Raw genomic sequence first — 70,025 nt, forward strand, 5'->3', positions numbered from 1 at the left:
GGGAAGGAGCAAAGATTTCTCCCCACCTGCTGCAGACCCTTCGGGGCGGCCAGGCCACCCCCGGGCCCGTTTCTCGTTAGGGAGGAGAAGGAAGGGAAGCCGCAGGTTACCGGGAGCCAGCAAGAGGCGGCTCGCCTCGCCCGTGCACGGAGAGCGCAGCCGGCTCGCAGAGGGGCTGGCAGGGCTGATCTTTTAGCTTTTAGCCTGATTGAGCTGCTGGATTTTTTTTCTTTCTTTTTTTTTTTTTTTTTTTTTTTGAAGGGAATGGCGGGGAGAGAGGAGGCGAGGAGTGGAGGAAATAAATAACCCGAGCGGAGCTTGCCGAGAGCCGGAGCCGCCGGGACCGGCAGGCTCTGCTCAGCCGAGGCTTCTCCCGCAATAATCGCTTCATTTCGCAGATCCCCTGTTTTGCAGAAGGTCACATTTTACCTACGCCTCAGATTTAAGGGAAAGCGATGGTTAAAAATGGCGAGAGATTACAATTTTTTTTTTTTTTTGAGGGATAGGTCAGATAACCACCCTAGATAATCATATTTACCTTCTGGCTTTTTATTATGATTGCTGATGTTGTTGTTATTATTTGTATGTGCTTGATTCGTCACTATATGCATATTGCACTAAGAGCCCATGCGGGAAATAGCAAAACCTGGAGGGGAAATAATTAAAATCGGGGCGGGGGAGAGGCAGCAGGCAGGGACCCGGGCCGCGTCGCAGGTGCCTTCCCAGCCCCCGGCTGCTTCTCGGGGCGACTGAGCCGGAGAAAGGGGCGCTTCGGGCTGCCCCGCCGCAGGGCGAGGTGCCGAGGCCGGACGGGGCTGCCGGCGGACGAGGCTGTGGGAGGGATGCGCTGGACGGGGACCGGGGAAGAGGAAAGGCAGACGGTAAGGGGACGGAAAAAGGAAAGGAAAATCGACGGAAAGGGAAAAAGAGAGGGAAAAAAGAAAAGGGCAGGGCCGAGGACAGGGAAAGGGATGTCAGGTGCATGTCGGTCCCTCTGTGCCAGGCCGCGTAGGGTCTCGCTGCCTCTTCCCTCGCCGCCGACCTAGCGGAGGTGCCGAGAGGGCTCTGCGGCCAGGGCCGGGGCCCCTCCAGCATAGGCCGGGAGGCGAGGCACGGCGGGCGTAGGGAGGCCGGGCCCGGGGGGTGCGGGGGGGCCCCGTCCAGCTCTGCCCTATCCCGTCCAGTCCCGCCCCATCCCTCCCTGATCCGTCCCGTCCAGTTCAGTCCCGTCCTGCTCCAGTCCGCCCCGTCCCGTCCCGTCTCATTTCGTCCCGTTCCGTCCCATCCCGTCCCGTCTCTCGTCCCGATCCGCCCCGTCCCGGTCCGCCCCGTCCCGTCCCATCCCGGGGCGCGGCGCGACCCGCTCCAGTGCCGGCCGGGCCGGGCCGCGAAAGCGCGGGAAAGGGGGCGCTGATTTGAATGCGGGGCCGCGGATTGGCTGTGCGCGGCGTGACGTCACTTCCCAAAGGGGGCGATTACCATGCGAGGGGAGTAGAAGTTGGGCAGCGGTGCGGGAGCGCGAGTGCGGCTCGCCCGGGCCGGTACCGCGCCGGGCTCGGCTCGGCTCGGCTCGGCCCGGCCCAGCCTGCCTTGGCTTAGCTTGGCTTGGCTTGGCTTGGCTCGGCTTGACTCGGCTCGGCTTGACTCGGCTCGGCTTGACTCGGCTCGGCTTGACTCGGCTCGGCTCGGCTCGGCCCGGCTTGGCTTGGCTCGGCACAGTTCGGCTCGGTTCGGCTCGGCTGTGCGCAGCCCGGCCCGTGCCGTCGCGGGCAGCCCCGGCCGGCGGGGAGCTCCGGGCAAGCCCGGCTCCAGCGCTGTGCCGCGCCGCCCGCAATGCGCTCATAGGTCTCGCTCCTGCTTTTTCTTTCCTTCTCGTATTTATCTTTTTTCTCTGTGTCCTTTTTTTTTTTTTTTTTTCCTTTCTGTCTCTTTTGGCTTCCTCGCTGGCAGATCCCAGCCGCTCTGCCCAGCCGTGCCCACCTCGAGCGAACGGCAGCCCCGCCGGAGGGATGTTTCTGTCTTTGGTTATCTAGCTGTATGAGTGTTATGGAGCCATCATAAAGCTAGATAACCGAAAGTAGAAATGACTTCCAGACCTGCTCGCCCGGGGGAAGCGGCTGCACCGGGACCGGCGGCGCTGGAGCCAGCAGCAGAGGCGACCCGACCCGCCGCCCGCCACCTCGGGGCTCCAGGTAACCGCGCCGCGCCCTCCCCGTCGGGCCGGGCCGGGCTCCGGGCACCGGGCAGCACCTCGGGGCTTCGCGGCACCAGGCGGGAGGGCCGGGGAAGGCGAGGCAGGCCCTGCGCAAATGCTTTCAGTGCCAAATAAATTCGGGTTTTAACGCTCTGTTAAGCATACCTCGAAATTCGCTCCTAAGCTCCGGGGGTGTAAATAGCTCCGCGGCAGGCAGGCTGGGCGGCGGGGGGGCGAGCGCCCCAGCTGCTTCCCCTGACAAAGCCCCTCCGCCCCGCTCTGGGGGTCAAGCCTTGGAAAACACCCGCTTTGGGGCTTTTTTTCTCTTCTTCTCCTCTCTCCCTCCCTGTCTCTCTTTTTCCTTCGTCTTTGGGTTTGATTCTGGCCTCCCTTTGGGAGGTCAAGTTCTTGACAATTTAGTCACTTTTCATGTGCCGTGGCAGTTGCTTTTGTCTCTAGCCGGGGGTCCCCAGGGAAGGGGTGCCCAGGGAAGGGGTCTTGCTGGGTGCACCCCTCCGGCGTGCAGCCCGCCAGCCCTGGGGCTTCCTACGGAGCCAAGCGGTTAGCAGGCACAAAGCCTTCCTCACCTCTGCTGCAAGCCTGAGAAGTTGAAACATAATATGTATTACAATGTCTGGCAAAAAATAAAAAAAAGGAAAGAAAGAAAGAAAAGAAAAAAAAAGCAATTGGCAAATCTGCATTCCGTTCCCATGGCGACACAAAGCACCGCGCTCTCCACCGAGCTCCCCGGCACGTTTTCGCAGCCGGTGTGGGGTGAGCGCCCCTGGCCGGGGCTGCGGGCCCCGGGCCCCAGCACCCTGGGGCACGGCGTGGGGCACCACTGGCAGCAGCCCCGGGGCGGCAGGGTGCGATGCCACTCGTCCGCACCCCGCGCTGGGCGGCAGTCGTGGCTTGTGTCCTGCAGGAATGGTCCCTGCGTTGCCGGCAGCCCCCGTGGGCTGCGACAGCTCCGGGGAGACTGCAAAGAAAAACCTTCCCACAGCCTGCCGGTGAGCGGGGTTGCGAGGGGGCTTTTTGCGGGCTCTCTGCCCCCTGCGTCTCTCTGTGCACCGCTTTGGAGACGGGTGAGACGCTGCCAAGCTCCCAGAGAGGTGGGGTGCGGGGTACCCTGCCTCATCTTCTGCTTTGTAGCCGGGTGGTGGGCGCAGGTCTCGCCGAGGGAGAGGGTAGCACGGCAGGACTGAGCCGCTGGCCCCGTCGGCACGCTGGAAAAGCGAGAGGTGGGAGCCCTGCACACCTCCGAGGCAGGTTTTCCGACATCCCTTGCACGGGGTAATGGCGTCAGACGCCACGTAGGCCCGCAAAGCTAAATATGCCTGTGCACCCTTCCAGGGCCAGCAAACCACCGCCATAACAACAGTAAGGAAAAAGGATCTCAGCCTGAATTTGGTTATACGTGAGAAAGAAAAGTTCTGAGGAGCTGTTGTTATTATATATTCTAATGAGAAGTCATTGGAGAAATTAAAAAGGGCAGAGAAAGACGAAGACGCCAGCACTAATTCCACGGGAAGCCTCCCAGGGAAAAGGCTATGTGAGTTTGAACGCTGAAAAGCATGAAGGCCTGGAATTAGACTATCATTTAGAAAGCGTTACTAATCCGAAGTTACAGCAGTAATTCCATGATTTGCTGGGTCCCACACGCAGCGCCAGAATTAAAGATACGGATTTTCTAGAAATGTAACTCAACTGTGGCACCGATTCTCGGCAAGATCCGAATGAATCATTCATTCCCAACACTGCAAAAGACGTGTCATTAAGAACCAACCTTGTTCTCTCCAGCCCATCTGGAATATGTATTCTTGATGCAATCCCAGAAATTGTGGAAGAGATCGGAGATGGGGAGGAGGGAATGTAGTTATTTCCCTCCTTTATTATGTCGGTTATTTTTAAGAAATAATTTTCCAATTATTTCCACAATATTGTGAGTGGCACTCAATTCTTCTTCTATTTATTTATTTTTTCTTCTGTATGATAGCATCGAGTAAGGTGGAAACGGTTTCAGTGGAGATGCTTTAAAACTAGACTGAACAAAGCAGGAGAGAACTGAGCAAGGTGGCTGATGAATGCATTTATTCCGGAGTAATGATTTGGTGGGGGATGGAGGAAAGAAACATTCAAATTCCTAATGAATATAATTCAGAAGGAATCATTCGACCAGCGTGTTAGAGAAAATCTGTTCTGGTGGGAGTGTTTCTGCACTGGCAGAACCCAGTAGGTATTTCTGTCCCTGGCTTTTGTAATTGCAGTAGGTGACTATATAAAGAGAGGATCTGAGAAAAAAAAAATATATGCACGCATATAATAAATGTATTTGTGTGTGTATATAAATATATATAGGTATAATTTTAGGAAATAAAATACAAGTGTGGAAATCAGTGTCTACATGTGAACTTTTACAGAGGATCCAATGCAAGTTTTTCCATCTTGCTGTAGGATCAGCTGTTCAGAAACCACCCTTGACTCCTAATTTTTTTTCCCCCAACATCACACGTTCAGAGCTGATTTTTCCTGTATTTTTTCAGGCAGGAGGGTTGGCTTGCTTATCCCAAAGAAGCCCCCCCCCACGATGGGCTTGAGACAAGGAGTTTTACTTGCACATCTGCAGAAAGGGACTGAGCTGCTCGTCCCATAGTTTCTGAGAGAGAGAAGCCGTGGCTGAATTCTGCTCGTGCTTAATTCTTTACTTTCGCTCTTGTTGTCTGTGCAAATATACGCAGGCAGATGTCTGGGGGGAGCCGCGGAGGCAGCCCCGTCCCGATTAACGAGGAGGCTGGGAAATGGCAGTGAGTAACGGGGTACAGGAGCACGAGCCACACCAGCTTGTGTGCAGGGGTGGAGGGCAAAGAGGCGGATAAAGCCCCGCTAACCCCCAGTAAACCCCTGCTTGTGACATACCTACTGCATTTAGACAGTCCCTCCCTGCCTGGCATCACCTCTTCGCTTTGTGTCTTTTTTTTTTTAAGTGCTCTGGAGGAATGAGGGTCACGCAGAGCACGGGCTCTGCCTTTGGGCCGCTGATGGGATGTGGCTAGCTGTACCAGAGCCGTGATAACCCGCTGGCTCACATGGCTCTCTCGGAGGCTTAACTCTTTGCCCTGTTTGTGTAGCTATTGGCTTCAGCATGGTCTTTTCTCCGGTGCAGCCCAAAGCCAGGAGAGAAGGTGTCTCGTAAGGCTCTTGGCTCGCGCGGGGCCGGGCGCCACGGGCCGGGCCGGAACGCCAGGGCACGGGGAGCTCAGACGGAGCATTCCCGGGCATCGCGGGGGGCTTCTCGGCGGGGCTCTCTCCTGGTCGAGCGGTAGGACGCAGGGCCAGCAGCACGTGGGCGAGGTTTCTCGAGCTGGGCCTTTATGTCTTTGTTCTTCCAGCAGCACTGGGATGGGCAACTAGAAGCAGACAGAGGCAGAAATGTAAGAAGCTGCATGGGCAGTAAGGGGGTAAGTGGAAAATACAGTATGTGCTTTTACCCTGGGGGCCCGATGCCCCGGGACATTGTGTGCTCAAACTCTTTCCTTTATTTCTCTTCTTGTCCTGAAACCTCCACCCTGTCCAGTGAGTCTGGCTCAAGGCATGTGGTGCGGGGGTTTGTCCCAGCTACAGGGGTACGCCAAAGCCGTCGGGGCTCCGGGGGTAGATGGTGAAGAGGCTGTTCAGCCCCGACTGTTTAAACAAGCTGCCTGTGAATGGGACCGAGGCCATGTGAGCCCTGCCGTTTGGTTATGGATGAAATCCCATCAATGGGCATTTTTGTGAAATCGCCTGGCAATGGCTGGTTTGAAGCGGGAGGCCTGGCTCCGCGACGTCTTTTGTCTCTCTTTGCCTCGACGCAGACATACGGTGCCTGTTTACCTGTTTGTCTTCTCCGGCTTTGTCCGAGCCATCAGAGAAGAAGCAGAGACTACCAGCTTGGAGGCCCCATCCCGCTCGTGGCCGTGGCTGGTGCGAGTGGCTGTGACTTGTCCCCGGTTCGCAAGGTGCGAACGATGGGCCCTCGCCGGGGAGGGCTGAGCGTCGAGTCTCTCGCCTCTGCTGAATGCAGATACATGTTTCTGCGTGTGCCAGCAACGCGCTTTCTCGTGTCCCCTCGGGGCACGCAGCCCCGTGGTTGGAAGGTGCTAATTTGGCATATGTGCAGGTGATAGGATTTTTTTTTTCTTTCTAGCTGTGAGCTTGAAGGTGTTTGTGTCTGGCACATGGCAGTGCGCGTACGGCGTTTGCGGCACGCGCGCCGAGCCGCCCGGGCAGTTTTATCACCCGGGCTCTTGGGTGTTGCTGCACCACGTCCGCCTGGTCGTGCCGACCCTCCTGGACGTCCTCGAGGGCCGGGAGCGTAAGATGGCTGCGCGCTGCCCTGGCTGCCTTTCCCCGGCACATGACTCCCGGCAGCTGCTGTTTCCAGGTTGGTTCGTGGTGTTTGGTGCTTTTTGCCCCTCGCTGCACTTTCGCGAGCCCGGGAACGTGTTTGCCAAGAGCCCAGCGGCAAAAGCATCGCCTCCTGCCACTTACGGGCAGTGCCAGCCCTCCCAAAGCCCTCGCTGAATGTCCCGACTCCCTCTCGCCGTGCTCGGGACAGTGCGTGTGCCTGGGCAAGCCTGAGCCCTCGTGCTGCCCGCAGTGCGGCTCCCCGGCTTTGCAGTGAGTGAGGAGCGGGCTCCAAGTTTCCGCGGCAGGAATCGCGTTTTCAGGTGCCGTCGCCTATATTTATCCAGTGGCTCAGGTTTAGTTAGGAGTGTTTGCCTTGAAAGCCCAGGAGTGGGGGTAAAAAAAGGAAAATGGGGGGGGCAAAAAAGAACACAATCTCAGTCAGTTAGCTGTCTCTTGGAAACTCAGCTTGCTGTTCCTATAGAGGCTTTCTCTTTTCCTTCACCCTGGTCTGGCCTTAAGTACCACTTTAAGTGGGCTTTGCTCATTCACATCCAGGCTCCTTAGAGCAATTGAGCCCGCGGGGGTTTGAAAAGAAGGGACAGTCCTTCAATGGCAGGACCTTGGGCCAGGCTAATTGGTTTTGGTTCAAGGGGATACTGGATTTGTGAAAAGCCCAAAGACGTCTTTCCCACGCCAAATCCCAGCTCTTCAGAGGGGGAAGTGAGGGGTGCCGGGTGGGGAAAGGAGCTGAAAGAAAGATGGTTTAGTCGACGAACCTTCGTAAGGACCTGGACACCCACCTGCCCCAGCATGGATGGCGAGAGGCCGGTGCTGGGCGCACGGGGCTGCACCCGCGGATGGGGGCAGCGGGACCAGGATGGGTCCCTCCTTCTTGGGGTGGTCGGATGGCAGAGCCGGGCCCCAGCGCTCGCTAACTCCCCGGCGTGCCGTCCGCGGGGCCTGGTCTTGTTAAAATAAGCCTTTTTCTTTGCGTGTGAGATTACCGTGGAGATGCTGGGAGTGAAAGAGGACTGAAGGGATGGGACCTCGGGAAACCTGGGAGAGCGCAGTTGGGCCCGGAAACCAAATTGCTTTAGTGTGTTTGTGTGTGTGTCTATGGGGGGAATTTGCTGGGGTCTTTTGTATTTTTTTTTTTAACATTGAATCTCTCTGGCCCTATTCCAGTAATCCCATGACCTTTACTCTCCCAGATCCATAAAAATCACTTAATTATTGGGCTGAAAATCAAGGCTTGGAAACAAAGCCAGCTTATGGGACCATCATTTCTTGATATATTTCCTGAGAGGACATATTTCTGGGCACCTTCAGAGCAGTGAGCACAGCTTGTTGGATATGAGATATCAAGGCATTATTTATTGAGGAAGTCTTCACACTCCCTCATCTGTTATAATTAACTGATGACATTTTTTCTTAGGTTCAAAATATGGTGAAAAAGTATAATTAGCACGAAGCTGAGACACTGCATTAAAATGTCTCCTATAGTTAATGTAAGATAGTCTTGCTATTTATTATAGGAGGAGCTGGCGCTGACCTCTGTGTTGCCTAACACTTTTTATTGTAAAGATTCTTGAACTTTTTTTTCTTTTTGAGAACCTCTGACACTCCCATTGTTTGTCGCGGGCCCTTGAAATTCGGCTGGGGGAAGCTCTTAGGCTAGAGAAATGCCTATTCTTTGTCCCCGAAATCCTTTCAGGTTTAGCTGAATTATGAATTGTTCAGAATCACAATTTCCCTTCGGTTGCCTCCTCAGGGAAAAAAGGAAAAAAAAAAAAAGAAATTGGTGTTTCCCTGGAATAATAACAGACCACGAGCAAGGTAAAGCTGTGGGCTCTTGCCACTGCCCTGCCCTGGGCCGGCTGTCGTCGGTGGGAAGATGGTTACAGCCAACTCCTGCTAACGTGGCTGCGTCTAGCTCACGTTCTTGTAGCACAGCCTGACTCTCCTGCGAACAAACTCCTCCAGGTCCTGGTGCGGGGAGGAAAAAGCGTGTGTCTGTGTGTGCGCATGCCGGCCTGGCCCTCGCCAACCCCAGCGGCCCGCTTTCCCTGCCACCGCGGCCCCCGGGAGAGCAGCCTTCTGCCGCTGCCAGATAACATTAGTCCTGTATTTCATAGTGGCAGAAATCTGTGCTGAGGCTCGGGGCTTGAAATCTCGCTCCCTGTGCAGGACGAAGGCTGTGATGGAAGTGGGGTGTGGGGAGGTGGGGATGCGTTACACTTGCATACAATTGTTTTTCTTTTTGCTTATATAAACAATCTATTATTTATTAGCTATAAATAATACATTTTCTGTATGTTTAAAATGCATGTGATTTCTGCAGATTAAAAATGTCCATGGTTTAAGGCACCGAACTGAACGCTTGCAAGTCAGAGGGTACCAGATTTCAGTTTGACCATGAGACGTTAATTCAGCTCTCGCTGCATGTGCCCTTACGAGGCTGTAATGACACAGTCACAGCCTATTTTTAGCTCGCTCCCTCTTTCCCTGGTGAGGGTGGCTGCACAGCGAGGTGGAAATAAGGTTGCATGGACAGCCATAAATTGGACATTTCCTAACTTTGAAGTGCTTGACCATGCAATCTAAATGAGGCCATTTCAGGGCAGTATTTCTGCATGTGGCATTAACTGCATTGGTAGGGGACAGCAAATACAGGGGTAGAGAAGCTGTAGAGAAGAGAAGACCTAGCGGACTATTGAACGAGCTCGTTTGAATAAAGGGGGAGTCAACAGATCCTACACTCGATCTGAGTTAAATGGCCAAGATGTCTCCAAGTTGAAAGGGGGAAGCCTTTGTTCCCTCAGAAACGGCCTTGATGTTTTCTTTGCCTTTGGTTTTGCCTCATTCATTCCTAGGGAGGTTTGGGCTCCGTATCTTGAGGAATCTTCGGCTCGTTTGTTGCATTTTCCTCCTTGGGAAAGCGAAGGTGCCCCTAGGAACATGCACGCGCACACATGCACTCACACACACACACAAATACCCGTCATCACACCACCCAGATGCATGTTACCAGCTCACACCCACTTGCTGCCGTTGTGTCCTTGCCTTGCATGCTCTTTCTTTCCAGTGTCACTAATGGGAGCAATTCCACATGTTGGAGGGAAAGGGGAGGCCTTTGTGCATTAAACAGCAGATCTAATCTCTCTCTCTTTTTTTTTTTTTTTTTTAACTGCTGGAAGAATTGCCTTTACTTTACTTTGGAGTTGATTAGATGCAACGCAGATTTGTCTCTGCTTGAAATGTCCTTTTTTTTTTCTTTGTTGGGAAGTTTCTTCACTGTGGCTTGCGATATCTGTGAGGCGATATTCAGCTATCTCTTTTTTATAGGAGGGTGGACTCTGGCCGAGCAAATTTGTCTGCAGAAGCAAGCAGTAGGGTTTTTTGTTTTACTTTCCCGGGTCTAATCCACTCATGGCCCCTTGCACATACCTTGTGCTGATAGTAAAGCATTTTCTCAGGCTGGCAGTGTTTTTGCTCTGGATTATGATTATATGACCTGGTGTTTTCTCCTCGTGGATACCTGGAGCCCAGCATCTGCTTGGAGCTGTGGCTGTGTTGGCACAGGCATCCAGTGTGCTAGGTTTGGGTTTCCATTGTGTGGGCATGGGCTGCTGTTTCACAAGCATCTTTTTCATAACTTTTCCTCTCTCTGCCTGCATCTCAGGGCTTGTCTATCTGGATGCAGGCAATAAACGTCTGTTCTCACCCTGACTTCTGTTAATGAGATAGAGACAGGTAAGCATCACACATACCAACTTTCCTGCTCTCAGCAACATCAAGGAAACGGTGACAAGCTATTAATGGGAAGTGATGGCCAGGGTGCTAATTAGTGCTTCCTTTTCAACTTTTACCTACGCGTCTGCTGAGATGCCCATCCCAGCCTCTCCTCTGTCCTCGCATCCCTTTGTTTCCAGTGCGCTTCTCGTTCTCTGCACACATCCCGTGTCGAAGAGGCCTCTCTCTTTATTTTCTTCTATCAATCGCTTTCTGGATCTCTTCGTTCCTTTCTCGTGCCTGCTTCCCTTGGTAATTGCTGCCTGCGCCCACTTTCTCCTGTGGTTGCTCTCAGCGAAGAAAAAGCGTGATATTGTAGAGGAATTCAAAACCTCGGGGATGGGGCAGCTTGGAGGTGGTCAGGAGTTTCTTGTCTTCACTCACCGGGTAGCAATATTCACTTGTGGCACCAGTGCATTGGCTCAAATTACCCCAGGGACCTGAGGTCAGAGATCAGCCCCCTCTTCCCACAGGTAATGATGCAGGGAGGCCTCCCAGCAGCTCACAGGTCTTGGTCAGGGAGCAATTAGTATTTAAAGTGGATCTCCTTGTAATGGTCAGAGATGGAGTAGGGCAGGTGTTCGCTGTGGGAGTCGACAGGTCCTGCCCTGGAGAGCTTATGGTCTAGAGCCTAAATGCTCTCGCTCTGCACCAGGCCCTGTTAACGGCTGGATTTTCGGACCCATCCAAACTTCTGCTCTGGCAGCAACAATGCTGCCCATGCTGCCCGGTCTCAACGTGGTGCCCAGTCTCTCCCTATCTCTTTCTCCTGACCCCTAGTCTCTGCCCCTTCCCCAAGGACCCCTCTCCCTGATCGTCCCCTCTTCGCTTTCTTGCACAGGCTCCAGGTTTCTTGCTGCCACGGTCGGCCCCTGTGTGCTGCCAGGCTCGTGTCCCAAGGAGCCTGCCTAATCTGCGCCTGTCATTCACGGTCACAGGCGCTGCGGACGCCATGGCTTTGCGGGGATGCTCGCGGGGCAGTGGGGAAGAGGCAGCCATGGTTTGTACATGAGCTAATTAATTTTCATGACTGAATGATGCTGCCTGGTCTCTTGTTTCCATTCCTCGCCTCTCCCCTTCGCCCCCCCTTCGCTGACACACACAAGACGACACATCTCGTACGAGCGTCAGCATCCTTCCGCAGCCTTGAGACACGAGCGGTTATTCTGTTGGCTTGTCAAATGCGGGTTTCCCTGCTTCATGGTACACAGGGGCCCCCTGTTTCACATTTGCTGATTCTTATTAGACCCAGTGCGCAAAGGCCCTGTCTCTCCCGGCAAGGCAATGCGCTGCATCCCATCCATAAATCCAAGCCTGGAACAAAGCCGCCTCTACCCTGCCCCATATTTCTACCCAGCCTGCCCGTTTTCCCCTCTCTCTTTCTCTCCCCCTCTCCCATGCAGAAGGTTTCCTAGTGCCAGGGAGATATGATAATTCTTGTGAAGAGAGCATGAAATGCCTCTGCTCTTTGTGTCTGTTTAATTCAATGAGAATCCCAGCCCCAGATGTCATGAATGGTGGGCTTTGTGCTGGCCCTTCCTAAGCCTTAACCGCCAGCCCTGCTTTCTGTCTTTCTTGTTTCCCACCACTGGATACTGATTAACAAACTAAATTATTTTTCCTCCCTAATGATGTTTTCCCACTTTGCCCACCAGGCTGGAAGAAGCCACGGGGAGGAAAGAGTTTGTGCAAAGGATGAGATAGCCAGGGAGAAAATTAAAGAGACAGTGTTGCTCTCTGGGCACTGGCAATGCAGGTCCACTCGGCTTTATTTCCTTATTAGAGAACGTGGTCGTGTCTGGCTGTATTTTACGTGGCTGTGTGTATTTCAGCTGAGGGGATGGGCTTGAAAGCATCTGCACAAGGTATGCTCTGAAGCATGCCAAGGTCCATAACTCACTCGCAATGGCGAGTGCATGTTTGCACAGTTCCAAATTTAAGGTCTCTTTTCCAGCCATTTCTCCATGAGTGACATTCAGTAATTACTTGACATCCATCCATACATGTGGGAGCCTCTTTCTAATTGAGACAAATTTTCTTTTCCTTAACCAGACACGACTGCGCATTTGTGGAGTGGGATACCTTGGGAAGGGCAGGGACGTCTCCACTTGAACAAGGAGAGGTGAGTCCCTGGAAGTCTTGTTGAAGGAGTGAGTTCAACTCATGCACGGGAGACCAGCTCTTTCACCTGATCCCTCCCACAGCCAAATTTCCCAGCTAGGCGTTTGAAAAGGGGCCAGTTGTTAGCTGCTGCTGGAGAAGGCCAATGGCGATAATCTGGTGAGCCTAGATGGAGCTAGAGGCAGGCGGCCAAGGCAGGTCCTTGCAAAGCCACCTGCTTTCCGGGGTCCAGCAGTGCCTTCTTGCTGGGTACCAATGAAGCTGTGGCCAGCAAACACCCTCCCGGTGCAGGGAAAGAAGATGGGTGTAAACCTTACGGGAAGAAAAGGCAGTAGGGAGGAAGAGAGCCTTTCAACAGAAATTGAGGGTTTGCAATGTTGTCAAGTTGGGAGTCACTGAGAGGAGGGTCGGCTTTTTTTGTTTTTTTTGTTTAACTATTTCATGAGTTGTTCCATTATTATTTGGCATCTGAATCCTGCTCTGTTGTTGTGATGTACTCTGCTGGCAGCCATGGAGCAAACATCACAGTCTTCCCTGCAGATGATGTGCCCCTGAGCTCCTGGGGGGAGGCGGACAGACAGCCTTCCGACCACCCTGCTTTTGGGTTTTCCTCAGGCGAGAAGGCAGAGGAGCGCCCGGGCTGGTAGTGTGGGCTCCTCAGCCGAGAAGCAGGCAGGGCCCAGCAGGGAGCAGAGCACACTCAGGGCAGGCTGTATGGGGGCTAGCCCCATGTTTATCAGCCCTCACGGGAGCTGTGGCTGGAGAGGGCCGGAGCCTCGTCAGGCCCTGATCAGAGTAGGGATAGCTCGTCCAGTCCCAGCCTGTACAGCGGCTGCTCCCCTCGGAGACACACTGATGCTTTGGTACCCAATGGTGGTCCCTGGTTTCTTCAGTTTAGACTCAGCCAGGGAGAATAACCAGAGAAAAGGGTGTTGCTTGTCTGCACCCTCCAAGCCCCAAGCACATCCAGCAAAGCACTGCCTTTGCTTCCCACTACGGTCACATCTGACCCTTATTACTTCTGCAAGGTGGAACAAGGCAGGAAAAATGGCTGTGCAGCGAGTTTCTTCATGCGCCAGGATTTATTAAGAACAATAGGGGAAATCAATCCGTCTATGTAGAATACATCGCAGGCTGCAATGGGATAAAGCATTTATTCCGCTCTTGAAGGGTAGAGCTATAACTCATGAGAGGCAAAACCCTTAGTGCTCCAGAGTCCCTTCCCTTCATGTGTGCAGAGGAATGCTTTAGCCCATGGCAACCTACCAGCTATTGAATTTGTGTGGAGAATCTGCCTCCTGTTCCCCTCCGCCGGCCCCTTTTTGGAAGGCGAGTCACTCATTAAAACACACCTCTAGAAAAATGAAGGGGCTGTCTGTTCAAAGGCATCTCTGCATCTCAGTTTTACTTAAAACAGAAAGTCAAGGCAGAGGAGAGAATAGAAATGTCTCAGGGACGTAAAAGCAACCCCCAACAATTTTTGAGTGGAAAGACCATGCTTAAAACTAATAACAGGTTTTGCTGCAACTTTTTGCTGATGCCTAAGGACCAGACATTGCAAGTATAACAGAGAGGGACTCATTGGGGTGTCATGATGAGGACAGGGAGATGATGTGTGGGGAGATCTGTGTTTTGTGGCTGATCTCCAGTGCTGACTAGCTATATATGTGTGTATATTGTAAGTGCTACTCTGTGCCCAGCTCTCCAGCTTGTGAAGGAAGGCATGCAGTGCAAAGACTAGAGCACTGGTTAGTAGGGGCAAAAGGTGACTGGGATTTGTTATAATCTTTCTGGGTGTGAGAGAGTGCGGGGGGAGCATTAATAGTGAAATGGTATTTTCACTAAGCCTATTTTCACTGGATCTAATCTATCTTGTGGGAAGAAGATCTCTTCAATAGGGCAGACCCTGCGAGGCTGATGAGCTGTTTGGCAGGGGTCTGGAGAGCCAAGGAATGTGGGCAGGGGGAGGCGAAGCAATTGAGCAGACACATGTCAGATGGCCTTCCACAGCAGAGATAACTTGGTAGGTAGTGTGCTGTTGGGCAGATGGGGTTAATTCTTACACCCAAATTAAAAGGCGACCGAGGGGGGAATGTTTTATTAATGAAAGCAGCCCTTTGTGAGCATTCCTCCTGAGGCACGTTCCCTCCACCCTCTGCCTTTCCCCCTGGCTTCTGTCTGGCCCTGCGTCTTGCTCGGTACCTGCTCAGCTGCCACTCACCCACTGATAGGTTTCATCAAGAAATGTCTCCGGCATGTCCGAGTCCTGGGCCCAGGCGAGTGAGGCTGGGAAGGAGGAGGGACGAGGTCTGTGGCTAGGCTGGAGAGGAAGACACACCATGGGCAGGCAGAGCTCAGGCTGTCCCAGGTTTCATGTCAGCCCATTGATTGCTGCAATGTTACTGCAAGGGTCACCTCTTGCTGGTACCAAAGAGTAAGAGAGGCCTTGGTTTGCAGAGCGCAAGCTACACTTCAGGTCAAAAGAGGGTACTTCAGTGGGCTGGGAATGTAGGGGATGACTGGAGACCAGATTGGGGAGGTTTGGAGTGCCTTACTCATCACCCAGTCCCTTTCACATCCCACTGCCTCTGCCCTGCCAAATGATGGGCTCAAGAGAAGGGAAAGAGGAGCTGGTTTCTCTATGCCAGAAGCCAGCCTCTCCCACGCCCTCATACCCCACTGTCTTCCCCTGCCCATTTCTCCGTGGGACCATGCGGCAGCTTGTTGTGCCAAAGGACAGGGCTGTGGGAGCAGAAGGGTTGTGAACAGAGATTATTTCTGTTGCTTTGTTAAAAATAACACAAAAGCTATTTTATGACGATTGACTTAGAAGAAGGAGCAAGTGGAGCTCAATTCCCAGAGCACCTTTTAAAAAGGCTCTGCATGTGCACGCATGTGTCTTATGCATGTCAGAAGAGAGCACCCAAGGCAGGCTGGGTTGGGAAACCTCGTGGGGAAGAAGGGAAGAGACCCCAGTGCACGGCCGCTTCCCTGAGGGAGTCCCTGCGGGGCCTATGTTTGATCTGAGGCTCAGTTGTGCTCCTCTGAAACCTGGGGATGTCAGGAGCTCTGAGAAAGCCTGGGATGGAAGAAGATGCTATTTGCATTTTTCCTAGGAATTCATCTATTTGTATAAATATGGTGTCTTGGCGTATGCGCACACTCCCCGACGCATGCGTTTGAAGAGAAACATGCTGTCCCCGTGGTGCTCTCTACTCAGGGTTAGTCTGAAATTCCCACTCTTCCTAGAGGAGCCTTAACTCCCCTCCCCTCTTCCAACATAGCGATGGCTGTGGTCACGGAAGTCCCAAGCTGTTTCACTGGGCGGTAGCGGAGTTTCATTGCAGAGGATGGAGACTCTTCCTTTCCAATTTGCCCAGACATCATAAAAGTTCGAACAGATCACAACGTCGTCAAAACACCGAGCCCCCGTTTGCTTCTGCCCTCAGATTGACAAGTGGGATTAGCACCCTGGTGAAGCAGGGTGTAATAGTGTGTCACGGGCATGGGGAAAAGCCCAGAAGCATGCGGAGGACAGAGAGGTTAGCCGAAGGGCAGGTCTGTCTGTGGACGTGAGGTTGGGGGACGGATATGAGAGCAATCTAGGAGCTGTGTGCATAAAACCTCCATGGATATTTACTCTAGCAGAAGGGAGGACTGCCCGGTATGCTAGTTATGCCGTGCTGGGAGCAGTTTAAGCTCAACTGGAGAAAGCCAGTGTTAGCCTGGAAGAAGAGTAGATATGTGCACCAGAGTAGCAAGCAGGAGTAGTGGTTGACCTATAGGGCTGTCATTTTAATGGTGTGGTTTTCCGTGTAGACAACCCCAGAACAGAGCAGCTAGCCTGCCATCCCGTGTGTCTGGCTGTCTGAGTAGGATGTATAACACGGCCCTGTCTGTGCGTGGTGGTCATTGCCTTCCCGCATGGGTAACGCCGGCTCCATCCCCAGTCCAGCAAAGCAGATCCCAAATTTCCAATACGCATCAGGTGCCTCTTTCACCATGTGGAATAGCCCCATCACTGCTAAAAACATATGTAATACTTCCCAAATACTGCTTTTATGTCAGCAATTGCTTTAGTTATCTTGAGGACAGTCCGTGACCACGGATGAGGGTTCCTTGGCTGGCCTTTGCTGTCTTTTTAAGACATGGATATTGCTCGTTTGGAGACCTGAACAACACTTATGCTCCACCATAAAGCTCCTGAGAAATGTGGAGTAGTGTGAAAAGCTTTGTCTGTGTTTTTCAGTATAACCTTGCCTTTTCCTTTTCTAAATGATCTTGTTTTAAGTTAAGATTTAGGAGGGTTGCATTTTCTTTCCTGGTTTTTGTGCGGTTTTGGTTCGGCCAGGAGAAAGGCAGGATCTGCCCATAATTCGCCGTTCAATTTGTGGTCAGGCCCCGTGTTTCCTCGCCCTCTGGCCGCACATCCATGTGGCCATAACTGCTCCGGCTGCGGTTCTCAGCTCAGGCCCAGTTGGGGTGCGGAGCTGGCGGCACCGGGGGCCTTGCTGTGAGGCGCCGAGCGTGTGCCGACCGGCGCTGGCCGGGCACGGTGGCGACGGCGTCCCGACAAGGCGGGGCCGCGGGCTCCCGGTGCGTGGAGGCGCCCGGAGGCTGCGCGGGGGCCCCGGCGGCCATTTTGCGGGAGCCGAGCGCTGCCTGTAAGATGGCCGCATGGGCATGAGGTAGGGCGCAGCGCCGCGTCGCCTTCGCCACGCTGCCTCCCTCACGCCGTCCCCTCCTTATCGTGCTAATTACCGATGAAGGCAGAACAATAACGGGAGCTGGCATGCCCCAGTTCTTTCTCTGCCACCTCCTTCCTCGGGCGGAAAATCTGCACGCACACCTCCCCCCCCCCCCCGCCCGCCAGCCCCTCCGTGATATTAATTGAATTAACATACTTCCTAATTTGCCCTGTGTTTTCCGTGCGCCTGCTCCCAGCCGCCCTGTCATGGCTTATCCAACTGGTGGGGAAGGCACAAACGCGTTCTCTCCCTCCGCTCGTTTGTTCGTATGCGAAAAATCCTTAATGACATATAAAAAGGGTGGCGTGGGGGTGGGGGTGACGGGACAATAGCCCATGAGGGATTTGGCAGGGAGACATGCAATATTTACAGAGATAGACCATCTTTGCTGTCATTTTGTTGGTGGATTACGAAGGCCGTTTTCCCCGCGTTCCTCTATTTATTTATTTTTTTCGATGACGGGGGGGGGTGGGGAACGCGTTGGCATGCTGCTGTTTTGCACGCATTGCTTCACCTATGAAAAGGACACGTTAAGGTGTTTCCATAAACCCCTGGATGACAAAGAAAGCGTCTTTCTGTTCCACTCGTAGGCAACAATGACAGAAGCCTTTAAAACCATGATTTTTTTCCCCCCCAATGATTTCAGAAGGCTTCCCCTAAAAGGAACTTAAATACATATCATTAAAACCAAAGCACTAAGCTCCGCTCCTGCTAACTATGCCATGCTTTTTGTTTCTGATAGTATTTGTCCATCGCAGAGAGCAAGCTAACGGATGCAGAGCCTCCCCCGCCCTTCTCTCTTTGTTTAAATGACAAAATGTTTCTATGTTTTTATTTAGAAAATAAACCTTAGTGTTTTTTTCTTCTTTTTTTTTTATTTTTTAATTTATCTTGGTGTGAAATTCAAATTCCCCTCTTCCCAGATCTTGGGAACCCATGTTCCTCATGATCACTTTTCTCTCCTTTATCTAAAAACACTACATTATTTTGTAGTATTACTCTGAAAACACTGCAATAATATTTTGAATTTGAGTATTTGGGGCTTCAGGATATTGCAATATTTTTTTATAAGCGAGGAATGAAAAGCAATGATTTAAGTATGTAATGCACAATACAGATGCCATGCATTGTAAATACATTTCAGGGGCATAAAATCCAACACAGAAAGCCGGTGTTCCACAAAAGCTAGGAATCCAAAAATAACTGTAAAAATGAATTGTCTGTCTGGACGAATCTCTCAGATCCAGCCAATATTTCCAGGGTTACAGTATACAACTGGTTTACTTATTGGTATAAATATCTCATTTTAAAATGCTGACGATAAACTGGAAAAAAGGTGAAGAAGGTATTTGAGTGATTACTGGATACTGTAGATTTCCTGTATTTAATTTCATACTTACATGCTATTTGCTTATCCCATGTTTATGGGTATGCACTTTAGCTTCATATAAATCTCTCCTGTCTGTCTGTCTTGCTGTTCTTTTCTCTTCTGCTATCCCATCTGCTTCCCATGGTGCCTTCTTCTGAAACCACATCGCAAGATCTGATGGGGATAATGGGAATCCGCTTCTGGTCTCTATCATAAACATGCCAACATGGGCTATTGTGTCAGGAGCCGGCGGTCACCAGATGGTGCTTGGTTGCCCAGGGTCTCTGTCGCTGGGTTTGGCCTCCCTGTAAACCAACAGCTCCTGTAGTATTGTGTTTCCCCGAGATCTACCTACCCTGGCTAAGGAAGGTGTAATGACCTTGGATAATATGTTCCAGGAAGGAAATTTGTTTGGGTGCACTGGGACCTGTGCAGCCTCAGCCATGTGGATATGGGCCACCAGTGCAGAGCTGAGATGTGTTAATTCCCATGCTGAGCTGTGTTCACCCTGTCTGCCTTTGTGGGTGGGAAAACTAGCACATTCGTTTGTATAGGACTAAATGCTGTCTTCGTGCAAAACAGGATCCGTGCCAGCTTGAGAAGATGTCTCCCCTGGCTAGCTTCATGGACTGGGCTTGGGAATACAGGACAGAGGGACCTCTTTGTCTGCAGGGTGCAGACAAAATCAGGGTAGCTCCTCTTATCCAGGCTCCCAGACAGCTTTCATGTGTCTGTGAAAGGACTGGCTTGTGCAGGTGTCATTGAGAGGTGGAAGTGGTTATGGAAAGTGACTGAGGTATGGGCTTTCCCTGTGAACAAATGTTTGGTGGGTCCCAGCCAGCAGAGACCCAGGGACAAATCCTACTTTTCATTTGGTACCTGTGTCTCCTCAGGAGGTCTTGAACATTGTTGTGAATGTGAGCTGCATGGAGCAGATTAATGAAGAAATGAAGATTGAAAATATAAACACTGAGGGCAATGGCTGTTCCTGAATGCACACAGATGGAAAGAGCCTGGCATAATTACATTTGGTGAAGGGCTGCCATGAATGAAACCAATTAAAGGAGAAGCAATGCTTGTATGAGAGAGCGGAAGACAACCACTCCTCCATGTCTTCTTGGGCATCCACCTTCTAGTGAGGGGTCAGTCAGTCCTGGATCCTCAAGTCCCGGGTGAGCTTGTACATGCACCTGCGTCCTGGCTTAGTTGGACTTTGTTCATTTGCCAGGGCAAAAAAGAATAAAATGGGAAACGTAGGACGCTAGCGGGGCAGGAGCTGAGTTGGCTTGCAGCCAGCCCCAGCCTCGCAGTCTCCATTGTCTCATGGTTTTAATGCATGCCTAGAAATCCAGTATTTAGGATTCAGGTTACCATTGTAAAGCAGAAAGGTCACGCTCAGCACTGCTTGGCATGGATTCTTCAGGCAGCTCTTTTGCCTGTGTGCCCCACGTTGGGACTGCGTTGGCAGACGGCCTTGGGTAGGGAGGCTGCATGGGCCGGGAGCGTGCGTCTGCTGTCTCCGGCATGGTGCGCACCGTGTGAGTGGCAGTACTGGCTTTGTGGTTTGATGAGGGCAGCAGGAGGGAGGCAGTGTGAGGTGGAGGGAGGTGTCCGGAAAGCCACATGAAGGAGAGGGTATCAGGCCAGGTTTGCATAGGCTGGGCAGCCAAGGCTGAGGGTGCCTTACTGACAAGCTTGACAGAAAATAAAAACCAGGAGCAACATATCTCTTCCTGGCTCTTGTCTGATCAAACACTCAGACAAATTCAGTGGGAACTTCCGGAATAGCTGTGGATACTGCTGGTGGCAGTCAAGGCTAGGAGAGTCTTTTGGGGCTGTTCCTCCTGATTTATGCAGCCATAGGTAGAGCCTTGAGGAGCTCTGCCCTGCCAGATTGTCTTGCCCACAGAGGATGTATCAGTGCCCTCTTCCAGGGTCTGCACTTTTCATTAGCCTAAAAAATGAGGAATAGCTGACCTGCCTGGGAAAGGCACCCAGAGGGAAGCTAAAGGTACTTTATCACGATCAGCTGGGTATTAATGTGAGGACCTTTGCTTAAAGGAAGCAATAATGCTGCATTGTCTCTGATTTTTTGGCCAGGAAGAAGGGTTGATCAAATTATCATAGATTACATTGGGTTGAAGCAGGGCTGCCTTGGGTCCTCTTTAACCTACTGGGTGTACTGATGACTCTCAGGAGTGGTCCGAGCCAGTGTCCTAAAGGGTGTTGATGTAGGAGGCCACAACACGAACTAGGAAATTTGGCCTCTGTGAGTGGGTGGCCCTGGGTGAAGGACTGTGTGTGCAGTTAAGAAGGAGCTGACTCATGAGCAGGTCTGTGATCCAGTCCAAAAGAAGTGCAAATGCCATGGACAATCCTTACAGAGGAGGGGAGCCAGGGGCCAGGCCTGAGAGGGAGATCTTTCTGCTGGGGATTAGAAGACCCCAGAATGCTGCCTGGGCATCTGGCAGCCTCTTGTCTTTGTGTATTCCTCTCTGAACATGCCCCTGCCCCATGAGGCTGGTACTGTTGCTTCTCTGGGGAGCAGGCACATGGGGTTAATGTCACAGCAGTTCCCTACAGAAGGGAACCATTGCATTTGCCTATTAACAGCACCGCTTCGTCTAAAGCCCACTTTGTCCTTTTTCCTTTCTTTCTCCCCATCACCACCACATCCCCAAGGGGAACAACCCTGATCATAGCAAAACTTGGAAGCAAAGGCTGTGGCTAGCGCTTCAACCTCTGAAAAGTAATAGTTTGTAGCATTGATCCCTGGGACCCTTTTTTGTAAGAGGAGAGAATGCCTGTGTGTGTGTGTGCTCATGGAGGTGGCAGGGGCAAGGCCATACGAACGTCAATTGGCTGTACTTGTGGACACTTACTGCTCTGGCCTGCTCTGAGGACAGCTTGCAAACCAGTGCTTGACTTCCCCACTGCCAGGGCTCAGGAGAAAAATGTCTGCTTTTCCTTTTCCTTGGTCACTCCATTAACTGAGAGGTCCTGTTCAGCACTGTGCGGTGAACTGAGAGGTACTATGTTCAGCACTGTGGTAGGCTCTGCCTAAGAGCCAGAGGAAGAGATGCTGTCTCTGAGCTGTCCTTGTGGGGCTGTGCAGGAACTCTCTGGGTTACTGCAGACACGTCCCAGGTTGGCACTTGGATCGGTCTCTCGGGGGAACGGGCTTCGCCTGCCCTTTTGTGATACATTGCATAAGCACCACTGTGGCCCTAGTACCCACTTGTCTGAATTGTGGAAGTGTCTGGGAGCTCATCTAACTGAAGGGCAGACTGCATGCATGGTTCAGGACATGTACAAAGAGGGACTATCACTCCTTGGGCTCTTTTAGGCCTGGTTTTCATTACCCCTGCAAAGCTCTGCTAACGGCCCTCTCTTTTCATCCATGGCATCTAAAGCAGTTCTGGTCCTGTGCCTTCCCCAGGCTGGGCTTCTCAGTGGTATGGAACTGAGGAGCAGGGTGAAAATACAGAGTGCTAATGAGTGGCTGCTAGATTGGGACCCATCAAACTCATTTTACTTGTGATCAGGTTCATGGGTGATATGGCAGAGCAAGCTGACTGCTTCAGGAGGAAACAGATGATTCACATACTTAAGTGCTGGCTGGGGAGTCCGTTAGGGGGTTGTTTCCTTGCAAAGAGATCTTACCTGCAGCGAGCTGTATTTCTGTAGGCTCTGGCTGACAGGATCTCAGACTTCTGTCTCCTTCCATCCCCAGATGTGAGAGATTAAATGAGTGCCCGTTATTGCTGCAAGAGTTTTAGGATATGGTAGGAAGTGGCTGGTTTCCAGTCCATAATCAACAGCATGCAACATAATTCGGTGCCTAGGGAAATAAAGACGCAGGTTACTTTGTTCATTTCTCCATGGTCTTCCTTCCTTCTTGCTTTCCTTCTTCCTAGCCACTGGAAGAAGTACCTAGTCTACTGCGTGCAGTGGTCTGAGGATGATGATAGTGTGCTTTATTCCAGCTTTTTGCAGCTATTGGCAATCAAGTGTGAGTCAGAGCAGCAGCTGCACATCCTCCAAACCCTGAAGGGCTCTGTAAAGCCCTCTAGAGAAGCCCACAGCAGAGCCAGCTTTGCAGCTCAAGGCTGAGCTGGGTCATTACCTTTGTGCCACCATCCTTCTGTGGCTCAGTCCCAAGGACTTGGGGACAGCTCCTGCCCCTCTTCCCTGGCCCTGACATCATCTCTGCTTGCAGTGCTAGCAGCCACAACTCTTCCACGACTCATCTTCCAGGTGACTTTTCACATTCCCTTGAGCTATTCCTCATGGCTAGTCCTTTCCTCTTCTTCAAACCCTCCTCAGAGTCCATGTCCACCCTGCTGGGGTTGAGCCAGCATGGCAAGAGCTGAACCAAGGAGGGAAATGCAGTGACTGTTTCCCAAGCCCCACAAAGTGCCTTTGTGCCTTTTCTGGGCAAGGGCTGCCTGTGTTGACCCATTTGGGCAGGCCTGGCATGGCGTGGGTGTTGTTCAGAGCCAGCAGTCAGTTTTGCAGTCCCTTTTGAAAGCAGAGAAGTTTATTGCCCTTGTTCCTTAGTTTGGGCATGAGTGCTGCAGCTTATCATCTTCCCTGAACATCCCAGCTTCTCTCTGCTGCATGAAGTGGCTCCTGCGGTGCTTTGTCAGGGACAGAGGTGGAGTCTGGTGACATAGAGGACCTCTCAGGTAGTAAATGCCATTATGGGCCTTCAATATCGAGGAGAAACCTGGCGCCTGTGTCAATATTCAGCACTGCGGGTGCCCATGAGGATATCTGGTGTCTCTAAGCAAACTGGTCCCTGGCAGTTGTCTAAGGGAGAGAAGAGCTTCCTCTCTCAGATGGGAGAGCCAAGGCAGGAGCATGCACAGGTCATTGTCCGTGGGGAAGCCACCTCATCTTCTACCCATCATGGGTGCCCTGGAAGTGGTATCAGGTCAGCACTATGCGCCAGGCCTGAGTGATGAGGAGGGACATACTAGGACAGCAACAGGTCCTTCAGCAGGGCTGTCTGTGCTGGCCCCACACCACACTTGGGCCCCAGGCCAGCCTGGGAGGGACTGTGGTGGTGGCAAGCAGTACTGGCACCTCTTTATCGTTGTCCCTGTGTGGCTGTGTTCGGAGAGAGCGGGTGGTAGCGAGGCCACCGTGCCTGGGGAGAAGAGAAGTCTCCAGTGATGAACACTCCTTTTGCCACGGCGGCCCCAAGGAGTGTGAGGCTGCATGACAGCCTGATAGACGCTGTCTGCAGGCCTCCCTGGCCCTAGAGCTGGCCTCAAGCCTTCATGGCTCTTCCTCTTTGGCTGATGGTGACACATTTCTGTCATGAACTGAGAGGAGATGCCAGCGTAAGATGATCCTGGTCATGTCATCTGGGATTAGGTACCAAACCCAGCCATGCTGCGAGCAGTGAAGGAGGCAGCTGTCCTGAGCACTGGTGAACATGATCCAGAGCTAATCCTAGGTAACCTGCTCTCTGCAGACACCTGTAGCGAGGCGTGATCCCAAGGGCTCGCAGTCCCACACTGTAACTGCTCCCAGGGGTCTGCGGCTCCCTGGAAATGCTGCTGGAGTAATATTCCTTTTTGCCATGGCTGTGACTAGCTTGCACAAGGCTTGCAGTCAGAGGAAGGGTGCTAGCTTTGTAGGGTATAGGCCTAAACATTTCAGGAGGATTTGCTTTCCTACAGAGCCTATTGCTCTCCCAGGAAGATGGGAAAACTCTGGTCCTAAAGGAATGAACACTGTACTTCGACATCAGACTTCCCAGGAACCACAGGGAAAAAAACCCACCTACCATCTTTTTTCATTTCTCCATTTTTCTCTCTGCCTATCAATCTGTCAGTGAGCTAGATGCTAATCCACAGCAGCAGCAGCACAAATAAAGCTAGACTAGAGGGATGCTAATTTATGCCTGGATTTCATGCTTTGTTTTACTTCGACACTTTATTGGACAGAATAGGCTTTGTGAATGACGTAAAATGTCGTGTGTACTCTCCCTGTGGCAGGTTCATGCACATGCAGTGGGAGAAGTTCATTTATATATATCCCTGCAGCTTTGCACATGCCCATCTTTGCTGCCTTGGGTAGTTTTGCGGGGGGCTGTTTCTGATAAACTACCATCTGATAAAGAGAACTTAAATGGTTTCAGGCCTGAAACACAGGTTTTGTGGCAGGGATGATGTGTATGAATAACCCCCAGATTGACGCCAATACTTCATGCCAGTGAACTCTATGCAGTGCCATAGAAGAACAACCTTGCTGGGATGTGGCAGATCTGTCCTGGAGGAGGAAGACGAGTTGGCCACAACAGTCCTTGCTGGTTCAGGTTCAGTTGACAGCATGATGTAAGAGAGATATAGCACTGTGATGAATGAAGCCTGTTCAAACACACTGGTTGCATTAGCAGTGCAGTAGCCCTTAGAAATCTGGTCTAGCACTGGGTGCCTGGTGTATGAGGTGCTATACAGCACCTAGCGAAACTTGGTCCCTGCCTGCAAGAGATGACACTCTGAATACTCAATCTAAGTTTTGTCATGCTGTGTTTGAAACCCACAGATGTGTTTCCAGTCTCAGCTTGCCTTCTAGGATGATGCCAGCATTTATGCATCTAAGCTGTAATTTTTACGCTCTAACTGGGTAACCAGACAACAGTCTCTGCAATTTGCATGAATAAATGTCATGTAAAATCATATGCTCACGGATAGTGACCATCTGAAAAGTTATGTTCTAAGGCAATTTGTTCTGAGTGATCTGGAGAGCTAATTTAATGAGATGTTGAGATTTATATGTCTCAACGTCTGAGAGGAAGAGCATGAATAGATTTAAGGTCACAGAAGCAGTTAGAGCCTGCCAGGCCTGACTGTCCTGCAGTGGAGGTGAACTTACCTATGTGGTACAAGTCGGTGAGGAGTTTTATCACTTGTTGTTTGTGAACCCTATAGTGTTAAATTGTGTTGGTCAGGAAAAGAGCCTTTGAAATACACAGTCTTAGAATAAGGCAAAGTTTTAAGAATGTTAAGATAAGTGTTAATAATGAGGGGTGTTAAGTGGTTTTGCAAAAGTACATGACTGACTTTAAGAAGCTTTTTGAGAATCTAGGATCTGCGCTTTAGAGCTGTGACCCTTTGGGTATCTGAAAGGAAGGGATTGGTGCACAGGGAATAGATGTGTTGAGGGATTGGTGAGGTCTTCAGCTTCCATTAGAGGCAAGTGGAACGAGATTGCCAAGTAGCTTTGAGTCTCTGCGCTTAAGATGCTGGTACAAAGTGACAAATCACTGTTTAAGCAAAGAACAGCCAAGACAGAGCCAGAGAGGACTTTGAAATGGCCTCACTGGCTCAGATCTAAGAATCCCCCTACTTTTTCACCAGCCCACAACTCCTGCTGGACTCCTGGCTAGCTGCAGTGGGAAAAGCCTTGGTCTTCTACCAAGGTCTGCTCTCAGCTTCACCAGGTTAAATGCTAAGTGAGGATTAAATTGCACTCAGTTAAAGCTGCCCAAATGTACAGCATGGAAATGAGAGCAGAATTGTGACTGCCCTTGTTGCTCTTTACTATCAAATTCCTTTCCTCATCCTTGAGTCCTTGGAAGCTGATCTCTGTAGGGTTTTGTTTCATACTGTGTCTGCATTGCCATATTAAAAGCATAGCTCTGTTCCTGAGTTGTTTGTGTCACTGCATGTCGAGTGCTTATCTCTGTGTATTGGAGCAGAGGAATGTGGCAATAAAACTGTTCACAACTATTTGTTTGGATAAAAAACACAGATTTACTTATCTGGCAGTAGCTTCCCTTTTTTTAGCAGAAATGTTTGCACAAGTGACTTGTACAAGTGACAAGTCACAGTGGTCAAGGGAAGGAAATGCTTCACTGGCACTCATGTGCTTGGGTTTCTGTGTGAAGTTTTGCCTGTCTTGTTTATAGTGGTGTCCAGAAATCTCTTTGATTCCCTCTTATGGAGAATAAAAAGGTTCCAGGCAGTGGATCTAGCTGCAGAAATAGTATCATGGGAGCTGGGCTACCTCTACCACACTGAGGCAGTTCTCTTTGGGATTTGCATAACAGCTTTTCTCTTTTCTGACTACACTGATGGACAGGAATAGTTTGCTTGCTCCTGAGGTGCATCTGTTTGTGTAGGTGGAAGTGGGTTGTAGCATTTGTGTTTGTAGCTTTTGCTGAGCTCCTCAAAGAGTCTTTGGGCTGATCTCTGCTCAGATGGGGGGATCCTCTGAGCAGCATCACATCTTGCATTGCACAGGCCTTCATGTGCAAACATCATAGGTGTATTGAAGTATTTGGCTTTGTGTGGATCTTGAAGACTGCCTGTCTCCAAGACAGGCAAGGTCTCTTTGTTTTGTCTCCCTCCGGGTATCTTATGCATTTGCATATATGGAAAATTTTGTCGTCATCTCCCCCTGCTCCACCCCACGTTCCCATCACTCTGCCGACTCGTGGGCATTTCCAGCTGAACAGTGTCTGCCGAGACCGGCTTTCCAGCCAAGCGCAAACACCCCCGTCTGCACCACCTTCTCTATTGCCTTCCACAGAGGGGAATGGGGTAGCTGGAGGTGGTCATATTTGGGGTTTTTTTCCTAATTTTCTCTCCTGATATTTAATAACTGGAAATAGGATGACAGTGAGGTCCTGAAGGGAGTCTGGTCTGTTCCCCGAGTGTCCATCCTGATCCCTGCTCCTTTCCCTTTTTCTCCCACTTTAGAGGATCTGGCAGCAGGACTGAAGAAAGCAGTCCAAATGGGGCAGCAAATCTGGTTTCTTGCTCTAATCCACAAGGTCAGGTTTAAGCAATTTTTCTCCCTGTCTGGAAAGACCTGGAGTGGTTGTACCAATAAATGCCTTGCTCCACAGGTCAGCCTTTCACCTGCATGAGCATGTCCTTTCTAGGCCGATTTTAAGTTGCTAATCCTCTCCAAAGTGCCTCAATCTCCACCTCCCCTTCCCAAACCTGTATCAGCCCTGCTGCTGCCAGACTTGAACACCCTGAGGCTTCATCCCTCAGGCCTGCAATCTCTCTGTACACCTCTGAGCAGCCCTGCTCCTCCAGCCCGCTGCCTGCATTGCTCTTGGGAGAAGCTGGGCCATTGGAGTGGCCGGGGGCGGAAGAAGGGGGTGGAGGAGAGACGGGGCAGCTGCGGGGCTTGTGTTAGTAAACACTTCCTTGGGTTCACATTTTAATTCCTCTCCCCCCCTCCCCATCTTCTCCCCCATCCTTTCCCTTTTCTATATGCTCACACAATGAGACCATTGTCAAGGGGTGATTTGAATGAGGGGTCTCCAGGCATGTTCCCAGCATTGTCAAACAGAGTGGGAAAAAAACACAACTCTAGCCTAGCCAGGAGGACCAGACCAGACTGAGACAGATGCCTAAATTAGCGACAAAGCCTTTTGAATGTCCCCCCTAGACAAGGGTTGCCTTGTGCATGCGTGCGTGTGTGTGTGCATGCTCGTGGGTGTGTGTTTGTGACTGGGTGGCAGCTTGCATGTCTCCCCATGTTAATTAGTTTTGCATGCATGTCTGATAAGGTGCCAATGAATATATTTGTACTCCTTCCATTGGCGAAAACTGTTTTAGCGGTGGGGGAGATGAGGGGCACTGGGAGGAGGCGGGGGTGTGCTCAGCACAGCCCGGCAGCCTGCGGTAATTGAGCTGTGTGGAGCAGGGAGAAGAAGGGGTGAGTGTTGCTGTGACTTCTGTCGTATCGGAGGAGCTGGGCTTCCTAGCGGTGTGATCTGCTGCTTTAGTTGCAAATTATGGAGAGTTTAAAAGAGAACTGAAGCTTTTTTTGGTTCACTGGATCTTTCGCTTCATCTTTGCTGATTGTCTGGCTGAGGGTCTGTAGGCTCTTTCTTCTCCATTGCCCTGTGTCTCTCTCTCAACTCCCTTAAAAGGTGTTTATTTCCAACAGTTTTATAGCCATCTTTGTATATACACATATGCATGCAATCACTCACACACAGCCTCAGCAACAGCTTCTCCAGAAAGGGAGTCAAATCCACTGCCAGTTAAAAAATACAGGAAAGAAGTGAGCTGTGTGAATGTGAAAGGGTGGAGCAGTCAAAAGGGGCAAATGGAAATGCAGAACAGGAGTTGGGGAAACAGAGATAACATGTATGGTATAACAGATTTATCAACATTTGCTTAGGATAGAGTTATTAATTACCAGTGCAGAGAAAAGTCTTCCTATATCCCCAGCGTATGGACCAACGCAGAATGTCATTCCTAAAATGCTGTTCTCATCTGTCTGTCCATCTACCTGGGCTTGGACAAGAATTCATTGGATACGTAGGGATGTAAACAGCAGATCACATCTAATTAATTTCATGTCTAAATTAATTTTGCATCCTTTCACTTAAAGCAACAAGACTTGAGACCCGACATACATTTCTTGAGCATGCCGAAAAGAAGCTCTCTAGCATGGCCCAAAATGTCTGTTCTCCCCATACTCCTGTCTGCGTCTAAACAGCTGATGTATAATGAAAGAGCAGGCAGTTTACATGGCTGAGCAACGACTGCCACATGGCTGATCTGGAGTGGAGGTTGTTTTGGGAAGTTTTGCTGCAGCATGACTTGTTTGCTGTGGAGTTTGGTGGCACCCAGCTTCACGCTGGCTCCTGCACGCTTTGCTTTTTCTCGCTGTGCTTGTGGGGTCCTGGTGTTGGTTGGTGAAGGTACGGAGAGCAGGAGCAGCACCGCAGACACTGCAGGTCTGCTGGTCCTGCGGGGAGACTGAGTGGAAGATGTCTCAGTTGGAGTGTCAGGGAATGGGATTGACTCCTTTCGATGCACTGGCTGAGGAGGAAAGGGAAGGTCACGGTGAACAAGGTATGATGTGGCCATTGACAGCAGTGGGGTTTGGACTTAGCAAGGGCTGACACCTCTTTCTCCAGTAGCTGTGCATCTGCTCTGGAGTTTTCTTTCCTGTGTAAGAGCTGGGAGGTGAGGCTGGAGCTTGTGGCTAGCATGAAGTGGTGTTAGAATAGCCAGTGAAAAGCAAGGCCACCTGCATGGAGGAGAGCTGACATGTTGCCAGCTGCACAGGCCAGGCTGTGAGGAGGAGAAGCTCTCCTTTGTGTTCAGCGAAGTCCAGGAACGCATGCAAGCTCCTAGGGACTGGCTGCAGTTTCACATCAACCTGCACAGAGCATCTGCAGGAGAGCGCTCATGGCCAGCCCAAAGAGCTCTCCTCAAAATCCTCTCTGCCGTTCAAACAATAGGCAGGGTCGGCAACTCAGGAAAGCATGTGAATAATGTGCAGGAAAAAGGGACTCTACTGAAATGCAGGTCATCCAGTTGGAGAACAAAGGCAATTTCGTGTGACTTATCAGTGGCACTTAATTGCATGGGGTGAATAATGAGCAGTCAGGGACACAGCTCTGTGTTCCTCCCAGGAAACTGCAGTGAGTGGTCAAGCCCTGTGTTTGGAAACCATGAGCCAATGCCAGCAAATCGTTGGCTTCCTCAGAGAGAGTAAGCCCCAGTTCTCCACCTCTGCAGCCCATTTCAGAGCCATTGGACTCCTCTGAGGAGCATTCTCCCCTGCAAAGACTAGGAACTCTCGGTCTTTTTGTAGAAGCAAAGCTTCTCTCTTCACCCCATGCTTTGAGAAGCCCATTATAAGAATGACCCCTTGATTGCAAAGTAATTGTGTTAACCCCACATGGACATGAGTTACAAACAAGAGGGGGACTTGCTGTTGGGACAAGTTACTCTGTGGTTGCTTGGACCTTTCATTTTCTTGCAGAATGAATGTGTTGTCCATGCCTGACCCAGATGCAATGTGGTCTCTGATCACAAGGAAGAACTTGCAAACATCATCCAGCAAAGGGCTGGCAGTTCCCTCCCTTGCCTGTGCTCTTTTTCTGAGCAGAGGCCTTGCTGGAGGCCCCTTCCAGCTTATCTTCCTCCCCGCTGCCCTGCTTTCCTGCTTTCCTTTTTGAGCATCCCTGTGTCTCCTTAATTCTGCTCCCAAGCCCCATGCAGGGCCCTGGGAACTGCTTTGTCAGAGCTCCTTGCCAGGTTGATCTGCAGAAGGTTTTCTTCCTCTCTTTTGGGATAACTATTCCCTACAAGCAAAGCCTCTTAATGAATCTGTGGCAGCAAAGTAGGTAATGCGCTCGCCCTGCCAAGGCTGCTTGGCACAGCTGGAGTCACGTAATCGGGCTAGCCTGCCAGCAAGGGACAGAGCAGGAAGAGTTAAATGGGGAGTAGTGCAGGGACAACTAATCCCCAGCATGAAGAGCAGCACAGACCTCACTGTCCTTCATCGCCCTCCCCCCCATCCATACACTCTTCCTCCCTCTCCACCGCATCCTACGTATTTCTCTCCCTCTCCCACATCCTCCCCTTACTTATTTCATCTTCTGTCTTTCTTTACCTCCTCTTCTGCATCATTTTCTCACTTCTACCCCCAATTTCTCTCTTGCCCCCTGCTCTTGCCAGCATGTTCCCCTCTCACATGCTCTGTCATGTCTCCAAAGCTGGCTTTCAAGTGGGAACGAGGGACTGTCTATTTGGGCTGTGGTGGAGGTCACAGCTATATGGGGATTGTTTAAAAGAGATTTGCCCACATCCCAGCCCATGTGACCAGCCTCAGCTGCAGGTCTCTCTTTCTTAATCTGGAGATAAGCGTGATTATCCGAGGAAGGGCTGTTTGGAGCTTTGTAACTGTGACAGGGGAGCTTTCAAGTCGCACTTTGCTGGCAGAGCAGCGTTTAAAGCCGGGGAATCAGATTCCAAGCGTGGCTTTGCATCTCGTTTCTGCTGGGAACATGGTGCAGGGCTGGCAGTGGGGATGGGAGCTTTATTAGGACTTTGCTTATGATGCGGAAAAGGAGTTGGGGGAGGGATATGGGGGGAAGAGGGAGGCGCAAAAATCCTGATTCACCATTTCCCAGTCAATGGTGAAATAACAGAGATGCTCTGATTCAAGGGGACAGGCCAGCCCAAGCCCTGGTGTAGAGGAATAAAGTCTCACTGACCTCGCTGCACTCACCCTGGGGAGGAATTTGGTAGTTAGGTCACTTCTGCCTTGGTGGCATCCTTGGCAGAGAGCACGTGGCTGTAGTAACTGCCTCCCAGTCAGGCCAGACACAGACCTGGAGCTTGGTGAAGTCAAGGTCAGTATTGTGGAAGGAGGTTTTGTGGCACAGAGTTGACATAGAGACCTGGACTCTTCCCGCTGAGCCTTTGCTTGGGTCCTGCCCAAGCCAGTGGTGTGTTACCATGCTGCAGCTCTTTAGCTAGAGTCGCGTGAATGTAGTGTTTGGATTCCTGGCCCGTCTCCAAGACAGAGCAGCCCATTTCTCCTCCTAAGAGGCCTTAGGAAAAGCTCACTAGTGCTAAGGCTAGGATCATGGCAGATAATACAGGGGTGCTTCCCTGCCCTTGTCCACAGTGCTTCTCCATTGAGAAAGGTTTTCTGCCAGTTGCAAGGAGAGTGTTTCCAGAAAACACCTGGCCAGGGGAGTGGGAGGAGAGGCACCTGGCCTTTGAATCTGACCCCAAAATCCCTGGGGCTGAACATCCTCTTGCTCCTCAGGGGTACCCAGAAATAGGACAACCTCTATCCGGTACGTCCCAGCCTGCTGTGAGCACAGAGACCTGTGGGGCTGAGCCGCAGGAGGACCTGTGGGTTTCCTTCTCTTCATAAAGTGCGCTTTTTTCTGGACAGTGTTTTCTGGATGCTGGCCCAGCTGGCTGCACCTCTGGTCACACTCACCAGTAGCAGGGCTTCTTCATCTCCTCTCCACATCTGTGCTCAGCCATGCAGATTGGTTTGTAACAACATCCCCTTCCTCCCTCATCAGCTGATGCCTGTGAGCAGCATGTCTCCCCCTTGTTTTAGGGGCCTGGTCTTTGAGATGAGGGGCTATTTCCTTGCAGGGACCTAAACCCCACTGATTTTGTCCTTTCCTCCCCCATCCCTCCTCCTCTGTCCGTGATATGTGCTACCATCTTTTTTTGCTCAGATTACCTCCTTCTGGTTGGCGTGGAGCAAAGGCAGGAATGAAGTGCAGATGGAGTGGGGAGGAGTTACCCTTCTGTTTTCTGGGAGTGTTTTGCATTGATTTTCCCCCAGATTCTGTGCCAGCCCAGAGCATTGCAGCTCATTCAGTCCAAAGTGCTCTTTCCTCTCAGACATTGCTAAGGCAGTGAGCTTGTTCTGGAGAGCATTTATGGTGGACCCCTTGAAGCGAGAACTTGGGGCTGGTGTGCTGGTGGGGACACAGCATGGCAGCAGAGAGGGAGAGGCAGGGAGCATGGGCCACATGGGCTAGAAGGGGCCTTTATGCTCCTCAGTGCAGGCGAGGATTCGGACATGAGAGCCAGGTGGCTGGAGCAATCAGATGGGGCTGAGGGGTTCTGTTTTTTCATGTTTTCCTCTGTGTGGGATACAGGGTAGGTGTGCAGAGAGGTCCTGGCTCCCCCTGCCAGGGGGACGCAGCTCAGTAGTTATCCCTGCAGGCTGCAGCTGTCCTGGCACTGCTGCTTGAGCGAGCGCTGGCAGGAGGGATGCGTGGTGCAGCGTCTGCAGGCTGCTGACAGCATCCCAGCCCAGGGCCTGGGCTGTAGCCCTGGCTGCGCGCTGGCTGCAGCGTTTTTAGCCTGGGGTCGTATACTCTTGTTCCTGGAATTGTTCTGCCCTCCAGCTCCCCTGGGTCACTCTGTCGAGACCCTCGCACAAGTGGTCTCCAGGGCCCTGTTTGGAAATGAAATGCTCTTAGCAGCTCTCACGGCTCAACTTCCCTTTGCAAGCTGGCTCTCCGGGCGCACGCAGGCGAAGCAGCAGATCCAGCCCTGCTGGGAGATAAACATGTCATGCACCAGTGCTCGAGGCAGCCAGGCTCCATGTCAAAGGAAACCCTATCCATTCATCCCTGTTCACAGGATGGCTTGCTGGAGGTGGGCCTTCGCGGGGCAACTGTGCAATCAGGCAAGGAATGCAAGAATACTTAGCAATTGCATAGTTTAATATTGTAGTGGTGTCTTGTATTGCTGGAGGCTGAAATACTTAACATCTCATACATGGGGCCCAGTCCCTAAAGGTTTCTTTCACCAGGACAGACATCAAGATAGGGTTTAGTGGAAATGTTCTGCTGTGGAACAGGCGCTTCTTTGCTTCTATTTGTAGAATAGAAACTCGTAACAGAGGCTCGTAACAGAGTTTCTTTTGATGGAGATGGGTCAAGGAGAAAGAAAATGGATCCAAGCCAGGGGCTGGAATCTGGGTCGAGGTTGAATCAGGACTAAATGCCAACTCTTTGGACTGCCACTTGGGCAGAACTAGCTGTTCTTGCTATTTTCTCCTTGGAAATTGTTCAGGTTCCAGCACAGAAGCTGAGGCCAGTTCGGTCCGAAGGACACCCTGAACAATTCCCATGTGCTCCTCCCCTGCATGCACATACCCACAGTTTTAGCTGTGGGAATTTGCAGTGAAAAAAATAAGCTGCCCTTTCACCGGGGTTTGTTTATGGAGGGACGGTTGCTTGCTTATATCATGTTAGTGAGGAGTATAAGATATCCCTCTTGTTCTTCCATGAAGGCACATCTTATATTTGCAGAATTCTGCCATGGTGGTTATACAGTCTTAAATCAACCCAGCTGATAAGTGAGGCAGGGCATATACCTGATGCCTGAAGGTAGGAGGATTCAAACATGTCTGCAGGGCAGGCAGTTCAGTTTGTCTCTGCCAGTTGCAAAAGGGAAGCAGTTGCAAATGCATCATCTTGAGAGCAAGCTCTTAAATATCTCCCACATTGTCTGCCTGCCCCTGCAGCCCCACACGGCTGGTCTGTGGATGGAAGCTCTGTTTTCCTGGTGCCCCCATGAACTTTCTTTCTTGCTATTTTTCTTTGTATGCTGCTTATATGAATCATCTTCAGTGCCTACAGATTATTCCAGGGCTTTACTGAGGATCTGGCCAACATATGTAGCCTTGCTCCTCAATATGGCACTCGATGAAGAAACTAGGAGAAACTGGACACAGGATGTTTTTCTTCTAGTGACTGCAAGACTGAGCAGTCCAAATCCCTGACTGCAGCCCTGTTGCACAGATAACACATGTCCCGGGGGAGAATAAAAGCTCTCCTAGAGATCCATGCAGCCTTGGATCCAGCAGAGAGAACGTAGGCAGGAACATGTAGGTGTTGGCGTGTGCGGGCATGAACACGTGTACTCTGGGGTAAGCATGCCCATCTGTGCAGGCATGGTCCCACGTGTGTCTGTGCAGCAGCCCATCTGTGTCCATGCACTTGCACTGTGCGAACGTGCGTGCTGTCTGCCTGAAGCATGAGCTTTGGGGTAGAGGGTGAGAGGAGGACATTCTTCTTAAGAGCCTTTTAAAATGATTTGATCTCTAAGACAAAGTGTTTGAATTGCAAGGGAAAGGCTTGATTTATTTTCTGTACATTTCTGCCAGTTTTTAGGCACAGGCTAAGACTGTCCAGAGTGGAGGAGTCAGCGAGCGCTGGTGTTTCGAAGCAGAGAAGTAGGAATGAGACGCCTGAGCTCCCAGCTCAGCTGGCACCAGCGCCCTGGGAGATCGCAGTTCTGCAGCTCCATCAGGGTGAGCCATCCTAGGCCATTCACTCCAGGAGTCAGTTTGCCCCTGCTAGGCAGGTCCCCAACAAATTTCGTTCTCATCAACCTTCACAAAGCGCCTTCAGCTCTTTGGGTTAGAGATGTCACATCTGTGCACTAGGTTTGTTGCCAAGACTGTGAAAGGGGACTCTGAGGGACAGCCCGTCGGCGGTGTGAGACGAACATTAGTGCAGCGAGTGTGCAGAGCGTGGTTAATGACTCCGCTCTGCCCGAACACACTGAGCCATGAGAAGTGATCAGCCCCTTATGGAAAGCTTCTTATCACCATTCTGGGCCTATGGTAAATGGAGGGAAGCAAGGTAGAAGGGATTAATGGAGCGATCCATTTGGGATGTGGCAAGGAAAGATTTCCTGACATGACGCACAGGCAAAGGAGCTAAAAAAGCAAGTGGCATATCTGAGACTGTAGTGTAATCAAAGGCTGCGTCAGGGCTGAGAGGGAGGGGAACAGCCAAGGGAGGTGGCAGCCAGGAGCCGTTTCTGTTGCTGGGTTTTAGGTGATGCCAAGTAGAGTGAATGAAAAGCGCTAACTCGACTGATCTGAAGCCATTGAGAGAAGAAACGGAGTGAGCGGGGAACAGGGTGGAGGGGACCACGCAGGGGATGCAAAGCAATGAACCCAACCTTTGGGATTTTAAAGGGCTGAGTGGATGGCGATCTGTGAGGTGCTGAAAGATTAGGTGAAGAAGGGAGCTGACACATAGTAAAGATCTGCAAGGTGGCCCTGGTCCACAAAGGGGAGCCAGGACAGAGTCTTGCAGGCACGGAGAAAGGTGGCTGTGGGACAGAAGAGCAGTCACAGTGCCACAGTGAACTGTTTCCTAAATATGAGCTGAGCCCAGAAGCCAGGACATGAACAAGGTTTCCAGGAGAGAAAAAAAGGAGCTATGAAGAAATCATGACCATACCATGAGGGAGTAGGAGAACTGTCCCTATTGAGAGCTGTTCACTGGAGCGTCTGCAGGATGGAACAAAGAAAGAAAGAGTCTGTGACAGATGTATCACACGTCCTTGGGAAGTTAGGCTTGTGCATGGATAGAGAGGTGCAGATCACAGTCCGAAGGGGTGACTTACCCATTTCTGAAATGAAGCAAGTCTGGGGAGGGAGCAGCATTTCTCTCTGCTATCAGCACAATGCGCCATCATCACTATGGGTTGGGAAGAGACAAGTAACTTCTCCAAACTATGTGTTAGGCAGAAAGCAGCATCCATGCTGGAGTTTGAGCACAGCCCTGGGATTAACACTCCCAAGGGACAGGAAAGTTCATTTCCTGGCCTGTGCCTGCACAGCATCCCTGTGCCAGGTTGGGGCTGCAGCCATCTCTGCTGCCACGGGAGCTCCATCAGCACCAGCTCCTCCTGCAGCCGCCAGGACCCTCTACGACTGGGAAGGTAAAAGCTCTGGGAGCTCTGACTTGGTTTAAGTCGCCAGACTGGCTGTACACCGTCACCACACAGGCACTTTGGAGAAATGCTGAGAGACCCAGAGACACAATTCAGGGCCTTGCTATTGTTGCTATGGCCATTTATTACAAGCCCCCTGGCACCTCGGTACGTGAGTCCAGTTTTTGTGATTGATTAAAAGCAAAAGCCTTGACCAAAAAAAAAAAAAAGTTTGCTTGCAACCTCATCGCCATAGTAACGGAGGTCCTGAGGACACCTCTGCAAAGTAGGTCACCACAGGCCCTGTTTCCCTGTGTCTCCAAGGCCTGGGCCTCCCGCAAGCAGCACGTCTGGGAAAGCGGCATGCACCTGCTGCGTCCTGGCCTGGTGCCTTCATCCCAACGGAGCCTGCCCATGCCAACCTGCTCCAGGAAGTCCAGACTGGGAGAGGTGGCCTTCAACGAGGCTGATCCTGGAGCTGGGAGCTCGATGGTGATGCCAGACTGGTGGTGTGGTGCCAACCGGAGCATCCCGCCACCAGCATATCCAGGGGAGCCATGAGGAGTGCTGGCCGTCATGGTGGCACAGCACCTGCGCTCGGATGGGAGCTTGCACCTCTGCTAGGCCTTGGCCAGTGCAACAGGGAAATGCCTCTTGGGAAGGGACGTCGGACACCTGTATGGGTGATGAGGTGTTGGTGAAGGGCTGTCTTTCACCTGGACACCAAACACGGAGAGCTTCTGTCCTTCTCCCTTGGTTCTGACTAGGCTGGTGCCCCCTGAAGTCAGGGCTCCCTTCACCCTCCTCCCCTCTTCCCATCCCCCAACGCCTTGCTGTCTCCCTCCCCCTTTCGCTGGAGTGCCTCTCCTCCTGATTTGCATAATTTTCCATTTTCAGTGTCCCCTTTTCTCTTTCTCCTCTCCATATGGTGCATCCCCCTCTCTGCCTGGCGCAGGAGCCTTCCTTAACAAGCTCAGCAAAGCCCTCTCTCTCAGGGGCTGCACATGAAAGATGCTCTGTAAAAACAGAGGCCGAGAAGGAGCCCTCCCCCTCTCCCCATTGATTTATAAGGGGCCGGGATGTGGGAACATTTCTGGGTCGTTCTTTGGAGTTGTCGGGTATTTGCTGCCGTGTGCAATGCCTGTTTTCTCCAGCCATTCAGCGCAGACCCCTAAGGCCAGCTCTTCCTGTGTCTTTGATCTGCAATGCAGAAAGAGCGGCTGGCCAGGGCAAGTTTGTGCATCTCTTACCCAGCCTGGCCCCCTCCTTTCTGCCGACAGAGGGATGCCCTGTCCATGCCATACGGGAGGGAGACCATGCCCTGTCTGCTGCTGCCTGTCTTCTCCCATGCCAGAGCTCGGTCAGGGACCCCATGGCCGTGCTCATCGAGTGAGGACAGCGCTCCACAGCACAGCCTCAGCCGGCGGCAGGATGCCCCAGCCAAGCAGCACTCAGCGGTCTGGCTGCTGGTGGCTGCTTTCAGCCTGGCAAAGGAGAGTGGGCTTTGCCAGCTCCCCACCATGTCCATGGCACTCTTAGGAGCTTCATTGCCCACTAGGTCCAAGGTGCCGGGTGCTGGAGAAGCAGGAGGTCATGGGCTTTCTTCTCCCACCAGAAATCGGCTTACGCATAGGGTCTCAGCACATCTACCTCACCACCACCTCTCTCCAGCTAACATAAAGCCCAGCACCTCTGCAGGGGACATTCAGCCGGCTAGCACCATGCCAGCTGAGACACCCACCCGTGGACCCAGCTGGAGGGCTCGCAACGCCTGCCCAGCATTTGATGGGTTAACCCAATCTTCAGCTAATTTCTCCGAGCAGCTCCCCTCCTCCTCGGCACTTCTGTATGCAGCAGGCAGGGCCTCAGTGCAGGTTCCTGCACTGAGCTGTTGCCAGGGGAGTAGTTAGGCAAGTCTGAGCTATGCAGGGAAAAGGCCCGGGCTGTCAAAGTGTCTGAGATGAACCATAGCCTGGTCCCCCTGCAGCTGGGCCCAAGCATGCATCAGCCCTTGTTCGGAGCCTGGGAATGGCAAAGCCCAGGGAGGTTCAAGGGCAAACTTGCTATTCATTAGTCAGGGGTCCTTGACGTTCCCACTCTCTGTCTCCCTTCTTCTTCTCTTTTCTGTCCCTCTTTTGACAGATTCCTGGGTGCTTTTGGGGAAAACTCCCCTCCTCCTCCTCGCCCCAGCAAAAGCCCTCCACATAAACTTCCCCAGAAGACAAGGCAGGAAGACAACAATGACGGCAGGGCTGCGATTCAAATGAGAGCAGTCAGACGGGCCGGATCCCTTGGGTGTCTTTTTTCCCCGGCATCTCCTCTTGCCAGTCCTAGGGTCTCCCTGCATTGCCATGTGCTTGTCTCCAGGAGAGAGATGATGCATTCATTTCCCTCGCAGTTCGGATCGCTGATGTTTTATTATCTTGATGCTTGCAGGAAATTGTAACTTGAGATAAGAAAATGTCAGCTGCGTTTTCCTCTCACGTAGCCCAAAGTGCAGAGAAGTTCCTTCTTAGGAAATGTAAATGCTTGCCCAGGTGCATTCATGCCCAGGACAAGTGAGAGATGGAGGTAGCCTCGAGAGGCCATGCACACGCGTACATCTCATGCAGGAGATAAAACATGCTGTGTAGGCGTAACGCAGAGCCTCCCTCCCACCTCACCGAACAGAATATTTCATAGCTCTTAGAAGCCGAAGCTCCCTTGTAATTATCCAAAGCAAACAGCACGTGTTATTAGTTTAAAATGATTTTTCCCTCCCCAGGCCCCTGGAGCAGAATGGAGGTGTAATTGTGCTAAGGAGTTAGCAGGGGAGAGCACAGCTTTTGGTCACATTCAAGTTGGAGGTCTTGAGCCAGGGAGGCAGTATGAAAGGCTTGTATTTGCATAAGCAGCGTGCATCTGTACAGAAAGAAAGATATCAGGGGCTTGCAAAATTCAATCAAGGCTAGAAGGGGGGAAAAAAGGGGGAGGAAGGAAGAGAGGGCAAGAAAAATGACAGTGAAAAAGGTTTTTCTAAGTAACACCCTGGCGAGATTAAATTGTCCAGAAAGTTTCTCCATGTGAGTCTGCGGAGCAGAGGCAGGGTGAGGTGAGGGGAGGAGCAGAGTCCCTCCCTCCACGAGGCATGAATAGGGGATTGGCAAGGGAAAGGAATCTGATTAAGCGGAAAGTCCTGCACCGATCTGTGATTATTTTTGGTTTTGCGCCCTTCCCACCGCTGCCCAGAATAGTCGCAGCAGCACCGTAGCAGGGGCAGCCTGTGGAGCAGAGGGGGCATTTGTCAGAGGTTTAAACCTTTGTGGCATGGTGAGCTGGCTTCATAACAGCATCGGCAGGTACAGGCACAAGTCTCGGGCTCTGGCCTGCAGCTTGGGCATGGAGTGAACTGCAATCGCAATTATTTTTTTAAAAGGGAGGGATTAAAAAACAAACAAACAAACAAACAGACAAACAAGCTACTTTCCAGGCTACTTTCAGTATCCAGGGCCCTGGGGAGAGAAGGGAAGGGAAGGCAGTGTTGGTTTGGGATCAGGGTCCTGGTGGAGCCGTGTATTTCCCATCACTGGATGGCAGCAGTCCCAGGCCACAAGGGACTGTATACGATGGAGGTTCTTTGGTGTTTTCTTTAAAAAGCTAGACCAAGGCACATGGTACTAAACTTTGGCTATGGAGAAAGCATTTGCAGTAGGTTTGGGCTTTTGTCAAGCTTGCTGCAAGAGGCAGCTCCAAATCGGTTGGGCTGGTCCAACCCTTTCTGCCTCCAGTTATATACTAAATACTGGAAGGTGCAAACTTCTCAGGCAGGCAAATGGGACCATTTCCAGGTGGATTAATGTCTCATACCAGTCAGTGTCCTCTCTGTCTGCACAAGAGATGAGTTTCCCTGCAGGCAGTAACAAGCTCAGCCTGCGCAGGCAGCAGGCAGGGAGCAATCCATGTGCAGGGGACGGGCCTCGTTCCCACCACCAAGACCCAGCACCTACATTGAGGGTGCATGCAGAGGCCCCCAGTGAGACCACAGGCCTCAAGGGCATTTGGGGTGGCTGCTAATGCCACATCAGATAATGCAGTGCTTCCTGTTGACTTCCCTGGTTCTTGCAGCCCAAATCTATGTTGGGACTCCCTAAACCAGCTTGGTGGGCCTGTCCCGTCGCCACCCTAATGCCCATGTCCCATCACCACCCTAATGCCCAGAGTCAGGCTGTGGGCCTGTCCCCAGAATGAATGCACATGGCATGGATTTAGCGTCTGCCTCTGTAAGTTTTAGGCTTGTTTCAAAGTTTGTGAAAAGGGTTCTTCCATGGATTTCCATCAAGTGCTTTATGAATATTGCTATAAAGGGGTTATGGGAAGATCCATTTTGAGACAGAGAGAAAATACCCATGAATACTGCAGCCTGGACCCCAGAGCATAGAGTATTTGCACAGTTCAAAGAGTTATGGTGGTTCATCCAGTCACAGCCCAGAAACATCACTGTGCGACCTGCAGCTGATCACATGCCAGCTACTCCCAGGGTGGCTCATTAGAGAGCCACACAGATTTATCTCTTAAAATGGGCTTGCAAACATTTTATAAAATTTGCAGTATTTTATAAAATTACAGTTTGGTGCGATAAAGAAGAATAAATTAGCCAACTGATGGTTCCTTTTGCACTCAGGATCCCGGTGTATTCAGGAATTAGTTATACTAGTCCTTACTCCTTCCAGCACAGCAGGTTATAAGCAAAGTAAAGAGAGGATGACAGAGAAACAGAACAGGGTTTGAAGGCCATGCCAGGGATCTTGTGCTTGCCATGGGGAAAATGCAAAGGAAATGGAGGGGGGGGGGGAAAGAAAACAGGAAAGTGGGGGGAGAACCTGTTACAACGTGTAAGATGTGTGGGGTGAAAACAAGGAAGAGAGACAAGGAGAGCTGAGTAGACTAGATGGCACTTGCACTGAGTGTAACTGCTTTGGATCCGACTCTGTGGCTCAGTATCACTTTCTGCAGACAGACAAGGGCGTTGAGGGCAGGGAAAGTTAACATGAAGATTAAAACATCAGAGGGCTGCTCCTTTAGTGGCTCTGACATGCAGAGTAATCCCATGCCCCAAAGCCTACGGAGGAAGGACAAGCAGCAGCCCCTCCCCTGGCTGGCTGTGCGCGGGGCAGGGAGAGGTGGGATTTACTGGGGAGGGAAAGTGAGGGGAGGCTCGGACGGGGCCAGGGAAGCTCAGCGTTTCGGTGGCACTGGGGCACCATCCATCGTGAAGGGGCTTCGTGGCATGGAGCTTCCGGGCTGCGCTGGAGGGCTGAGTGGTGAGGAGCAAGTCTGCTGGTGGAAGGGAAAGGGGGGTCCATCCATGACATGAGTTGTTCTGTACTCAGCTGAGCACTGGTGTGGTTCTAGGTTCTAAACATGACCATTTCCCTGCTGGAGATCATAACCACTGCATTTTTTGTTTCCTTCCTAGATCCCAGTGAGAGGAGAAGGGACCTTTCAAGTCTTTGAGTTCCTCGTCACTGTTGGTTACCACCTGCCTGGATTTGCTGTCTGTCATCTCCAAGCTTCTCCAGGAGGGTCCAACCTGCTTCTCCGATGGCCCCAGAGAAGAGGTGGCTTTTGCTCATGAACACAGAGAGTTTCTGCATGGCTTCAAATCCCATCGGTCCACCCTTGGGGAGGGAGCCAGGGAAACAGGAAAAAATCCCACGTAACTCCTTTATGTTGTGCCTGTCTTCGATGCCCTGAATACCCCTGGGCAGGATTGTCCTGTTTGGGCAGAGAGATCTAAGCAAGCCACTGTCTCAACTGGCAAAATACTGTGTGCAAGAAGGTTAGAGGGAGCAGGAGTATTGTTTTGTAGCACCAGGGAACATGCAGGTTGGGCTTTGATCATGGAGAGCAGCCACCCTGGTTGGGGGGGGGGGGTAAAGTCTGCAGGACTGCACATCTCTCTGGGCTGGACAGCCCTGCTGCTCTTTTATTGCACTTGTCTCTATTCCTGTAAGAGAAATGCACTGGCTGTAATTCCCTTCCATTAAAATCAACCCCCACCCAATGCACTGTTGAAAATAAACACTCTGTTTTACAAAAATGAGCCGTGTGATTTGGTGCAGTCTTGGGATGGAGGAGGTAGTGGGCACTGGTTTCAGAATAAACTCAGACACCCGCAGACAAATCATCTGGAAACTGGGAGCAGCCAAGACCCAAGTGCCCGGGCTGCGCCATGCCCCACATAGCAGCAGGCAGGCGTGTTTCTCCGAAGGCCCGAGCGAATCCCTCGCTGCTAAATGATCTTTATTTGGTCTGAAGCCTGTCTAGGAAGTAGCTGTTAAACCCAATGCAAACAGGCCCCGTGAAAGAATATAATGAATATGTCTCTATAATGATTTGGAGCCCTTCTGCCTGCAGGCGGGGGTTCCCCATTGTGCCCGGCTCCAGGCGTGCTCTCGCCAGCATGCGAGAGGCGACCGCTTTCCCAGCTGAAACCCTAAAAAGCAAACAATGGGTCAAGGCCCGCATTGTGCGCGCCCAGGCAGGCAGAAGGAGCGCAGCCCAGCATGGCCAAGTTCAAGGCCGGGCAGGGGGCCGGGCGGCGCGGGGATGCTAATGGGGCTGCGCGGGGCCTGCCGCGGCGCCCAGCCGCGAGAAGGGGGGCCGGGGGCTCCGCGTGCCTTTATCCCGCGCGGCCCGTTGCCAGCGCCCGGCACCGCGGGAAAGAGAAGTGCCCAGAGCCCCCTCCCAGAGCCAGCAAGGGGTGCTGGGGGCACTGCTGTTACTGGGGGGATTCGGTGCTACTGGACAGACTGGTGTGACTGGGGAGGGGCTGGTGCTACTGAGGGGGAATGGTGTTATTTGGTGGGGATTGGTGTTACGGGGGGGGGGTGGTGCTCCTGGGGGACCGGTGTTGCTGGGGAGGATTGGTGCTACTGGGCAGACGGGTGTTATCAAGGGGGTGCAAAGGGAGGTGGGGCCACGGTGCAGGGCACAGTGTGTGCAATCTGCCTGGCTGGGGCGTCCTGGGGGGGGGGTGCTTGTTTGGGAGCCCCAGGGAGGCTGCGGGCGGTGTTCAGCCTCGCGGGGTATTAAACGTGTCTCTCCTCGCAGGCCCCGGGGCAGGGAGTCCCCCCACACCCTCTCCCTGCCCGCTATTTCCCGGCTCAGCACGGCTCCCCCCTGCCCGGCTCCGCAGCCGGCCCCCCCGGATGAAGTGTGCGGAGACAGGCGGAGCGGCCCGTGGAAAAACACCATGGAGGGCCCACACAAAGGGGGTTTTATTCAAATTTGTTTAGAGTTTAGCGGATTTGCATGAAAAATGTGTGAGAAAAGCCGGCTCCAATGACCTCATCCCCAGCTGCCATTAATGTTCAATTAAGTGCTGAATAGCGGCAAAGGGGGGACCGGCCGGGACGTGAAGAGAATCCAGGCTCGGGCGCAGACTGTGAGAACCGGGCCGCCCCCCCGGCAGCGCGGCCGTCTGGCCCCGGCCGGCCCCTCCCCAGGCACGGCGCCCCGAGGGGGTCCCCGCCGCTCCCCCGCGCGCCAGCGCTCCGGGAGCTGCACCGAGCCCGTCGGGCCTCAGCCGCTCCGGGTTCCCTCCCGCTCCCGATCACCGCCAGTCTGAATCCCCCCCCGCCGTGGGTGCCTGGGGGGCAAATGCAGCAGACGCCCCCTCCCTCCGAGATCAAGGCTGTTTCCTCTCTGCTGCACCCCGGCTCGGGGGACAGGGCCCCCATCGCCCGCCTCAGCCCGGCCCAGCCAGGGCAGAGCCGCTCTCCGCCTCGCAGACGGTGTCAAAGCCCAAGTTCAAGTCCACGCCGAGGGGCTCTGCCCCGGGATTCCCAGCTCCTTTCCATCCTCCGCCTTTTGTTCGCCTCTGACAATTGCTCTTTATTTCTACACACCCCCAGCCTCACCCCCCCCCCCCCGCCTTCCCGCACTTGGCACCGTTTAGCTGCCTGCCTGCAAACTTAACAACCCTGGTTCTTGGTATAAGCACTCAAATTGCCCTTCTTTCTACATATAAACATGGCCCGGGGTGCGCGGCTCTCCCCCGGGTGCCCCGGCGCGGGGCGGCTGCCTCGCGGCGGCCCCGGCCCCGGCCCCCGGGACCGGGACCGAGACCGGGACCGGGACCGGGATCAAAACCGGGACCGGCCCCGGGACCGGCCGCCCGCAAAGTTCCGCCCGGGCCAGCGGGAAGTTTCTGCTCCGAGACACCGTGGGAGCGAAGGAGGGAGGAAGCGAGGCGGACGCAGCACCCCTCCCCGGGGCTCCCCAGGCCGCGCCTGCCCCGGCAGCGCTCAGGTAAGGGACCCCCTTGTTTTCGGGGCCGGCTCTGCTGCGGGGCGCGATGGCACGGGCAGGTTTGGGGGGTCTCTGCAGTGGGGGGGCCTCCCCCGGCGCTGCTGGGGCGCGGATCCTGCACCCCGCCCGCAACCCCCCCGCCGCTGCCCGGGCTTGCTCCGGGGACCGGCGCCTCTGCGGAGCCCCGAGCTGCCTCCCCCCGGTGCGGCTGTGCGGGGCTCCGGGGGAGGCGGCCGGGCCGGGCCGGGCCCGGGGGCTGCTCCGCGCTGCCCGGCTCTGCCTGGCGGGAGAAATGGGAAAGCAAAGGGGACTTCCCAAAACTTCCTGCTCCTCTGCCCCGGTCCTGCCTCTCTCCGCCCCCCTCGGGAGGGGAACACCCACCTCGGAGCTGGCCTGCGAGCACGGGGGGGACCCCGGCCGGGCCGGCACCCCCGGACGGCCTCGCACCTGCAGCCCGGGCCGACGGGGGCCAACGGGGGCCGGCAACCCCGGCCCGCTGCTGCCGGGGCGGGGGGTGCACGGGGCCCCCGGTGGGCTCGGGGGCAAACTCCACCCCTGCCCTCCGCCCCCCGCGCCCGGCCGGGCTTTGGGGCCGGGGGAGGCCGAGCAGGGGGCTGGACCCCGGGCGGGGGGCGAGGCCGGTGCCTGGCGGGGGCCGGCTGGAGGCTCGGCGAGCGGGGGAGATGGGGCTGGCCGGGCAGTCCCGGGGGCGAGGGGCCCGGCCCGGCCGGGGGAGGCAGCGCGGGGCCGGGGCGCTCCCTGGGCGCAGCCCATCCTTCCCTCCGTGCGCCGCCGTTTGCACCGGCTGCGGCCCCGGCCGCAGGGTGAAGCCGTTTCCCCCAAACTCCGGCCTTTTCGCTCCGGCTCCTGCCTCTGCCCGGCGGCCCCGAGCCGGGGCCGGCGCTGCCGCGGAGCGGGGCGAGCGGCGGTGCCGGGGCAGCGGGCCGGCTGCCGCCGTGCCCGGGGAGCGGGTGGCACCCCCGACCCCCCATAGGCTCATTGTGTGGGACGACGGGAGCTTTGACCCACCCCGGTGAGAAACTTTAATACACGAAAAAAAAAAAAAAAAAAAGCCCCAACCCCCCCCCTCTGCTGCAGTGGGTGCTAGGAGCGGTGGCAGTCGTTTGCTGTGCAGGTGATGGCTGGTCGATGCTGGGATAAACTGGTCGGTGGGAATGGAAAAGCGGATCAGTGGGGCCGCGTTTGCCCGGTGGCCTTGGGCACAGTCTGGCAGATTTGGTTTTAGTCTGATTTTATTTATTTCCGAGGCAATTTCTGGAGAAGGAAAGGAAATTAACCTTCCCTCCCGTGATAAAAATAGAGATAAGAGAAGGAGGAAACGAAACCACTTTAACTGCGGGGGGTGAGGAGGTGACAAGGTTTGGGAGAAGGAAAAAAAAATGGAGATAAGAGGGTAAGAAGAGGTGAGGAAGCGGTGGGATATTGGATCCAAGAGCACCTGGGGAAGGAGGCAGGACGGGGTGCCCTTGCAAACCCACCCCCAAAAACAGCTCAGCAAGGCGGCGCCCTGCGCCGGCGTCTCGGGGCCCGGCGATCCGCCCGCGCCTCTGCGCGCGGCTCCGCGCGCGGGTGCGCAGGGGCCGGCGGCCGCGGAGCGGCACCGCGATTTCCCGGCGATTTGCCGAGAAAACCTCTCCCCGCGGCGCCGGGGCTGGCGGGGAGGCGGCGGCCGCCTCGGGGCGGCTCCCGCCCCGTCTCGGCCCGCGGGACTGCTGCCGGCCTGCGGACCTCTCAGGAGGGCGACGTGCCTTAATTCCAGTAATATCACACAGAGGCTTATAGCGTAATATGGTATAATATGCTATGATAAAATATAGTATGATAAAATATAGTACAATATATAAAAAATGTATTTTAAATATATATCTATATCGTATATATACATAAACAATATAACGCACTATACACGCATACCTACGGCGCCGTTCCCCGGGGGTTGCCTACTTCCCCCCCACACTGCCCCTGTGGGGGTGCGCGGGGGTGCGCACCATTTTCAGCCTTGCCGCGGGGCTGGCACTCAGTGTTCCCGCATTTCCAGCCTGCGCAGAGCCCGCACGGCGACCTCGCCGCGGAATATGTGCGCCCTTCCCGCGGGGCCGGCTATGCCACGCGTGGGGTGCGGAAGGCTCCTCGGGGCGGCGGCACAGCGGGCTCCGGTGGCTCCCGGGCAGGCGAGCCCGGCGCAGCGGAGCCTACGAGGGGGGTCGCAGCCGTGCGCTCCCCGAAACGCCGCGCCGGGCTTCAGATGTGCGTGTTTGAAAATTGCAATATTGGCGCAAGGAGCCCTCGCGGCCGCCGCGCCCTGCGCTGCGCTGCGCTGCGCTGCGGGAGTACCTGCTGCGGGGCCGGCACACCTCCCGGCGCCTCCGACGGGGGGGTCGCCCCCGATGCAGGCGGGGGCCGCGGGCCTGCCCGGTGCCCGCTCTCGCTGCCGGCGGCGCGGAGCCGGGCCGGGGCCGAGCCCGGGCGGCAGCTTTGTTCCACCCGCTGCTGCGCCCGGGGACAAAGAGCTGGGGCACCCCGGGGCTGCGCCTCCCCCCGGGGCCGCCCCGACCTGCGGCAGCGTCCGGCAACCCCGGCTATGTGAGGGCGGCTTTTTTTTTTTTTTTTTGGTTATTATTTTTTGACGATTTCAGGAAAAAAAAGCACACCGGTGCCTCGCATTTGCGTCCCATCCGTGCGGTGAACGGCGAGGCTTTTCCATGGTAACACGCTGCCGGAGTGGGGAGCGGGCGGGGTCACACGCGTGTTTGTACACGCGCCTCCTTTCTCACACGGGTGCCCGTGGAAACACTCCCAAACCCTCAGCAGAGGCCGAGGCACCGGGCGCCGAGCGCCGGGAAGAAACCGGCCCCGAGGCGCCAGCCCGCGGCTCGGCGCCCACCCGGCTGAAGCGCGGCGCTGCCGGACCCACAGCGGTCACGAGCTGCTCGGGTCTCAGCGCCCGCACCGACGTCGTCAGGCGTCGGAGCCCCTAGGAAGGAGGAAAGCGACTTTTCCCCGAGTCGAGCAGAAATCAGAAATCCCCCTGCGCATGGAAATATCCCTTCTCTGGCGAGGATTTGGCTCGGGAGGGGGGGGGGGGGAAAGATGGAGGGAGGGAAGGAGGGATGGAGCGGGGGAGGGAGGGATGGGGGGGAGGAGGGATGGAGGGGGGAAGGGTGCCGCGGCCCGGATTGGCTGTTTGAACACAAAATCCGGCGCTGGGTTTCGGGGGAGGGGGCTGGGTGGGCCCCGGGGGGGGGGCACGGGGGCTGCCGGGGGGCCGAGGCGGCGGCTCCCGGCGGCTCGCAGGACCCCCCCGTCCCCGTCCCCCCCCCCGGGCAGCCATTTTGTGGCAGTGCCTCCGCGGTGCCAGGGCCGGGCGGCGGGGCCGGCGGCTCTGCCCTCCCCCGGCGGGCGGGGGGCTCCGCGCCGCGGTGGGAGATGTATTGCCTCGCCCGCCGCGCTCGCCCATTGACAGAGATAAACATGCAAATGAGGCGATTTGCATGTTATTAGCATACAGGCCGAGCGGGGGGGAGGGGCTCCCGTGTGCGCACTGCAGCGCGCGTCAATGTGGCACCCAAACAGCCATTGCCGGCGTCTCCTGCCAGCGGCAGCGGCAAGTCCCGCTGCTCCCCTTGTTCCCCACCGGGGATTTGGACCTCCGCCCCCGGCCTGTCCCTCCGCCCTCCGAGCCCCCTTCCCCAGCACCCGCTTTCCCGAGCCCGGGAGTGGACGGGATCGTTTGCGCTGCCTCGGCGCCGCGGAGCGCCGCGGGGCCCCCGGCAGGGTGCGGAGCCCTGCCCAGCTCTGAGGGCACAGGCGCCCGCACAGGCAAATACGCCGCGGCAGCGTTATGCTGGGGGCTATTTTTGTTTGTTCGCCTTGCGCATGGCAAGGGAGTTGGGGGGTCCCTCATTGGTGCTGTCAGTGTAAGCGCTGCCTCTTGCATCGCTGCTTCGCCGCCCTCTGCACTGGCACGGGGGGAGCCGGCGACCGGCCGGGCAACCCGCCGTCGCTGCACGGGGGTTTGTACCCGGCGGGGTGGGCTCGCACCGGGGGTGCGCGGCCGACCCGTGGGTCTCTGGAGTCTGTGGCCGTGTGTAGCCGCTACCGGACCGTGCGGGTGTGTGGCTGCCTCTGCACGCACCCGCGGGAGCGTGCCCGGCCTCTGCGGGTAACCTCACACATGGGTGTGCACCCGCCTTGTGCATATCTGCACACACGAGTGTGCACCCGCCTTGTGCATATCTGCACACTCGGGTGTGCAACCGTCCGGTGCGTATCTGCACACACGGGTGTGCACCCGCGTTGTGCGTATCTGCACACACGGGTGTGCAACCGTCCGGTGCGTATCCGCACACACCAGTGTGTACCCGACCAGTGCATATCCGCACACACGTGTATGTATCCGCACACACGGGTGTGCACTCGCCCTGTGCGTATCACCCCCGCTCGCTGTGCGCCCCCGGGGTTCATGCATCCATGGGCATCCGCACCCGCCGGCCCAGAGGGGTGCGGGTAAAGCTGCCCCCGCGCCGCAGCTCGGGCAGGAGGAGCCCCCCCGGCCGGGCTTCCCCTCCCCGCCAGGCGTGGTGCCGCGGGGGGGCCGTTGCAGGCGGCCCTGCCACCACACCGGGAGATTTTCGTTTAAGTGAGAACTCCTCTCCCATCCCAACACCTCGAGAAACGGAGGCAGAGGAGCCTGCAAAGGGCCCCGAGACAAGGAAAAAGCACCTCAGGGCGAATCCACCCGCAGGGGGGAGGGCATTTCCCAGGAACCCACCTTGCTCTCCGCCAAATCGCCCCCCGCGGCTCCCCCCGGGGCGGGGAAGCGCGGGGACGAGCGCCCGGGCTGCGCCGTGGCGGGCAGCGGCGCCGCGCCCGATCCGGGCCGAGCCGCGGCGCGGTGCGCGGCCGGGTCCGGCGGCGCCGGGCGCAGCGGGGACAGCGCGGGGCTGCCGCGGCCGCCCGCCCCGTCGTGCGGGGCTCTGCGCGCTGCCCGCCGGCCCTGCTGCCCTGGCGCAGCGCCGCGGCCGCAGGAGCCGGAGCAGCTGCTGCTGAGTAAGCACTCGTCCCCGTTTAGGAGGCGCTTCGCGCCCACCGTGCGGGAAAACTGGCCCATTTTTTTAGCGTCCTTCCGAACCGCTGCACAATATCCCCGTGTCACACGGCGCCTTGTTGTAAAATAAACCCGCTTTTCTTCGCCTAAGTGACTTAACTGCGGGAACAACCGAGCGGGAAAGGAGGCGCTCGGGTCGGTGGCTGCCGCAGGGATGCTGCTGGACGGAGGGTTATTTCGGAGAGGGGAGACCTCGCTGTGTGTCCCAGCTGTCCCCTTCCCCGAGAGCAGAGACACGTCCCTGCATGCGCATGGGGGCAGGTGCTTTGCCCCCCGCACGAAGTGTCCCCGCGCCTTGGAGGGGGCGGCGGCGCGGAGCCCTCCGCCAGCTGCCCGCGGCGCTGCCGGGGACGGGGAAAGGCGTGAGCCGTGCCGGGGAGGGGGGGAGAAATGCCCGAGCAGAGGTGCGGGGCCGGTGCCCGCGTCCCGCCGGCCCTCGGTGGAGCGCGCTTCGGTGCAGACGTTTCCGAGGAAAACGCAAACTCCGTCTCGCGCTGAGCAATGCCATCTCCCCAGCTCATCTCCGTGTCCCACAGCAGGAAAAATTAAAGCGCCGATGAATTTGTTTTCCAAAACAATTTTTAAAAGCTCGTATATATCTTTTCCCCGTATTTCCTCCTGACAGCGAGTATACACGAAGCGACCCTATAATGAATTCTTTCTGCTGAAAATTCCACTCAAATAGAGTTAATAGATTATTATTACAAATAATGCTGCCTCTTTCTAAGTGACTCAATATACAATTGGAAATTAAGAACGCCGTTTTTGTTTTTTTTAATGTACCTGAAATATAATTTTCTTAAGCTTAGAAAACCCTTCAGAACAGCCCTCTGGGTAATATCCAGAGGTTCTGTCTTTTAAAACGACAAAAAATGTTAGGTTAAACCTCCAGGAGAAGCACTGTGGCAAGGACAATGCCGAGTGGGAATGAATGTGTCCATCTGATGTCAGTTACGGGAATTATCTTTTTGATTTCTATCTCGAGTGAGAGAATTTGGTAACTCTCCGAGAAGCAGAAATAGCGATTTCGAGAGACCCAGGGACCTGCCGCCACCCCGCCGGCGAGACCCGCGGCGGCGGGGAGGCACCGCCCGCCCGCAGCGCTGCCCGCAGCGGCCCCGCGGCCCCGCTCTCCAGCCTCCCCCTGGTTTTTGCTGTGCCCGCTTTCTCCGGGTGGGAGATGGGGAGCGGCACGGCACGGACAGCCCTGGGCTCCGGGGAGGGCAGCGCGAAGTTTGCAGCCATGGCTCTCCGGTATCACTGGAAAGGGCGGCAGGGGCATGGGAGGAGAAGGATCCGGCCCGGCCCGGCGGAGCCGGTCCCAAGCTCTGGGTCCGGAGCCGGTAGCGCCTTGTTCCGCCGGCCCCAGGCACAACCTGCGGAGCGCTTCTCCCTCCGCGTTTGGGGCCGGTGTGGGGCGAACGCCGCGGGATGAGGGGGAAGCGGCGTTAACGAAAGAGCGGTGCGCTGCTGGCGGCGGGGCCGGCGCTCTGCGGCTGGGGCTGGGCAGGGCTGACCCGGGGCTCGGCCGCCCCATGCCGCCGGGCTGCGCACGAAGGGGCGCTGCCCGGGCCCCTCCAGGCACGGCGGGGCGTTGATACGGGCCAGGCCGGGGGGGTCACCTTCCCTCCCGGCACCGGGAGCATCCCTGCATCCCAGACATGCCGGAAAGGGCAGTGGGGCTGGAGCAGTCGGTCGCTGGTTCATTTAAACAGCTCTTCGCTCCCGTAACATATTTCCCCTCACAGACAGGTGCGTGTTGAGCCGGGATCGGCTCCCGACCCGCTCCCAAACCACGACCCGTGTCCCCCAGCACGGCCCCAGAGCTGGGCGGCCCCCGCGGGGATTCAACACAACCCGACCCGGCCCACAAGGCAACGTCCGCAAAGGCGAAAGCACCCAGCCCCTCGGGGCAGGATCGGGCCCTTCCTGCAGCGGGCGATGATGGCGCTCTGCGGGCTGGCGGGAGGCACCAAGCGTGCGGGTCCCGCTGCCCGCTCGGCTCCGACGGCGAGACCGTGGCACAGCCTCGCCCCCGACGGGCGGCCCCGGCTCCCTCCCGCCGCGCCAGCACAGCACCCCCCCCCCCGCTCGAGCTGGAGGGGGGGGACAAGCGGGTCGGGAGGGGCTGCCGCCCCCCAGCAGGGCCAGGCCGGCGGTAGGAAGACGCCCGGGGGGGGGGGGGGGGAGGGGACGTGCCCGGGCCGCGCAGGGCAGCGCAGGGCCGCGCCGGCCCCGCCCGCCCTCCTGTCCAGGGTGCTGAAACCGCGCGGGCCGACGGCGGGGCCGCGCGGGGACGCGGCGGGTGCTGAGCGCCGCGGCGTCCGTCGGGGGTGCCGGGCCAGAGCCTGGCATCCCGCCCCGGGCGACACCGCGGAGCCGGTGGCGGCGCAGGGGCCGCTGCCGCTGGCTCGGATACCGGCGAGACGGGCCGGCAGCTGTAGCGCCGGCGAGCAGCCCCGACGGCTCGTTTCCATGCGCTATTCTTCCCCGATTTACTGCTTGTCACCGGCAGCTCAAACAACCCTCCCCCGCCCCGGGACCCTGCCAGCCTCCCCCCCCCCCCCCCACGGCGCCGCGGCCGTGTGGAGCCGGGAGTGCCAGCCCGACGGGCCCCGCCGCCCCCCCGGGCACGGCGCGCTGCCCCGCTCCCCTGCGCGGCCGCGGCAGCCCCGCCGTCTCCGGGGAAGTTCAAGAAGTTGGCTGGCCCCGCTCCCTGCGAGCAGAGCCAGCCCAAACACCAGCGTCTGCCCCGGAATATTTCACCGTCGGGGAGAGGGAGGGGGAGAGACTGCCTAAAAAAAAAAAAGAGAAACCCTCGGGCTCTAATCTCCCATGCATCGTTACAACTGTCCGCAACGAGGCGGGGGAGGCCGGGCTGCAATTAGCTATAGAGCCGCTCGCCTTGCAAACAGAGGGGCTCGGATTATTGCAAATTCATTTCTATTTTCCAGGCCAGCGCTTGTATTCTCTGTTAGCATAAGAATAGAGCCAGGCCCTGTGAACTCCTCCGACCTACTGACCCCTCTCCCCAGAAATGAATAGCAGCACTTTCCGTCGCCCCCCCCTCGCCAGCCTCTCCAGCAGACTCGAGCCACGGCCTAAATTCCTAATCAGGGTAATTTAATATATCTTAAGCCCCTGGCTGCTTTATTTTCTCTCCTTTTTTTAGTTTGTTTTAGGCATTCACTGGCTCTCACCCCGTCATTAGAGATCCTTATTTGACGGATATAAGAAGCTGTTATGAGACTACAAGTCTCTTTTTATCTTCTAAATAAGCTGTGCTTCCCTGTAATTAGAATGGTATTCCCAGCCTTTGAGGCCTTTCAGGACTGCCTAACAAAAAACTTGCAGGAGATGAATAATCCCGAAGTACAAACTCCCCGTCCGAAGCAAAGAGCCGGGGAGGAAAGGCCGCGCGGGGCCGGGGGCCGGGCTGCGGGCCGGCGGCGGCGGGCGAGCCCGGGGCCGGCGTGGGGCACCCACGCGCGGGCCTCCCCGGCGCCGCCCGCGCGTGTGCCGCCCGCGGCTTCGCCCGCACCCCCCGCAGCGCGGGGCGTCGGGGTTTCGGCAGGGCCGGTCCAACCCCTCGCCTCTCTGTCGAGCGTCGCGCCCGGAAAACCAGCCAGGGCAAAGGCTGGTGACAGCTGTGTCCTGCTCCCACGCGAGACCGCTGTCCCCGTGTGCCCGGGGCTGCAGCGTGGCAAGTACATTTCTTAGAGGGGTGGTCCCAGCCCTCTCCCCTCTCGCCCCTGCAGCGCTGGCCCGGGCTAAGGGCAGAGCTCTGTCCCCGCCGCAAGCCCCGGCCTGATCCCCGCCAGGGCGCCGGCACCGCCAGGGCCGAGGCCGCCCGCCGGCAGGCCGGGGAGCGGGGGGTGCGGGGCCCCGACGGGCGGGTGCTGAGGCTCCCGCACGGGCCGCCCGCCCGGCTTCGCTCCCGGCCGCCTCGGAGACACGGGAACGACGGGCCCCGACGGGGCGGGAGCGCTCGGCCGCGCCACGTGCGCGCCCGCGGGCCCTTCGCGCCGTCGAGGGGGATCCCGCCGGGGCGGCGCCGCTCGGCCCTCATTGGCCAGCGCGGGCTGACGACGTGCGGCCGGGCCTTCGGGATTGGAGGGCGGGGAAGCGCGGCTCCCGTGGCGTCACGGCGGCTCGAAGGGGCTTCCCCGCCGCGGGGCCCCCCTCGGCGCAGCGCGTCCCTTGCCCCGCTCCGGCCGGTTTCCGCACGTTTCTGGCGGCACGACGGGGACAAGCGGCGGCCCCCCGACGGCTCGCACACCTCTGCCCGCCGCGCGCCCTCGGACGGGCAGGACGTCACGGTGATGGACGCAGGGTGCGGCACCACGCTGCAGCCCTCCGTTCACCACCCGGTGTTGTGTCCCCGGGCAAAGGTGGCCCCGCTCGGGAGATTTCAGGAAAATATTTTATATGTACATATGTATAAAATAGATGTGAAAATGCAGGGAAAGTGGCTTTGGGATAATTAGCCTTCTTGATGTGGTTGGAGAGTTATCTAATCCAGAGGAGCCTAAAGGCATCATTACGGAGACAATATTTCAGGAAATCCAATTCATTGGAGCAAAAATATGACATTCATTTTGCTGGTTATGTTATTACAAATATCCTTCAAAACCGACATTTCACGGCCCCCCCCCCAGTTGAAAAAGAATAAAATAAAATAAAATAAAATAAAATAATAAAATAAAATAAAATAAGTGACGAGACTAGGAGCCCCTGAGTCGTGAAATGGCTGCTCAGACCTGGAGGAGGCTGCCCGAAGTTCGACGGCAGAGGGGTCGCATCTCGTCTCCGGGAACCCTCTTTTTCCCGAAGGTCCAGGGGGCTGGACGGCAAATGGGGGATCCCTTGAAGCTGGAGGGAGCTCCCGAGCGGGCAGTGGAAGAGACCTGAGACTGGGAAGGGTCAGACAGAAACGCCAGCAAGACACATTAAAACAGCTCAGCCCTAAAGCCCAGCGGCTTCGGGGCGATCCCGCTTTTGCAGTGCCGGGACGGGCACCTCCGCTACCTCTGCCCGGGGGTTGTGGCCGGAGGACACTGCCCCCCGCTTGCCTTGCGCCCGCCTGCCGCGGCGCTGCGCGCTATTTTCAGAGAGCAGCTGCCCCCGCTGCCTCCCTGCGCCGCCGCCTCGGAGGCAGAAACCGTCCCCGAGAGGCGGCAGTTTTGCGGAATCGGGGGCTCCCCCGTAAAACACCGCACAACGAGGGCAGGATTTCCCGCTCTGCTTTTCCGCTCGCCTCTTGCGCCGTGGCTCTGTGCGAGCTCTGCGCCCTGCTCCCGGCGCCAAAGAAGCGCAACCGGTGCCCGGCGGGGGCGGCGCGCCGGGGAGGCGGCCCAGGGCTGCCCGGCTGCAGGCGCCGCTAGCGCCCCGCCGGGAAGTGACACGGGGAGGCCAGAAGCCGCGCGGGCAGCGCCGGTAACGCGGCGTTTCCAGCGGGGTCTAAGGCGGCCCCGACGGCTGAGCGGGGCCGAGCGCTGGCAACGCCGGCGAGAAGCCCGAGCGGGACGCGGAGCTCGGCCCCGTTCTCCAGCGGCGACCCCCAGGCGGGCCGGGCCGGCTCGCCGCGCCGCTCCCCGTCCCCCTCCAGTGCCGCTCATCCTTGCCCTGGGTTTTCCCTGCCCGGATCGGGCCCTTTCACCGTCTTTTTTATTTGGAATGAGGAAGAAAATCGGGGCAGGAGCGTGGCTGCGGGGCTGGAGGAGGTCGGTCTCTCCCTGCGCCGAGGCTCGCCGGAGCCGTGTCGTCCCAAGCCCCTTCAACGAAATCTACCCCCGGGAGCGCCCCTCTCCACCCTCCTGCGCGCAGCCCGCCGGGCAGGGTCCCTGCTCCACGCAGGGGCAGGGCCACGCGTGACCTCCCTCCCCGCGCGTGTCCCGGCAGCGCGCCTCTGTGCGCTCCGCGGATTTTTGCAAGAGACGGGCAAAACGAGGGAAAAAGTTCTATTTCTCGTCCCTGGACGGCAGGATCCACGGGCAACTCCCCGGGGGAGCAGGGTCCCCGGCTCGGCCCTGCGTGGGCCCGGCTCGGGCCTCCCTGGCTCGGCCACGCTGGCCCGGCCGGCCGGGGCTGCGTGGGGAGCCGGGCTGCCCCGTCCCGTCGGGCGGGGAGAAGGGGGCGACCGCGGGGTTTGCGCCCAAACCGCGCCCATCCCGCCCCCCGGATGCTGCGCCGTCTCTGCTCCAGCTCGCAGCCTGGTTGTTTTGTTTAATTAAACTCAATGTCAGTGTTAATTTTCCGCCTGGCCGGGCAGCCCTGCCTTCGTCGGAACCAGCGTGTGGGTTACAGAGGTCGGCGCGCCCCGTCCGGGCTGCGCCGAGCCCGTGCAGTCGCGCCGCGACAGCCACGCGCGTTCGCGGCCGCTGGCGGTGGGCTCCGGCTCCCCGAGAGCGGCAGGGCACGGGCTTCCCACCGGTGACACTGTCCCCCGTGGGCGAGCTCTCCATGGGGCGCAGCTGCGGGTCACGTTGGGGCCGCACCATGGGCATGTGCCGGTGCAAAGGGCGCCTCGAAACGAGCTGGCCCTGCTCGTCTCGCGTGGAGTTCCCTGGGGGAACCCCCCGTCCCCGTGCCGAGATCCTCCCCCCACGGGCTTCCCCACGGGGGCACGTCCCCCACTCCCCTGCAGACCAGCCCCGTCCCACCCCGCTTTGCCCCCGCAGCACGGGGAGCGCAGGGCAGAGCTGCTGCGGGCGGCCCAGCATGTCGCGAGTGGACTGGGAGAGGGAGGGGAATGCGGGTGCTAGGAAGGGGGCGGGATTGCCTGGCCGGGGGGGTCCGTGTAAAGCGGGGGGGGGGGGGACGATCCGCTTGGAAACGTGGAGACTCAGCTGGGGGGGAACGTTCTTGTGTCGTGCTGCAGGAAAGGGCTCCCCTCCCGAGGGGCATCCTTGGCTCCGGGGGTGGAGATGCACCGGGGACGGGCAGAGGACCCCGGGCAGCTCCCCAGACCCACGGCAGCTACGGGGATGAGCTCCCCAGAGGTGCCCAGCCCCGGGGAGGGCGCAGGACCATGGAGAGGAGAGATACCCCCTCCCACCCCCCTCTCCCAGCACCCAGCAGCGCGGGGCACTGGGACACCCTCAGCCCGAGGCTGCCCCATGCCAGCCCTGCCAACAGCCAGGGATTGCTCTGCTTCGGATTTCCCGACTCCTTTTCCCACCCCTCGAAACTTCTGGTCCCCCACATCGCTCCAGGTGACTCTGCCAAGGCAGCTCGGTGTGCCTCAGTCCGCCTCATGCTCAGCCGGTGCACGGTGCCCTCTAATTCTTCTGCTGAGACAAGCAGTGAATAATAAGCGCCCATTCACCTTCTCTCTGCCATTCATGCTTTCACAGTCCACTCTCATCCTCCTTAGTCACCTTTTTTGCAGGCTGAAGAGTCCTAGTCTATTTAATCTCTCCTCTGACGGAAGCTGTTGCATATCTCCAATCAGCCTCCTCATCCTCCCCTACTCCCTTTCCAGCCCTGCCGGATCCTGCTGGAGAGGCAGAGATCGGAGCAGCACACGGCTCTCCAGATGTGAGCCTGCTGCAGGCATCTGCGGTGGCCCAGCCGGGCTTTCTGCTCTGCTCTTTTGCAAGCGATTTCTGACACGCTGTTTGCCTCTTGCCCCCCGCCAGTGATTGATCCGATCTTTTCAAAGACGTATCTGCAATGACTCGGAGCTCTCTTTCTTGCTGGTTATAGCTGTTTTATTGCTGTGTAGGCAATAGATTTGTTTTCTCCGTGCATGCTAGTTTGATTTTCTCAACACTGAATTTATTTCTCATTTTATGGCCGAGTTCGTCAGTATAGAGAGATCCTTCTATAACCCTCTATGCAGTATCAGTTTTTATTTTCCCCTCAAATGTTGTATCATCAGTGGTATTGTCAACTCACTATTTCTCTTCCTTTTCCAATGCACTTCCAAATACGCTGAAGGACACAGCTCCTCACTCATGTTGTGGAGGTGCCAACAGTGACCTCCCTCCGCTGTGGGACCTGACCACGTTTTGTTACCACACTTTGTCTCCTAACATTTAACTAATTATTCATTTCTGAGCTGCTTTTCGAAATTCAGTTCTTATCAACAGGATCAGCCTTATTTACCAATCAGATTTATCACTGTTTCTACTCATTCTTTGTTGCAATTTCTGTGAATTTTCCACATTAAACTCACAACATTGTGATTTCCTGGACCCCCTGTAGAGCCCTTTTTTTGGAAACTGGCTATCTTCCATTCCTCTTTGCAAAGACCAATTCACACGGGAGTCTAAACTCCAGTTACTGAAATAATCATTTCATATTTAAGCTCTTCTAAAACCCTTGCATAAAGCTTGTCCTTTGTTGCTATTTGTTTCTGTGCATTTGACGGATTTGTATTACAACCTTTTCTACTACTACCTGGAGCATACACACATCCAGCTTGCCCCCGTAAAGAAAGCCTCTGGGGGGAAATTTCTTTAAGATCTTCTTAACAATCCCCAATGTAAGGAATTTATCTCATTTTCTTCTTCGGCTGTCCCCTCTCCGGGTACTCCTGCACGGGCTGACTGTGTCCGAGTCCTACAGCCTGCTCTGGAAAGCGGCTCTGGTGCTTTTTATTTGTTTGCCATTGGCAAATCATTCCTGAAAAAAATCTCTTTTGCCCGGCTTGTTACAGTTTTACATCTATGTTGGAGAGTTCATGCTCCTTTGTATTTTCCTTAGTTGAAAATACATTCCACATTTCAGAACATATATTTACTTCCATCGTCTTATTTTGTTGGAAGCTCTGCATGGCCCTTTAAAGCAGTTTCGGTCTACAGTATACATTTATTAATGTAGTGTCTCTAACATCAGCGATTAAATCCCTTTGTCCTTCTTTAAGTGGGATTTGTGAGGGCTCCCTCTCTCCGCGGCTCTCAGGAAGCTGCACACCCAAGGAGGTCGTGTTTGGTGGCTCAGCGCCATGTGAACCGCGCGGCAGCATGGGCAGAGGGTCCCCTGTGGCGGGAACCTGCCCCATCCACCCCGTCGGGGGGAAAGGTCTGGGAGCCACCGCTCCTTGGTCCCTTGGCTCTGGTTTCGCAGGGAGCTGGGTCACCGTGTTGCAGGTGGGATTCCTCTGCCGTGGCTGGGAACCTCAGCAGCACCAGGAAAAGCACTCAGACCAGCCCAAAATGAGCAAAAATGGCCATGCCACATTCCGAGGGCTCATCCGAGCCTCTCCTAAGGATCCCAGCATCCCAGGATGGATGTGCCTGGAAACTGGGACCAGCACCTCCGAGCTCCGTTTGGGCAGTTCCTCCTTCCCTCCTTTCCTCGCTGACGCAGGCCACCACCCCCATCCTGCCGTCACCCCCGCGGGGGACAGAACCCAGGAGGGAGGGAATGGGCTCTGCCGGGGCAAAGGCAGGAGAGCCCCGAGGCCGGGCCCTTCGGGGAGCCGCACGCAGCCGGCCGCGGAGCCGGCGCTGGTCCCCGAGGCAGCAGAGCCCCTTGGCAAACGTCCATCCTACTGGCTTGACGGAGGTGCAGGTGTAAATTAAACCGAAGAGACAAACGCACCCGCAGCAGAGGGCCCGGCATTATCGAAGGCGCCCGTAAACAAAGCCACTTGAGTGGAGAGCATTCAGAGAGACCAACAGCCGCAGGAAACTATAATTACGTTTAAATATTGTTAGCATCATTATCTTTTATCCGCGATCAGATTAAAACAATTATGGCATTTTCAGGAATTGTCCTGGCATTCTCTTGACCGGCGTTATCTGTCAGGCAGGAAATGTGATTTTCTCCCCGCTCGCTTGGAGGACCGCCAGCTGCGCGGCGCCTGTTCCCGTGCCGCCGTGCATCCTCCTCGCCCGGCTCGGGGAACGTGCCGCCATGCAGCGGGCACCGGCTCTGCCCGCGGGCACACCGGTCCTGCCTGCCGGGCAAACTGGCCAGCCCAGCTTGGGAGGAGAGCAAGGAGGGGGGAACGGGCTCGCTTCTCATGGAGGAAACCTCCTTAGGTCCCGTCTCCGAGGTAGGATGTGGGCTGGTCCTTCCCCAGGATCCCCCAAGGGCTCCGAATTTCCACCGTTTCGCTTCTCAGTTATCCCCTGTTGCCAGCTGGCCTGTTTTGCCCCAGCCCCGCTGCAGGGCTCCGAGCCGCAGGGCTTCGGCCCCGGCGCCGGCGTCGTGGCGGGGCGAGCGCCGAGGGCGGCGGAGGCAAGGGGAGGTCGCCAGCCCGTGCCATCACCTTCTCGAATAACAGTAGCGGCGCGCCGGAGTGAGTGGGCTTGGCAAACACTGCTTCGTGCCTGTAAGCCGTGGTGAGCAATTTAGCAGAGGAACTCATTTCAGGAGATCTAGTCTAAGTTAATTAAAGATGGCTGGCTGGGGTCATCGCCTTGGCAACAATTAAGGGCAGGAAAGACGCCTCATTAGTAATAGTTTTTAACAAAAAATATAATTTTTCATATCAAGACAATTCCTGGCACATAGAGGGGAAAAAATAAAGATGCTTTCTTTATGTCTTGCTCTCTGCCTTTCCTCTGCTTGGTTAGCCCACGAGCCTCAAATCCGGCAGTAGGGGTAGGGCTGGAGGAGGAAGGGAGAGTGGGATGGGAAGGAAAGCCCCGCGCCGAGCCGGGGGATGGCGGGAGCCTGTGGCTGGCGGCCAGGCAGCCAGCAGCACGGGAGCCTGAGGGGCCAGGGCGATGGGGGAGCAGGGATTATTTCGAGACAGTGATGGGTAGGAAGGGAGGGAGAAGAAGCCAAGAACTGGCCGTCGCTTTGTTGCGACTCAGGGGCTTCCTGCAGAAGCTGAAAGGTGCCCATTTTTGGGGAGATGGCACCAGGCCCTGGGATGGGATGGCTCTCATCCGAGGGCTTGTCCCTCGGCATTTCTCCACCAGGTCTTCGAGCATCTCTTACACTAGCACTGGGGCCTAGAGATGCAGCCAAGCTGTCCCTAAACCTGCGATACGCTGCACCATGTCCCGGACATGGCACTTCCCGCACCGGGGGCACGCGACTGGGGCAGGTTGTGCCTGGGGGACACGGCCACACGGTACATTTTGCCTCTCCAGGCCAGGTCTCTGCTTGGCCTTTCCAAAAACATGGTCCCAGATGGAGGCAGCCCAAGTCCCCGGTGCATCCCGCTCGGGCCGGAGCCGTGGGTGCTGAGGCTGCGCACCCTTGGTGCCGCCTGGCAAAGCTCACCCAGGGCCCACGAGTGCTCCTGCCCACACCTGGCTTTTGCCCCTTCGCCGCCCCAGTCCGAGGAGTGAAGTTGGGGCCAGCAGGGACGGTTTTCTCCCTCCAGCTGTGCCTTTTTTTTCCTTGTAATGCAGAAATCTTAATGCTGCTGCCTACTAATGCCAGGCTGGGCAGAGTAGCTTTATTTTCTCCTTAATTAACTGTCATCCTGTGATTGATCAATTAATGATGGAGCCCTCGCTGTAATGCTCTGGAAGCCGGTGCACGGTGCCGGGCCCTGGCCACACGCGCGCCTCCCCGCTCCTACCTGCTCCAGTGCCCCCGGCCCGCTCCCTCCCCCGGCGCCGGGGCCGCGCGGGCGGTAACTCCTCTCCTGACAGCAAAGGACAACGTGACGGATGGAATATCCCTTTCTCTGAGGGAATTCGGCTGTTTGCAGCCGGAGGGAGTCAGGAAGGGGAGCGGTGCTGCTGCCCTGCCGGCGCTCTGCCGGGCCGGGAAAGGGCTCGAACCTGCGAGGAAGGACAAGGCTGATGCTCCCCGTCGGGGCTGAACTTCTCGCTGCTGACCCGAAGAGGTCAGGCCGCAGCAAGGCGGTCAGCTCCGGTGGAGCAGCTCGGCTTTCCGGCCTCCTCCTGCTCATAAAAAGTTGCACAAATGGTTCAAACAGGAGGGATAAATATAAACTCCATTCAGATATCCATAGAAACAGAGTTAGAGATGGAAGACCCCATGCAGTTAAAACCTTCCTCCTTCCCACACACTGCTATTCCCAGTATTATTCCAGAGCATTTTATAAAACCAGTTTTATAAACTGGGCAGGGACCAATACAAATCACTGATAAGGTGTTGCTGGAAAAAAATAGAATCAGAGAACACTGTTTCTGCTGAATAATTTAACCATTAATGTAAAAAACCAACATTATGTTGAAAATGCTATAAAGTTCCACTTTGTGTGAATCCGCATGATTCCGCACACATGTCCACAGCTGAAATGGATATACAGAAATTCCAGTATGAAAGTGGTGTACATCCTGACTGTTAATTATTGTTTCTTTCCTGCTCTCTGAAAAGTGCTGATATACAGATTTGATGTGCTGAAAAGCGTCTGGCGTATTGTCATGTACCAGCCTATTTCGACTATTCAACAGATGTTGAGTACACCCCCTACACACGCACAAGTGTATACCTGCACCTACAACATTTCAGCATGTTTATCTATAGATCAGTAAAAACTATTGCGTGTTTATTCAGACAATGCACTTATAATTCTGCTGTCTTTTAAAAAGACACTGAAATTGTAGCAGAGTAAACCTGCCTCTTCTTAGGGTTGGATACGCTGGTTTTTTTGCATAAGCTCCAGATTTAGTTGTTTGTCTCTTATATTGCTGTACCCGCACACCCACACCCACACACATATATAATCATGTGCATACAACCAGAATAAAACCTTATAGCATTATAAACACAATGCTATTTTTTGAATTAAAGCTTAAAATTATTCACCAGAAATGGCATGTATAACACATTTAAGCCTGAGAATAGTCCTAGGCTTGGAAGCAACCCTTTGGTAAATATCAATAATCATCAACATTTCCATACTTTCCTGACCCAATCAGGCATAATTTCTGCTGTCAATAATGCACATTTAGAGAGGTGATGTTAGAAGCAGAGGCAGGTCTAAACAGCAAACGCGATCTCTTTTTATAGCTCTCATTGTCGCGGTCCCAACACGGCGCTGGGTTTTTGAGCCCTCCCGTTTTCTGTGTCCGTCCAGCTGGAAGTTTGTCAGCAGAGCAAGCGTGGCACGAAGGCTGCGCGGGGAAAGCGCGGGGGCCTGCGAGCAGCCCGCAGGCAACGTGGAGCCGGTCCCCCTCTCGCCACGCATCAAGCCGTGCCTCCCCTTGGGTGTGAGCTTTCCCGGGGTAGCGGAAAGATTTATTTCTCCCATTCTGGTGTCAATGAAACAGTTTGGTGAATTAGATCCCCAGGTCTTTTTCGAGCGGGGAGCGGAGATTTGATCCGTGCACGGTGTGGTGGCAATGCGGGCCACGTGGGGAGGAGTCGGTGCCGGAAAAATTGAGGATATGTTTGCAAAAGCAAAGGCTGAGCATCGTCGGCGCCTGCCGGGCTGCGCTGCTCCTGTCTCCCGGCGGCGCGGGAGCACCGGCGGCCCCGGGGGGCCTTTGAAGGGCTGACCGTGGGGCAGCGGAGGAGGAGACGACACGGCGGAGGCGGGCTGGCTGCTCGCCCGCACAAAAGGGCCGGGGCCGGCGGTGCCCAGCGCGCCATGACCCTGCGCGGGGCAGCGGCCAGGCCACCGCCACGGCCGCAGGCACATTGTGGCCGGCTCATAAAGATGCTCTGAGCTGGAGCCAGAGCCATTTAAAACCAATTAATAAGCTGTAAAATGCCCTGGCCCTCGCTGTTCATTAGGCAACCACAAAGAAACTTTATTTTAGAGTTGCAGTCTTTTTTTTTTTTTTTTTTTTCCAGAGCGAAACTTTTTAAATATGTAATTGGCTCTGGGAACCAGGACCCAAAGGGGTTGCAAAAGCAAGGGAAGCAATTGCCTTAATCAGTCCAAGATCCCTGATTTATTTATGTATTTATTTCTATTTCAAAGCAGTGCTGCTCATCATATCAGGCCCTTTAGAAGCACAATTATTCTCTCGACAGAAGACCTAACCTAGGCTGTGATTATTTGCCTTTCTGAAAGGCAGCATTTCCCCATCAGCCGTCCTCCCCACGAACGTGCGCACACACCCTCTCTTCTCAGAGACATTTCAGCATATTGGGGAAAAAAAAACAAAAAACCCCCAGCCAGCCTTCCTGGAGCCAAACAGCCCGCGTTAACACTAAGCGTTTCTGCAGAGCCTTGCAGCTTCAAAGCACAGTGCAAATGTTAACTAAATAGTGCATCTTCATGCATTTCCTTCAGCTGGTTTGCAAGTGGTGTTAAATAAAACGCGCTGGTGCCCCAAAGGCACCGGAGGTCATTTGTGAGCTGAGCGGGGCAGTCTCAGCTGGGGGGGGGAGGAAGCTTTTTGGCTGGGTTTGGTACCAAGGCGCCTCCCTTGCGCTTTGGCCCCAAGGAAGGTTTTTATATTCTTGGGGCAAAAGTGGCGCCCGAGGGGGAGGCACGAGGCGGGGGGCAGTGGCGCGGGGCTGCCGCGCAGGCAGAGGCTGCTGGAGGAGCAGGGGCCGCTCGGCTGCGCGCCGGGCCGCGTCCGTGCGCAGGGCCGCCCCGCCGGCGCCCGTTGCGCCCGTTCAGTCGCCCGCGATGAGCAGCCAGCCCGGGCGCTGGCAGCCCGCCAGCCAGAAAAATCACGAACCGCTTTCCTGTGAGCGCCGCCGGTCAACCACCGGGGCTGCCGGAGCTCGTGGGGGGGGGAAAGTTTACCCCCGCCATGGACGCGGGGTCCCCTTGTCCCCCCCCCACCATCATCCTCGCGAGGGCCTTGTCGCCCTGCCACCATCGTCTCCGTGAGGCCTTGGCCCCCCCCGCCATCGTCCTCATGAGGGCCTTGGCCCCCCATCGCCGCTGTCCCTGTGAGGGTCTTGGCCCCTGCCACCATCTTCCCTGCGAGTGTCTTGCCCCCCCCCCCCACCATCGTCCCCACAAGGGCCTTGTCCTCCGCCACCCTCATCCTTGCAAGGGCCTTGTCCCCCCGCCATCGTCCCCACAAGGGCCTTGTCCTCCGCCACCCTCATCCTTGCAAGGGCCTTGTCCCCCCGCCATCGTCCTCACAAGGCCTTGTCCCCCCCCGCCATTGTCCTCGCTAGGGCCTTGCCCCCCCACCGCCACCATCACCCTCGCGAGGGGCCTTGTCCCCCCTGCTATCGTCCCCACGAGGACCTTGTCCCCCCGCCCTCGTCCTCCCCAGGCCTCGTCGCCCCGTCGTCGCCGCGGCCTCGTCCCCCCATGCCCGGGCTCCCGCCGCAGCCCCGCTGCGGCCCCCACGTCTCCTTCCCCCCATCCCCGCGGCCGTGGCGAAGGCGCCCGCGTCGCCCCGCGCCCGGGGACGCCCAGGCTTCACCCTGCCGGGTTTCAGGGCCAGGACTAGCCCCGGGGCGGCTTTTTCGGAGCCGCTGCCTCTCCCAACCTGCCGTCCCCTCCCCTCCCTGCGCCAGCCTCGTCCCCCCCGAAATACGAGCCCGGGGCCCATCCGGGGCGGCGCGCCCGGAAACGGCACCGCTGAAATTCCGGGGTCCCCCTGGCCAAAGGTTTCCAGCTGAGCCTGCACGCCGATTAGGTGTCTGTGCTCAGAAAAATATTTTTGCAAAGATGGGGAGATCGGGGCTGACTGCTTTTGGCTTATTTTTAAGGGCAACATTTTTAAAAATCTTATTTTAAACTTAATTTAAAAATTCCCCTCCTTTTTTTTCTAAGTAAGATGGGCTGCTGTTTCTTTTACCTTTTAGCAATTTGTGGAAATCAAAAAAAAAAAGAAAAGAAAAATTCATTTGCAACGCGACCCAGATTTTAATAGAGCTCTCCAATTAATGACTCTGGGCTTTGTTTTATTTTTTTGGATGAACTCACTCCTTGAATCTGGATCATAAAAGTAGTTCTGAATTGTTTTCCTGATTTTTTTTTAAATACTTCTGACAAATTCATTGTGTTGTGTATCTGAATGGAGATTAAAATCCTCTTCATCTTGCACGTAGCTCGCAGAAGCGTATTTTACCATTATAATATAAAGCTAAATTTTATAAAACAGAGGGATTTACAAATATATAATTAGCACAAAGCTGGAACTGGGTCTCTCTCTTCTCAGGGTGATGTGTGTAAAAAAGCATTTTTCCATGTAGTCTAGGCTAAGAATATTGATGTCTTCCTTCAGAAGTGACTTTTTCCCTTGAATTAAGCAACAAGGTAGTAAAGATATAGCATTTATAAGCTAAAAAAGCAGGCACAATTTATTAAACAGCTACAATGTGACAATAAATAATTTTAATGTCAATCAAAATCTGATTATTGTCACTGAAATTTGGATTGAAAAGATAAAAGCCTGAAAAGGAGAATTGAAATCAAACTAGTAGGAAGATTCTAATATCTTTGTTCCTTATGATAAATATTTTGGGTGATAGTTTAAAACATCTAATTCCTAATTTTGGAGGAAAAAAGGTTGAATGGGATAGGCTTTTAAGAAATTTACTTGGAAAATATACACACACTTAGGAAATAGTGAGAAGAGCTTTTTTTTGTGAAAGAGAGAGTGAAAACAAGTGTCTTTTAAAAAAAAAGACCGCATTTTTTTATTTTCTTTTCAGTGTCAGGCAGCAGTGGGAGAAGGACGGTTCTCACCACACGGACAATATTCACCCTCTTTCCTCCCACCTTGCAAAAAAAAAAACCAAAAAAAAAAACACGGGACATATTGGCCAAAGCCCAAACGTGAGGCACAATGGGTGAGAAAGCCCCGAATTAGGGACAGACATTTATTCACGCAGAAAACTTCAAACACCCAGGGAGCCTCTCCTCCAGCACGACTCACGCTCTTCCCAGCGCCGTTCGGGCAGCCTTTTCTTCTGGGGTAGATATCGCTTTGAGGCAGGAGAGCCCGGGCAGATCGCGCAGGCATGGCACAGAGCAGGCTGGAGCGCTGAAATGCCCAGAGTCCCTAGAAATAAGGGGCAGATGCAAACACAGAAAACAACAGCTTTTTTCACCCAGAAAAACTCCCAGAAATTTTGCAATTTAGTCCAAGAGCTCTGACAGCAGAGGAAATAGGGGTTGCTTTTAAATCTGTGAATAAATCATGCATTTTCCAGCCGTGCTGCAGATGAAGCCGCTCTGGGGCTGCTGGCTCTTGGGGGTGAAACCTGGTGGAGAAACCCCCGGTGCTGGTGCTATTGTCCTGGCAGCAAGCGGGGAAGAGCGCTCGGTGCTGGGGGGGACCCTGATGCTCCCAGGAGGAAGAGGAGCGGTGGGCGCAGGGGAAGGAGATCGGGCAGCAGGGTGCTTGGCTTGGCACCAAGTCCACATGATACTTGATTTGGGGGACCTAATACACTAATATTCAACCGGGGACCTAATATACTAATATTTAACTGAAGTGGTTGAGGTAGAAATCGGACTGCTTGTCTGCGTGTCTTTAGAGCAGCATTTCAGATATTAATTTTTTTGTCTGCATCCCAATAATGCCTAGTTTTTCCTTGAGACAGAGCTCCCAATTCTTTCGCAAGGATCTGACATAAATAAACAAATATCCATCCATATATATACACGCATGTATGTATGTATTTATCCATATTATCCATATATATATGTATGTGTGTGTATCAGTTTAGCAACCAATATTGGCTTAAAAATCATCCCACCAGAACACATATGTATTAAGTGTCAGTTGGCACCCGGGATGTCTAAGTTTGTCCTCAGAGTGACTGATGGATGGACAAGGTGTAACCGTTTGGGGCTGCATGGCTTCAGTCAGAAGGCACGTGACAATTCTTGGGTGAGGAAGGGACCTGACACCAGGATCCTTTATTTGTTATAAATCATATCTGCAAAGCAGCGAAAAATTACATCTGGGGGATCACAACGCTTTTAGTACCAGCTCAATCCCCAAGCAGGGAACAATGCTTTGCCAGCCCAGGAATAAATGACGCTGCACCTAATGGTTCTTATCCCTTCTCTAGTGCCTCCGATTAGGCAGCTTTAGGTTTTTAAAGACGCAGACATGATAGGAAGCAGGTTCTGGGCCTGATGCTGATTTTCTTGGCAGCAGCAGTGCCAGTGAGCGGGGTGGAGGCCCTGGGACTTGCACCGGGGTGGCGGGGAGAGGAGGATCAGCCCCAGCTCCCCGAAGCTGCTCGCGCTTTGCTAACACCCTCCGGTCGCCGGCTCCTCTCTATGCTCAATTGCACAGCTCACAAATGGAATCGCTCTCCTCGCTGTGTTTGTGGCCACGGGAGTGGAAGAATTACATTGGGCTGAAAATAGTATTTACTTTTACTGATTGAAAAATAGATGTTTGAAAAAAAAAATGCAAAAGCAGGAATTGAAACTATAATTACAACAAACCGTATGTAAACTCCCAGGTAAACACTGATTATACTGTGTCATTTCAACCAGACTTTATTAGCAAGAGCAGAAGAGAATCTTCTTTCTCTAGCTCAGCGTGCGGAGAGCATCGTACAGAGGGATTTCCAGAGAATCCATCTGCAGAGCACTTTTTCACCCTAAAAGATCCCATGCTTATGGTCTGATCCCTATCATGCCTGCATGGCTTTCCTCACTTCGGCATCCGAGGGCAGCCGGCGCAGATCCCCTTGCACACACGTGTCTCCGGGTGCAGAACTGGATCCGGGGATGCCTTTGGGAGCTGCACCAGGGCATCCGGGGTCTCGACACCCTGTCCGGTCCCTGCAGCACCCTGCGCCCCTGGAAGTGCGCATTCAGGGAGGAATGGCCAGCAGGCTGCTGTGGGGCACAAGAAGCTTGGGGCAGCTCGTCTCAGCGAGGCTGCCCTTAGCCCTGCGCAGGGGATGGGAGCTGAGCGGAGCGGGTCGCTCCAGGCTGCCAGTGCGGCTCCGGTGCAAACGTGGTGGCTGGTGAAGGGGCGAGGGTGCAGGGCACTCCAGAGCGGCCGGACGAGGAGGAGGGCAGTGAGGAAGGATGGCAAGGGTTGGGGCAGGTGGTGCTGAGGATCTCGGCAGCAGTATCCCCCAGGCAGTTTTGAGCATCCTCGCTGGAGCGGCACAGCCCATCGCCAGAAAGCCTGGATGCAGGAGGACAAGGGCTGGCCGGATCAGTCCTTGGGGAATGGCCGGGAGAGGCAAGGAGCTGCTCGTGCCATCTGCAAGGCCCCAGCCGCAGCCTGCGCCAGGCCCCAGTGGCCCAGACGGCCTCCTCCTTGCCCGGGGGGCCACGTTGTTCCCCGGGAATCGTCTGCTCCGCTCCTGGCACGAGGCGAGCACCAGCTGGCCCGGAGCGGAGGGGCGAGCACGGCCAGCACAGTATTCCCGCGCTGGGAACGTGGGCAGAGGCCTGCATCGCACGGCGTCTCCCCGCGCTCAGCGCCGGGGCACAGCAGAGCCCGCGGGGCCGGGCATCGCTCCACGCTGGCCGTGGCTCCCTCCTCTGCGAGAGGAGACAGAGCGATGCTGCCTCGCCAGCCAGGCACCAGTGCCAGGTCACCGCCAGGACACCCCAGATGGGACCACACCACCCACAGCCGGCCAGCAGCATCTCCTTCGCAGAGCACAGATAAATATCCCGGCTGTTGTTACATCGGTTTTATTGTGGAGAGCTTTGAGGGAGGAGGAAAACAGGGGAAATACAAATAAAATGGTTAAAATGCCAGGTATCTCTTATACAACAGGGATGCAAGGCCCCGCCAGGTTTACAGCTTTGCCATAGTGGCACCCTGTGGCAAAATGCATTACTACATCTCGCGGGGGCTTGGGAAGGAGAAACCAGGCCTGGGGGGACCCTCGCGCCGAGGTGCCACATGCAGCCCCACGGGGACACACACCCACTGCACGCGCGGGTCCGGAGATGAGCCCAATCCGTGGCTCCGGCCGCCTGGGCCACCCCGTGCCAGGGCGAGCTGCATCGCCTCCAGCCTGCCGCGGGGGACTGGCTGTGATGGGGACGACCGTGGTGGGATGCCGGGCTCCGGATGACATTCCCGCCGGAGCTGAGGAGGGGATCTACCTCCAGCTAGGCAAAACCGCCTCCCACTCCTTCCATATCTGTCCCTGCAGTCCCCACAAAGGGCCAGAGCACGAATGCAAGCCTGGTCCTGCAGACCCCAGAGGTGACCTCCGCCGAGCATCGAGCCCCCTGCGATGTCGGCTG

At 55.2% G+C, this 70,025-nt stretch overlaps 1 long non-coding RNA gene across 2 annotated transcripts; it reads left to right on the plus strand.

Moving 5' to 3' along the window:
• Positions 1-2,104: 2,104 nt before the first annotated feature.
• On the plus strand, positions 2,105-42,691 carry LOC106497390 (uncharacterized). Of its 2 annotated transcripts, XR_010885730.1 has the most exons (4): positions 2,105-2,192; positions 12,425-12,494; positions 35,048-35,194; positions 42,068-42,691. It is a non-coding gene; the product is annotated as an uncharacterized lncRNA (long non-coding RNA). The 2 variants fall into 2 exon arrangements; XR_010885731.1 differs by lacking the exon at positions 35,048-35,194.
• The last annotated feature ends 27,334 nt before the right edge of the window (positions 42,692-70,025 follow it).

The sequence above is a fragment of the Apteryx mantelli genome, chromosome 15 (genome assembly GCF_036417845.1).
Source record: "Apteryx mantelli isolate bAptMan1 chromosome 15, bAptMan1.hap1, whole genome shotgun sequence".
NCBI classification, from domain to species: Eukaryota; Metazoa; Chordata; class Aves; order Apterygiformes; family Apterygidae; genus Apteryx; species Apteryx mantelli.